Below are 72,089 nucleotides of genomic sequence, written 5' to 3'. Positions count from 1 at the left end.
TTAACATGTTGAATTTGCATGGGCTTTGAAGTTTAATGGGACATAATTATCCAAAGTGTGTGGAAAACCTGTCTCCTGGCCCTGGAACTTAGCTTTGTTTTGGAATTGAATCGAGGCTTCCATTAGCTGGAGGCCTGTTATTGAAGAATTTGTATCCTTTAAACTTGTAGCTCTTCAGCAACGGCTCAGTTGCGAGGATCTAGGTGCCTGCTTTTATACACTGCTTGGGCGGTTGCCCTGCCCCCTAATCAGATTGACTTCCCCCGGGGCATAGCCACCCAACACCATCCTGGGGGCTCAGCAGTGGAGCGGAGTCTAGAACCCCTGCAGGCACCTGAATGGCAGAATCACTTGTGGATTCCTGATTGACAAAGTGTATAACAGCCCTGAGTTTTCCTCGAATGCAATTAAAGATGCGAGTGTTCCCCTAATGCTGCCACTAGTCTTTATTTTTTAAATTAGTTTTGAAGTGGAAATTATGTGAATGTAAACTTATTGGGGATTTTGTACCAACTGCGTAGTTGGATTTTGCGATTGTGTAAAGGCATTGCCTTCTAGATAGTTACCTCTCTCTGTTGTGGCTGTGGACCCGGTCCTCGCTGGCCTGGGTTCCCTGTCAGCTGTTGCATGTGTTCGATCAACCACTTGGTCCTTCCTGGAGTGGTGTGGTGGATGCCTGTCTTCCCTGCGGCTGAATGTAGGATGTATTTGGGTAGACCTGGGCTTGGTTTTGTGGGTGCAGATTTTGAGGAAACTGGCCAAGGATTATCGCTCTTCCCTCATGATACTCCTTTAGGAGGCATTAGTGAGCCATGTGGCTGAATCTGCTCCAGAAGTAGCAGCCTCTGAGCTCCAGCTGCTTCCCACCTCCCTGACCGCTGCCTTTAAGAATGGGTGGAAACCCTGTGGAGTTATGTGGCAGAGTTTCCTTCAAGACTGGTGTCATTTGCACACTTGTGGCCAAAGCGGTCGGTCAAGGGTGGTCTTTTTTAACTTATGTTAGAGCAGCTTAGCCCTGTCTCTCTGGTCTTGCTCTTGTTTTCCCTGTCCTCTTCCTGCTTCTTCCTGTAGTAGTGTAATATGTGGCCCTGTATTTCCCACCAAGATCTGGTGTCTAACCCTACTTCTTTGTCCAGCACACTTCGTATCTCAGTGGACAGCCCTTTTTTGAGTATTTTGAAAAAGAATGCAACCTGGGGCCCATATCAGTCCATGGCTGTCCTGTCTCTTGTCTTATCTAGAAAGTCAGTCATGGTCTCCCCATGCTTCATGCTCTCCTCCATTAATACTCCTATATCTGGGCAGTCAGGGAACCTTTGCCTCAGGGCTGTCGATACCTGGTGTCTGAATGAATTGAAAGTAGCGCCGTCATACTCAGTATTAGTCAGCATGACTGTTGGGATACCGGCTTGTAAAAACACTGTGTTAGCCTGCTCTCTGATGATCCTGCTGAGCAGACTCTTGACATCACCTTTAGCTAGGTTTATACCCACAATGTTTTTCTCAAAATATGAGATCCATTTTCCTGCCCCGTCTATTAATGGGGGTAGTTTATTCCGGAGCCCTCCTTTATCTATTTGTTACCATGGCACATAGATGTTCCCTGATATGCCCTTCTATAATAATGGACATATTCTGTGTCAGAGCAGCTCTGCGGGTCCTCAACGTAGCGCCCTTATCTTCTTAGCCATTCCTGCATGTATGGGAAGTTCAATTTGGGATCTCCTCCTCCATGCTGGATGCAGTCTTCTGCGACAGCCATGTCTTCTGGTTTGAAGCATTCATCCTCTGACTAAGGTTTATCATACTGACCCTCCCTTTTGGTTCAGCGATCTAGCAGGTGGCAAAATGATCATTTAAATACCTCCCCTTCTTCTCTAAACATTATTTCTCTGGGGGTCAGTCTGTGTGTCCTGTGCGTTTGGGAAGAATGGCGGAAGTCTTCTCCACTGCTCTCCTCGTGCACGCATAAAGGGGCCATTTTGCTTCTCCTGTACCTTAATTGAGTTTGGACTAGACTACTCTGATCCCTTATTTCTTGGTCAGCCCCTCTCCTGTGCTGATGGTCTGACAGGGTTTGGGTTCCCGATGGGGGCCACCCTTCTGGATCTTCTATGGACTCCTCGTCATGTGAAGCCCAGGACCTGGCTCCACTCTCCTTCTGGGAAGAGGTGCATTGCTCTGTTCTCCATTTGCACTTCCCAGGCGAGAGAGCGCTCTCTTTTACTCTTCTCAACCTGCTCATCTCCTCTAACTCTGACCTGGGCTGTCTCCTTCGCTCAGTGCTGTGCGCTTTTTGTTGGGAACATACTCTCAAGCTCACATTCTGTTGTCTTTTCTGCTGCCTGCGCATACTTTGGGGGAATGTACCCTGTGGCTCGCTCTCCAACATCAGACCCTGGAAGGCTGGGACATTTTCCTCCCCTCCACTGGTGGTGTCACTGTTGAGGCCCACTATGAACCTCCTAGTCACCTAAGAGTATTCTACTAGATGGAGTGGTGTGTATGCTCCCTGCCCTGCTAGGCTTTGAATGACAGAGCATGCAGATGGTGGGGTCAAGGTTGGGGGAACCCTAGCACCAACATAGGCTGGGAGTGGCTTGCTGCCCGGCAGTGGGCCCTACAGGCCCACAACCAGTGGATTGGTGTAAACTAGTGCAGATATGACTAGGATAGCAGGCATCAGGGAGAGCACCTCCTTACCTACAGATGGTGGGGGAGGAGAGCAGCAGCTTTGCTTGTGGGTTGTGAGTGGTTGCAGGTCGGGCCACCTTGAAGATGGCCCATAGTTCTAACGGTGCCTTTCTTTTAGCATGTGAAAGTATGTCCTTTTGTGCTCTATTATGTTGATGTCGAAGGTTCCTCCCTCTGGTCAGGGAAATGTGTGTGCCTTAGTATGTGTGTGGCATTCACAGCAGTAGCTTTTTAACCTCTGTGGGATATTTAGCCTGCATGTGGCTTAACATGGATTGCATGATGTGTTGGGAACCTTTTTAAGGGATTGGTATAGTTCTAACTTTCTTAAGTTTCAAACAATCCTAGATCCTGCTCTGATCATGGGGAAATATGTACATAGGATTATGCGAGCATTAACTACTAGCTATAATCTCAATTTCAGACAGAGATGCACCAAACAGACATTTCATAATACATAAACAATGCATATGAAGGGTCACAACCCGAAAGAAAGTGTAGTGGTTAGTGCAAATATTTTAAACAGTTTTTAGCAGTGGAACAGTAGATATGTGAGAAAAAGATAATGATGTCTTGCACATTAAAAACATTTAACTAGACATAGCATTTCAATGTGAAATATAGTTGCAATAGTTTGTCAGCAAAACAAAATCAACAATGCATCAATTGAAAAAACACAGTGAATGTAAAGAGAGAGAGAGGAAAAAAGAGAGGGAAAAAACAATGACAGGGAAAAAATCATGACTTTGTCCAAAGAATAAACTCTTATCCCACTCATAGCGAATGCTGCCCAACGTAGAGGGGAGGCTCTGAGTGGTACACTGGACTAAGGGGCATATTTATACTCTGGTTGCGCTGAATTAGGGTCAATTTTATTTACGCTAATTCAGCGCAAACTTAACTCCATGTTTATATTTTGGCACTAGACATGTCTAGTGCCAAAATATTGGAGTTAAAGTCGTTTTCTGCCTGTAGAAAACTACCTTGCGTCAATGAGATGCAAGGTAGGCATTCCTGGGCAAAAAAGGACTCTAAGGCCCTAATGCCTTATTTATCCTCCTGTGCAAAAATGGTGCACGGGAGGGAAGTGGGCCTAAATAATGGCGCTAAGTTGCTTGCCGCCATTTTTTAACGCCTGCTTCAGGGCAGGCATTAGGGGACCTATGAGCATATTTCCATGGGTAAACAACATGGAATAGGCCCACAGGTGCTCTCCCCATGCCCAGGGACACCCCCACCCACACCAGAGGGACAGCGGATGATGGGGGACCCCATCCCAGGTAAGTATAGGTAAGTACAGGTAAGTATTTGGTTAATTTTTTTTAATTGCCATCGGGGTCCTGAAATGGGCCTCCATACATGGCACTGGGTGTAATGGCCATGCTCAGGGCACCCTTGTCCTCTGTTCTGGCCATTGGGGTGGTGGGCAGGATTCCTGTCTTTTATAAGACCAGAGTGGTGTGGTATGGTAGGTTTACAGTCAGAAAATGGTGCTAGGCTGGTTAGAGTAATTTTTTTTTACTACAACGATCCAAACATCATTTTTTAACGCTAAACCTACTACTCCCAAACTGCCATGCCCACCCAGCTAATGTCATTCTCCATGACGTTAGCCCAGACTTCGCACTGGTTTGCGCCATTCCACAAATAAGTCGCCCAGCTGGCATCTTGGAATGGTGCTAGCCGACGGTATACTTTTTGACGCTAAACCGTGTTAGTGCAGTTTAGCATCAAAAAGTATAAAAATGGGCCTAAGTGAACCCGATAATCTGTCAATATCAGCTCTGGGACAAAGATAGCAACAATTTTACTTGGGAAGAAGAAACAACTCAACAACTACAGGCCCTTCCCAGTCAACCACAAGCTACACCTCATCTCCAAGGTCCAAATCTTTTCCCTAACATCAGAATTGCACCCTGTTTCACACTCAGGGGCTTAGTGTACTAGTTGTGTCACACCCAGCACTCCAAGCAAATAACACCTCTCACTTCTTTCAGACACCACTAGTGTTTAACAGACCGGTTAGTGCTGAGAAACACTTTTAGACTAAAAAAGAAGATTGAACTGTTGGCCCTATAGTACATCCAGAGCCTCTGAATACCATCTGTGCCACACCCAACGATCCAAGCTGAACCCTGGTTTTCTAAAAGTCAAATGCTGGGACTAAGGATCAGATGTAGTCTTACCCCCTGATGGCAGTTTCAGGATGGACCTCTGCCCCACGCATTGAGCAGAACTTTCAATCAATTGCGGCATCTGCTCCCCTCTCTTTTTTGTGCAGATGTGAATCCGTTCGGCTGGGGTCCCATTCCTTTGGTTGCAGTCTAGGCTCGGAGGACCAATCTCTCCTGGCTGGCTCGTCAAAATGTTGCTCCAATGTGGATTTACCTTAAAGAAATTAAAGATAAGAGGTGTTTGACGAAACAGGAACAGTTGGTTTAATTAAATGCAGTGGCCAGTAGAGTGCAGTATAGAGTCAGGGTTCTGATGACTGTCTCTCAAAGTTAGAGTTTTGAGCACCTTTTTATACAGTTCTAGAAGTGTTATAAAACAATTCTATACATTCTTTGTGGAAAGGAATCTGGGCCTAGTCATGGAGCCGTAAATCTGACCATCTGATAAAGTACTCTGGTGGGTCTCAACCTTGCGAGTACAAAATTGTGGCCAGTAGGTAACATGTCCAGATGTCCGGCATGGGGAGCGTGTGATCACTGCATGCTGTGTGTGTGTTGTGTGCTGATTACCTCAATGTTCCTAGCTTCATACAGCATCTAACTTTATGGTGTTTTGGGAACACACACCCCTCTGGCCAAATGTGTTTTATTGGGGGTCAATCTCTTGTGACTATTATAGTGTTGCAGCCTCTCTGACAGATCAATCTGGGTTTTTTCCTGTTTGCATCTTTATCTACAGGGCACATCATCCCACCTGTGGTCTGTCAATCAGTTGCAAAAGTGATGTGAGTTTGTTGTTATGAGCACACATATCATGGCGTACTTTGACATTGTTTTTATTTCTATCAACAGTTAAGAAACAACTTTTGCTTCTTCAGCATTAATTGTCACTCGCTCCCAAGACATCAACAGTACTTATATAACTTCTTGCTGGACAACGTCCATGATGCCTTGTTCTTGACTGTAACACAGCTTCTTTGTCTGATGTCATTTCCGCACTACCCTTAGTGAGAAGGGATTTGCAAGACAAATCGCAAAGTGGGATGCCCATTGTTTTTAAGAATAATTACCAAAGCAAAGTGCAGGAGTTATCCACTCGGCCTGCAAAGTCTTGTTTTTTCACTCTCCCTCACTCACAATTTCACAGTATCTGGTGCCTTCATTTTTCATCCTCCTGGACAAGCTGGTAACTGGTGCTCGACACTTCCTGACTTGCTTTCTCCCTATATTCTCAAATATGTTAAATTCATACTGCTTAGGGGTTCAAGCATTCATTTGGAGGATCCCATGTGTAGCTCTGGCCAGCCCATTGTAGAGGGTCTTGGGGCCAGATGTAGGAAGCCTTTTGCGCCTCGCAAACGGCAAAAAACGCAGTTTGCGAGGCGCAAAAGGCCTTACGCGATGAAGAGTCACATTTTGTGAGTCGGTAACGACTCACAAAATGTGATTCCGACTTGCAAATAGGAAGGGGTGTTGCCTTCCTATTTGCGACCGCATCGCGATGTTGAGTTGCTTTGTGACCGCGAAAGTGGATGGTAACTCATTCGCAAAAGGGAAGGGGTCCCCATGGGACCCTTCCCCTTTGTGAATGCCACAAAAAAGTATTTTTCAGAACAGGCAGTGGTCCTATGGACCACTGCCTACTCTGAAAAAAACGAAACTAAAAGGTTTCGATATTTTTTCTTTTTGCAGCTCGTTTTCCTTTAAGGAAAGAAAAAAAAAACTGCTTTATTTAAAAGCAGTCACAGGCACGGTGGTCTGCTGTCTCCAGCAGGCCACCATCCCTGTGTGTGCCTAGACTCGCTATGGGGTCGCAAACTGCGACCCACCTCATTAATATTCATGAGGTGGGTCTTTGCAACCCCATAGCGAGTTGCAGAAAGTGTCTGAGACACCTTTCTGCATTTCATTTTGCGAGTTGATTATTTTACTGATTTTCCAGTGCTAGTCTAATTGACAAAGTCACTTTTGCGCCTTAGGTGATTCTCTGTATTGTGAATTATTTCAGACTGCTTATGATATATGCTTATGATATACAGATAGATAGATAGATAGATAGATAGATAGATAGATAGATAGATAGATAGATAGATAGATAGATAGATAGATAGATAGATAGATAGATAGATAGATTACATATATATGTATATTCACTTAAAAAAACAGAGGTTACAAGGATGTTATTGTTAGGTACTGAATTTACTTGTATAAACCATAGAAATTCAGCAGTTATAGTTAGAGTTATTTCAACTAACTATTGGCCAAATGTACAAAGGATTTATGCATTCATAGAATTGGGTTGTTTGCGAATGCAAAAAAACATTTGCATGTACAGAACCCATTGTGCGATTCAGTAATATATTACCAAATTGAAAAATGTTTTTGCGAGTTGCTGTTAAGAGGGGTCATGCAAAGGGCGTCCTTTCCTAATAGCGAGTCACACTGGTATGTGTGAATGTTTTGCAACCGAAATGTGGTTACAAAACATTTGTAGATTACCACCAACTTCAAATTGGTGGTGACCATTCGCAAATGGGAATTAGGATGCACAACTTTTTTCAGAGCAGGCTGTGGTACCATGGATTTTTGGAAAAAATGAAAACAAAAACTTTTCATTTTGTTTTGTAATGTATTTCCTTTAAGGAAAATGGGCTGCATTAGAAAAACAAAAAACACTGCTTTATTTAAAAAGCAGTCACAGATATGGTTATCTGCTCTGCCCAGCAGGTTATCAGGCCTGTGAGTGCGGCCATTCCCAATGGGGTCGCAAATTGCAAACTACCTCATGAATATTGATGAAGTAGGTCTTTGCAAACCCATTGGGAACCACTATCAGTGTGTTCAACACTGTGGCACATTTGTTTTTACTACTCGCAATTTGTGATTCTCAAACAGCTCGCAAACTGCGAGTCGGAAAACAAAAATTCGTACATCTGGCCGTATAACTCACACCCAAAGGTAACTATAACTTGTGCCCCCACCATGCACAATTGTTTCTACAATATTTGACTGCTAATGTTTCATTTATATTTTTAATATTGTTATAAAAGTGCTGTAATATCTGGGATAATTAGCAGTGGATGGTGAAGGAGCGGGTGTTGGCCACATGGTCTGTCTCTCTGGGTGTTATAATAAATATGAGAGGGTGCCTATGGGTGTGAGAGTGGGTATGAAAGTGTCTGTCTGGGTGTGTGAGGTTGGTGTGAGGGTATGAGTGGATCTGTGAATGGATGTGTGATAGCCTGAGTGGATCTGTGAGTGGGTGTATGAGTGCTTCTGAGTGAATGATTTAGTGTATGAATGAGTCTGTGAGTGTCTTTTTAAAAACGTTTCCGATGGTATTTGTGAATTTGTTGCAATGTTACATAGGGGCCGTGTAGAGCATCACAACATATTCATGGATATTGCGCGTGGTGAAAACAATCATCTTAAAGTCATAATTTGACCCTAAACCACTCCTGGGGTCAGGGTACCTATAGCCTAACCCTTTATAACACTTTTTATTTTATTTTTCCTCCCCGGGAACCATGTCAGGTAACCTAAAATGGTGGCTGCAACTTTCTGGTCAGGTTACAGCCAGCCAATCACAGCATTTTTGTTGACGGACGAATTTGAGAATTTGATGTGATAATCTAGAAAACGTGAAGGAAACGTGGCCCTAGATATACACATTTCCAACCAAAGGTGCAAAGACCTACCTCATCAACCAACAGTGTTATACCACTATTTTGAATATATAAGTAATAGACATAAAAAAGAGAAGCAAATGCTCCCATCCTCCTTTTCTGGAAAACAGACTACAAAAGAGGTTTCCCATTTGAAATGCTCAAATACAAAACATTGATGCTGAAGAAGGGGTACCAATTATAACATGTTCCATACCTCCTGGAAGAAATATTGTGTGAAAAAATACTTGAAACAAGCCAGTTCATTTTAGAAAGGTTCTTTTTACAAAAAATATCTACAAATACATGTAAATAAAAATAAACGAAAAGGGCATAATAAAGCCCTACATAGTACTAAAAGGAATCCATTGCTAATATTATTTTGCTCTCACTGTGGCAATAGACTTTTCACTCACAATAACATTTATTTGTCTTCTGCCGCAGCTGTGCAGTGATGCCTGTAACATTGTTTTCCTGCTTTAACAGAAATAAAAGTTTCAAAAAGTTGAATGCCAAGGAGGTTTGCGTGCTACATTGTTTCTCCCACATTTATCCCATCAGTAGATAATAGAAACCTTTTCCCGGCACGGCTCCCTCTACCTCCACAAGGGATCAGATAGAGTTTCCTGCACTTTTGGTTCTTCTGCTTGAACTGCAGCAATGACTAAAGGGAATAGATTGGCAATAATGTTTTGCTCTCACAATGGCGATAGACTGTATTGGGCTCCCTCACAATAACACTTATTTCACTCCTGTAATGATACAAGCCCTAAACAAATTTAAAAGAAGTACTCCTCTTTCTGTGTCTATGCAGTGACAACTGATAGTGATTTTATCAGTAGACGTTTTCCTCCTTTTTCTTTCCACATTCTGAGCAGCAACCGATATTTGTGTGGCACATTTCAAGAGAACACAAGCTGCACGTCAATTGTTTGATGAAAACATTGACACAAATTTGAGGGGGAACAAGTGTGAATGGAACAACAAATGGGGTCACTAGTAGAAGACTCAAACAGACCTTATACCAATATGAGAAGTTGTTAAAATAAAGGAAATCGATGGCGGGATGTGGCGTCAACACTGAACTTGGAAGAGTCCCTCATGGACCTAGTATTTAATTACCCCAACATATGAGAACCTGAACCACAAATCACTTGAGGAATGGTCACACTTAATGGCAACCACATGTAAGACCATGATGTGCGTGCATTCTATATATACCAAACTGGAGCTTGAGGAAGTTTCTGTGGTAATAGTAAGACTGAAGGAGTTACTTGAAAAATGCAGTGAACAGGAATAGATTCAAGACTTTTTCACACACAGGAAGCAAAGATTGGGGAAATGTGAGGAGGAAATAAAGCAAATAAAATGCAAATTTTTGCATGCTAAGCAGAACTACGCCCATGGGCGAATTCTCACCTTTCGGAGAAAATATGATGGGGCAATTAGACAGTTCAAACAACTTGGGGCAAAAAGACAAGAACTTGGTACCTCTGAATCTGGTTCGGCTATCTACTCAAACATGGACGAACAGTCTGCTACCACTGACAACGACAAGTTGACATTTGCATCATTTGATGAATATCATTTTTTATAATTAGATCACAACCAATGTCAAAGCCACCAAGAGAAAAAGAAAGAGAAAAATAAAAAATAAAAAAATAAAAAGTCCACAGAGGAGGGGCTCCAAAAAAGGACAGTTTGCTGCATGGGAGACCTTGCAGGAAACAATGGGTGGGAATCAATTGACTGTGATTAATATGTCTTCCTATATTTTGACAAATGATGAAAGGGAGTCATTGGACCTGGGTCTGTCCTTCTGCCCTACGGCACCTTTTGACTATTGCAGGACACAAATTGATCTGTTTATCTTTATTCTCAAAGTAAAATTGAAGAAACTGTTTTCACAACAGGATCTGAGGCAGCGAAAATGTGCCACTATTGCTAATTTTTCCCTACGTGACCATACTTTTGATAACCTTTGTACGTGATATTGAGGGTTTAACTGCTTTAGTAGAGTTTGAAGTGGGTACAACAGACTGGGATTGTGAAAGAGATTTTTTATGTTCTCTGAATTGGGAATTGGATAGAGTGAGCATCAGTCCTTTCAAATCTAAATCCAAATGCAACTCCTCTACCCCACATGACAATATCAACACACTTCATGAGGTTGTGGTTCGCAATCTGATGAAGCTTTAGTTACAGTCTAGACATGAGTATGGACACAATCTCACAAGGAGACAGAGAGCAGCTTTAGAATCCCTGATGAAAGATCCCAACATTATTGTCATACCCTCCAATGAGGGGGATAATGTTGTCCTTTGGGACACTAAGAAATACCGAGAAGAGGCAATCAGACAATTACATATGTCAGGTAGTTATGAAACTACTACTATCAAGGCATACAGACAGACTGTTGTGAGATACCACTCTCTTTTAGGAAACTGAAGGGATAAAGACCTCCTCAGTACTGAGGAATGCCAGTTTTTGCTGATAATCAATCCAGTCACACCTTGTTTTTCCATGCTACCGAAAGTACATAAAATCATGAGAATCCACTAGGTAGACCAATTATCTCTGCCAACAATAGTTTCCTGGAGCACACCTTGGACTTTTTCTAACTGCCTTATATTAAGTGTACACTGTTAATGCAAGGTTATTATAGGTTTTTTGAATAAGGTGAATGGAATCCCATGGCAAGAAAATTATTTGGTGGTGATGTAGGAGGCTGTCCTGGTTTCTAGTGAGTAAATAAGGTACTTAATCAATCAATCAATCAAAAAATGTATTAAGTGTGCTACTCACCTGGAAGGGTCTCAAGGGGCTGTGTGGGGGGGAGAGGGGATGGGATGCCGTTTTACTGCTCAAAAAGCCACGTCTTTAGGTGCTTTCTGAAGGAGGTCCTGGGTCTTGCGTAGGTTGTTGGGGAGGGAGTTCCAGGTCTTGGGGGCGAGGAAGGAGAAGGATCTGCCTTCGGAGGTGGTGCGTTGGATGCAGGGGACTGTGGCGAGGCCGAGGTGAGCAGAACGGAGGAGTCGAGTGGGTGCGTGGAAGTTCACTCGTTCGTTGAGGTAGGCTGGTCCAGTGTTGTGGAGGGATTTGTGGGTGTGGATGAGGATTTTGAAGACAATTGTTTTTCTGATGGGCAGCCAGTGAAGGGTTCTGAGGTGAGCAGAGATGTGTTTGTGTCATGGGAGGTTGAGGATGAGGCGTGCAGCTGCGTTCTGGATACGCTGGAGTTTCTGCTGAAGCTTGGCTGTGGTACAAGCGTAAAGGGTGTTTCCGTAGTCTAATCTGCTGCTGATGAGTGCATGGGTGACAGTTTCTCTGGTTTCTACGGGAATCCATTTGAAGGTCTTCTGTAGCATGAGAAGGGTGTTGAAACAGAAGGATGATATGGTGTTCATTTGCTAGGCCATGGAGAGAGATGAGTCTAAGATGATGCTGAGGTTGCGTGCGTGGGTGGATGGTGTTGGGGTGGTGGGCCACCAGGAGTCGTCCCATACTGTATTGTTGGGGCCGAAGATGATGATTTCTGTTTTGTTGGAGGTGAGTTTGAGGTGGCTTGCAGTCATCCGTTTGGCAGTGTCGAGGAGTTCGGCATGGAGGTTTGTCTTGGCAGTGGAAGGATTCCTGGTGAGGGAGATGACGAGCTGGGTGTCGTCTGTGTACGAGATGATGGTGATTCCGTGGGGGCAGAGGATGTTGGCGAGCAGGGCCATGTAAATGTTGAACAGAGTAGGGCTGAGGGAGGACCCTTGGGGGACTCCGCAGATGATCTTGGTTGCTGGGGACTGGAAGGGAGGGAGGCAGACTTTCTGGGTTCTTTCGGCGAGGAAGGAGGTGAGCCAGTCTAGGGCCTTGTGCCGGATTCCTGCATCGAAAAGGCGTGCACGGAGGGTTTGGTGGCAAACAGTGACAAAAGCTGCTGAGAGGTCCAGGAGGATGAGTGCGATGGTCACCCTTGTCGACTCTGGTCCTGATGTTGTCAGTGCAGGTGATGAGGTCTGCCTCAGTGCTGTGGTTCTTGCGAAATCCAGACTGGGAGGCGTAGAGTGCGTTGTTTTCCTCTAGGAAGTGAAACAGGTGGGGGTTCACTATCTTCTCAGCCACCTTGGAGGGAAAGGGGAGAAAAGAGATTGGGCAGTAGTTGGTGAGGTCTTACGGGTCTGCTTTGGGTTTTTTGAGGGGTGCGGTGACTTCGGCGTGCTTCCAGGTATCTGGGAAGGTACTGGCGTCAAAGGAGATGTTGATTACGGTGCAGAGCTGGGGAGCGATGATTGGGCTGGCATTGTTGAAGATGTGGTGGGGGAGTTCACGTTTCTTTTGGTTTCTTTATCGTTGGTAGGGGTCCAGGTGTGAAGTTGGGGTGGAGGGGTGTTGTGTTGTTGGTCATGTCGGTGGTGTCAGTGGTGGTGATTGTGAGTGCAGGTGGTGTGAAACTGTTGTGTATGTCTAAGATTTTGAGGTGGGAGTAGTTGGAGAGGGAGTTGCAGAGGTTTTGTGTGTGAGGGAGGTCGATGGCGCAGGATTTGGGTTTGGTGAGTTCTTTGATGATGGTGAAGAGTTCCTTGCTGTTATGTGAGTTACTATCTATGCGTTCTTTGTAGTAAGTCCGTTTAGTGGTCCGGATGAGTTGGTGGTGTTTGCGTATGGTAGTTTTGAGGGTGGAGAAGTTGTTCATGGAGGGCTCTTGGCGCCATGCTTTCTCAGTTTTGTGGCATTCACGCTTAGAGGCTTGGAGTTCAGGTGTTGTATGGGGATCTTGTCGCACATTCGGTAGGGTGTGGTGTGTTGTCGGTGGTGGGTGAGGGGTTTCATGAAGGAGAAGTGGACGCAGTGGTGGTTGGTCCAGTGGAGTTCAGTGGTATGTGTCAATGTGATGTGGTTGCTGGAGGTGAAGATTGCTTCCAGTGTGTGTCCTGCTGAGTGAGTGGGTGCGGTGACCAGTTGTTTGAGTCCTAGGTTTGTGAGGTTGTCTAGCAGGGTTGTGGAGTTGTGGTCGTGGGTGTTTTCCAGGTGAAAGTTGAGGTCACCAAGAAGAATATAGTATGTGGAGGTGAGGGCGTGGGAGCTGATGGTATCAGTGATGGCGTTACAGAAAGGGGGGCGGGGCCTGGTGGGCGGTAAATGAGTGTTCCTCTGGGGGTGGTGTTGGCGTTTATGTGAATTAGGAAGTGTAGGTGTTCTGCATTGTCTAGGGTGTCGAGGTTGTTGGTGGTGATCTTGATGGTGCTTTTGTGTATGATGGCAATGTCTCCTCCTGGTTTGTTTATGCGGTCTCTGTGAGAGATTTTGTAGCCTTCTGGGACGATTATGGCTATGTCGGGTTCTGATGAGGGGTTCATCCAAGTTTCCGTGAGGAAGGCAATGTCAGGGGAGTGTGTAGTGATAAAGTCCCAGAGCTCGATGGCGTGTTTGTGGATGGAGTGGTGTCTAGGAGTATGCAGTTAAGGTGGTTGCGGGGCTGTTGTAGTTGTGGTGTGTGTTGGTGTTGTTGTGGTGCGTTTTAGTGTTGTTGTGGTGCGTGTTGCTGCTGTCGGTGTTTGTGTGATTGCAGAAAAAAACGCATGAGTGGCATATGAAAGGTCCGTGTGTGTGCTTGGGGTTGGCCTGTGTGCAGGCGGGGTGCTGGCCTGTGTTGAGGGCATGGAGTTCTGTGGAGGAGTAGTGTGCTTTGGGGGGGTCGGAGAGGCGTGGACCAGGAGGACGGGTGCTGGGTGCAGTCGAGGCGCAGACGGGCGCAAAAAGGCGCGCCAGAGGCGTGGCCACCATTAAGAAGGGGAGGTGGGAGGGAGGAGCAGCTGGGAGGCGGGAGGTGGTGGCCAATGGGGGCGCAAGGGGTCGGGCCGCAGGGGACGCAGCAGCAGGGACGGGGAAAACCGGCAAAAGCCAGAAAGAGAACTGGGCAGCTAACACAGTGGCAAAAACGAAGTGGGGCTGAAAAAGGGCACAAATACAGTTAAAAACACAGCAGAGAACGAAATACGATATTACACCTTATACCAGGTCCAGTTAACCCTTATTAGTGAAATGTAGACAGTGTCTAGATGCCAGGCTCTCTAGTGGTAGTGTGGATGTGCAACCAAGGCCTACATAGGAGACATGCAAATCTCATACAATACCACTGTAGTCACAGAGTACGCACACAGTGTTACAAAAAAAAGGTACTTTATTTTGGTGACAAATACCAAAAATTCCATAGAGATTATACTCCCTTAGGAGGTAAGTAATAGACAAATTATATAGACAAGTATGCAGAAATAGCTGTAAAAAGAGTTAGAAAACAGTGCAAATAGTTCTAAGAATAGTTAGAAATGGGCCTAGGAGGAACAAAAACCATGTACTAAGAAAGTGGAATGCGAATGTCGGTTTCCCACCTACGCAAGTGTAGTGTGTAGAGGGGCGCTGGGAGTATTAGAAAACACCAAAGGTAAGTATTAGAACCCATCCCAGAGCCCAGGAAAGCAGGAGTAAATCACAGTAACTTTCCTAGAACACAAAAGAACATGAGAAAGAAGATTATGCAAGAACCAAAAGAGACTGCAAGACACCAACAATGGATTCCTGGACCTGAAGACCTGTGGAAGAAGGGGACCAAGTTCAAGAAGCACTGAATAGTCAAGGGAGAACAGAAGCCCCTGCTAACCCGGAAGAAGGTGCAAAAGGAGAACCACTGGTGAAGAACAACAATCAGCACTGCACCCAAGAAGAAGGATGCGGGTTCCTGGTTGGTGCAGATGATGTCCCACGCAGTCTGGATGGTTGCAGTCTGGTTTGTGTTGCTGGATTCCACCAACAAGCCTTGACACAAGCAAAGCTCGCAGTTAGTGGAAAATGACGCTTCCTGGGACTAGGAGGGACCTGGTGGACTCTACCCAGGACGGATAGTCAGAGAGGGCTCTCAGCAACTCAGAGAGCCCTCAGAAGACCAGGCAGTGCACATAGGAGTCCCACAGCACAGGGACAAAGAAGGTTCCCACGCTGCTGGAGAAGCGCGCAGGAAGCTCGCGTAACAGGAGAGAGTGCTGGGGGCCGGAGCTGCATGGTGCATGAAGAACTTTGTGGAAGGATGCCAATAAGCCTTGGCAATTGCAAAATACACAGTGCACAGGGGTATTGTCTTATGTTCTCTAACGGCCCAATCAATCTGTTTGCGACCACAAATATGCATGACACATCTGGCCCTCAGTCCATTAAGGACATTTTGGTCCATAGTTGCATGAATGCATGAGGAGACACTTGTAACTGGTTAAAAGAGCAGTAACGTTTTTATCGATGCAGGAGATGTGAGACCTGTAAGTGAAGCAAAAGCCAAATTACATATACATTACCCATGGGGAAATCAGTCAACATTAGCACATTTATCACATGCACTAGCGATTATTTTATGCATGTTATAAATTGCCCCTATGGATGGAAATACATTGGAAGCACTGTTTCTCCAGTGAAGAAGAGAATATTATAACACCTTAGAGCCAATAAGAACTCTGACCCCCAACTACCCTGTTGCTAGACTATGGTCAAATAAGCATGCACATAATCCTGAACTTTGAACATTCTTTGGTATTTATAGGATTGAGAATCCTGTTTTCCCTCTTTTTTTCTGTTGCTTTTAGTCTAATGTTTCTTTCTTGATTGAGAATTTGTTGGATGTCAGAGATTTGATTTCCTGTTTATTTGTGGTAATTAACTCCGGAGGGGTGAAAAAGTTGCAAAGGATTGTTTTAGTGTTACACTGGGTTTGACATTTGCAGAATAGCACTTTCAGGCATGAGATGTTCCAACCAATAGATTTTGGGGGTTATTCTAACTTTGGAGGAGTGTTAATCCGTCCCAAAAGTGACGGATATACCACCAGCCATATTACGAGTTCCATAGGATATAATGGACTCGTAATACGGCTGGTGGTAAATCCGTCACTTTTCCGTCACTTTTGGGACGGATTAACACCTCCTCCAAAATTAGAATAACCCCCTTTGTGTTTTAGGTTTGACCAGGAAATTGGTACCATTAATGTAGTAATCATAGGTTTGGTCACTGATTGTGTAAACTATGACAATTGACTGTTATTCCTCACATGTCCTCAATGTTAGTGAATGTGCAATCTATATTTAAATCAGAATTACATTTTTCAAATGTTTATTTGATTATGATAAGCCATGCAGGTTTGGGGGAATTTGGCCACTTGGCCACCATACCATAATGTGACTCTGTTGCATTGCTTTCCAGAAGACCCTCATGGTATGGCATTTCAGTGCTTATATTTGCTTGCATGGCTATAGAGCAGTTTTTTTATTTCGTCTATTACTTTATTTTAATTTTATTTACAATTATTTGTAGATTTGTTTGTGAAAAAGGTATCTTTTGAAAATGGATTGTTTTGTTTCAAATATCTTTTACACAATATTCTTTCTCACAAGTATGAAACATGTAATAATTGGTATCCCTTCTTCAGCATCAATGTTTTGTATTTGAGCCTTTGAAATGGAAAACCACTTTTGTAGTCTGTTTTCCAGAAAATTAGAATGGGAGCATTTGTCTCTTTTTAATGTCTATTACTTATTTATTCTAAATGGTGGTAGAACGCTGTAGGTAGTTGATTCAGGCCATGAGGGAGACCATTCTGGTCGAAACGCGTCACCAATAAAACCTTTTACTTACCTAGCTAATCACGTGTAGATTCTCTGTGTGACCAGAGCTTTTGTGTATTTGTTAATGGAACTTGCAACCATTCTCCTTCACCAGCCCTGCTTGGTGGATGTAACTGGGTTGCTGTAAGAAATTGTATATATATCCTACTGGCGGTCGTCAGTCTGTAGGTATAGTTATGACCTAGTTTCTATAGGAAGAGAGTTTTTTGTTTTGCAATTAACTTTGGTGCTGCTAGATGAATCTTCCCAAATTTTTTAAACCTATACTTCTGTAGGTTCAGTTGCTGTCTTGAAAGTTTCGGGGTGATCCATCAAGCCAGGACCGAAAAAGCATTTTCCCCATTTATTTTTCCATAGGGTATTTAGACATATATACAGCTCAAACCGCTGAACTGAAGTACACGAAATTTAGCAGATAGCTAGATCTTGTTGCACAGATTGTGCTTTTGGTATTTGTTGTAAATCTGTTCAATAGTTTTTGAGATAATGAAGGGCAAACAATATAGATTTTTAGGGTTTCTAGATCCTCCAACTGTTCCCATGCTGATATCTGCCTGGCTGCCAACACTTCAACAAGAAAGTGTTGCAAGCTGTCTTCGGATTCGGTTCCAGCGAGTCCCACAAAAATAGTTTTAAAAAAATAAGAAAAAGGGCTGGGTAGGGTGGCCCTCAGTGCCTAGGCTTGGTCTAGGAGTCCCTCACAGACCTCCAGGACTAAAAAGCGTTTTTTTTAATTAAAACAAATATCTGTGGATCCGGATTGTTTGAGATTTAAAAAAAGGGAGGTCTCCCACCCTTTTCTTTTATTTGGCGTACATGTGGGCCTGGTCCCAGGGACATTGGGGGATTGAAAAAGAAGGGGGTGCCTGGTACCCCCCCTAGGGTTCATATTAGCCCCAGGTCCTCCACCTCCCCAGGGTGATGATGCAGAAATGTGTGTGGGGATCTGCCTGTCCTCTCTGCAGCCCCAAGGACCTCCACCTCCCCAAGGCAAAATATTTATTTGAAATGAGGAAGATCCATATGGCCTCCCCCATAACCCTAAAGACTGACACCTCCCCAGGCAAAATGTAACATTTGTGCGGGGGCCTGCATGCGCCCTCGATAGCCCCATTGGACTGCCACTTCCTCTGGGCTGAAAAAAGATAACAAGGGTGGTCCGTGGCAGACACCCACCTTTGGGTCTACCACTTGCCTGGGCCAAAAAGAAACAGTTGGAGGGGAGACACGTGGTTCCTCTCGTTGAACCAATAATTGCCCTGGGGCCCGCCACCCCTCGGCTGGCTCCTGATGTTTGCCCTGACTTGGCGGGAGCTTTCATAGCTCCCATCACGTCTGAGCGAACACTCTGCTTCCAGCGGATGAGAGCTGCTAAAGTGCACTCACCTGCTGGAAGCAAAGACACTTATTAACTCATGCACCCACTCACAGACCCACTCAGAGACTCATAAACCCACTCACAGACCCATTCAGAGTCTCACACACCCACTCAGAGACTCATGCACCCACTCACAAATCCACTCAAACATTCACAGACCCACTCAGAGACCCACTTAGACTCTCACATATACACTCACAGACCCACACAGACACTCACACATCCACTCACAAAGACCCTCTCACACCCAGTGTCATACCTAGAGACACCCTCTAACATCATTTCTCACACCCAGACAGAACCACCCAAACCTACTCTCACACCCACACAGACCCTCTCAAACCCACTCTCACACCCAGACAGATACGCTCACACCCACTCTCAAACCCAGAAATGGCGCAGTGTGGGGATGAGTGGGTAGGGGGTTGGCCGAAGGCCTTGTGCGTTGGTGGTTGCATTAACCTATGCTAATGAAAATTACTTTACATTAAAAAGCAGCAATTCAGTGATAAAAAAACAAAGGTTACAGGGATGTTATAGTTAGGAAATAGAATGACAAAAACATGAAATATTTAGTCCTGTAGGCCAGACCCTGCAGCCACCCTACCTGCATTGGTCTTCAGGCATGCAGGGTTGGGTAGTTCTCTGGCCTTTAGCATTTAGCTGTGCACACACTGGGGTTGGGTGGTTATGGGGTTCTGTGCAGGGCCTGGCTGCAGGCTATACCCTGTGGGGAACCGCTGCAGTGAACAGGCAAAGACTGTTCATGGTGGTGGTTGAATTAAAATATAGTAATGAAAACTACTTTACGTTGAAAAAAGCAAAGAAATTCACTGAAAAAAAACAAAGGTTACAGGGATGTTATAATTAGGAAATTAGATTAGTAAAAAAATGAAATTCAATTAAAAAAACAAGTTACATTAAGGTGCGAGTTATAAGTGCAGGTCAAAAATGACTAAAGATGCAATAAGTAAATGTTAAGATATCACTGAAAAGTGATATAAGGTGTCTTAAGTCTTTTAAAAGTAAACAAAGTCTCTTTCAAGCACAAAGTACCTGGTTCACGAGAAAAATCTCTGCAAAGGACCGCAGAGGAGCCGAAGCGTGGAAACAAAGGGGGTATGTGTCGATTTCTCAGGCTGCACGCAGCGATGCATCATTTAGTTTCCAGGCAGGGATGGCTGTGCGTCGAATTCCAGCACTCGATTGTGGATCATCTTCGGGTTGCAGGGTTTTCAGACGCCCCGGGGACAGAGCGTGGATTTCCTGCACCGGCAGGACAAAGTCACAGGAGCTGCGTCATATGGTGGGCGCTGAGTCGAATTTTCTACCGCACATCAGGCGCTGCGTCAATTCCTCTCTGGAAGTCGGGCTGCCTCATTACGGCTCAGCTGTGCGTCGATTCGGTGGGCCACGCATCGAAGTTACGGTTGCTTCGCTGGCGCTGCGTAGATCTTCTCGTTGCAAAGTCGGGCTGCATCGTTCTGGTTCGGCATACAGTGAAATTTTCACAGCGGTGCAGGCTGTGCTTCGTTTCTGGCAGGCTGTGTGTCGGATTTCACCACACAAGGAGTCCTTCTTGAAGAGATGAAGTCTTTTTGGTCCTGAGACTTCAGGGAAAAGGAGGCAAGCTCTATCCAAGCCCTTCGAAAGCACTTCTTCACCACAGCCAGAGAGCAGCAAGGCAGCAGGGCAACAGCAAGGCAGCAGTCCTTCACAGAAAGCATACAGGTGAGTCCTTTGGGCAGCCAGGCAGTTCTTCTTGGCAGGATGCAGGTTCTGGTTCTAGTTTCTTCTCCAGGAAGTGTCTGTGAGGTAGAGTGTCTACCCCAAGAAGTCACTAAAGTCTGTGGGTTTGGGTCCTCTTCGTATACACATTTTGGCCTTTGAAGTAGGCTTACTTCAAAGGAAAGTCGCACTTGATGGTGAAATCCTGCCTTGCCCAGGCAAGGCCTCAGACACACACCAGGGAGTTGGAGTCTGCATTGTGTCAGGGCAGACACAGCCCTTTCAGGTGTGAGTGACCACTCCTCCCCTCCCTCCTAGCACAGATGTCTCATCAGAACATGCAGGCTACACCTCAGCCCCCTTTATGCACTGTCTGGAGAGAGGTGCAAACAGCCCAACTGTCAAACTAACCCAAACAGGGAATCCACAAACAGGCAGAGTCATAAAAATGTTTTAAGCAAGAAAATGCCCTCTTTCCAAAAGTGGCATTTTCAAACACACAATCTCAAAACCAACTTTACTAAAAGTTGTATTTTTAAATTGTGAGTTCAGAGATCCCAAACTCCACATGTCTATCTGCTCTCAAAGGGAAGCTATGCGTTAATCATGTTTAAAGGCAGCCCCCAGCTTAACCTATGAGAGAGATAGGCCTTGCAACAGTGAAAAACGAATTTGGCAGTATTTCACTGGCAGGACATATAAAACACATTAGTATATGTCCTACCTTAACCATACACTGCACCCTGCCCATCGGGCTACCTAGGGCCTACCTTAGGGGTGCCTTATATGCAGGAAAAGGGAAGGGTTGGAACTGGCAAGTGGGGACACTTGCCAAGTCGAATTTACATTTTAAAACTGCACATAGATATACTGTAGTGGCAGGTCTGAGACATGATTACAGGGCTACTTATGTGGGTGGCACAATCAGTGCTGCAGGCCCACTAGTAGTATTTGATTTACAAGCCCTGGGCACCTCTAGTGAACTTTAATAGGGACTTACCAGTAAATCAAATATGCCAATCATGGATAAACCAATTAACAGTACAATTTACACAGAGAGCCTATACACTTTAGCACTGGCTCGCAGTTGTAAAGTGTTCAGAGTTAAAAAGCCAGCATAAATAGGTCAGGAAAAATAGGAGAAATGAGGCAAAAGGTTTGGGGATGACCCTGCAAAAAGGGCCAGGTCCAACAGACTCCCATTCATGGACTCCCAGATTGGACCTATACAGTACCACGTTGTTATGTACCCCTCTCAGAACTGTACTCAATCACCATTGACTACTGACAATATATACCTCAAGCCTTAGGTAGCAGCCCCTCAGATGATATACACATCCAGTAAAATGGGAGGAGATGGGAATGGGAGAATGCTTGTAATCCAGATCTAAACAGGCCAGTCCATTTGCAAAGAGAATTTGGAATCAGTTGTTACAATACATGTTAGAGGTGAACCACTAATGCTGTACACCTTATATTATAACTGTCTGCTTCCACTACCACACATAGGCATTGGACATCATTACACTATCACAGATGCCAAGGGTCAGCAAGTGTAATGTCAGCTATCCATTTCTAATTGTGCACAGTCAAGACTTGAAAAGGCCCACCCCAAATGTCACTGGAAGTACTGATTGATGAACTCTGTCCTACAGTCAGCTCCTCCTTCTTCTGGCTCTTCATCACTTTCCATTTCACCATGTGCAGCCACGCGTATGGCTGCCTCACTGTTATCAGCTAGCAATGGTATACAGCGCCTCAGGGCTAGACTGTGGAGCATGCAGCAGACTACGATGATTTGACAAACCTTGTGAGGTGAGTAGAGGAGGGCACCTCCAGTTAGGTCCAGGCACCTGAATCTTGCCTTCGGGAGGCTGAAGGTTAGTTCAATGACACGCCTTGTCCTCCTGTGGGCCTCATTGAAAAGGAGTTCCCCTGGCGTGGCCGAGTACCTCACAGGTGTCATTGGCCAAGGAAGGTTTGGATAGCTCAAGTCACCTGTGAATACAATGGTAGAACTAATCAAATTGAAGGTTCAGCGAGTGGGTAGATAGTGATGACAGGTCACATTACATAATAACACATTACAGTGCTTACTTTCCAACCAGCCAGGCCCTCTCTGTGTGTAGTTGTACCGTCATGTGTGAGACATTGCTGTTCCGCATAATGTAGGAGTCATGCACTGAACCTGGAAACTTGGGTGTCACTTGGTAGATGTACGTTCCGCCAGACACACCACCTGCATGTTGCCAGAGTGGTAGTTCTTAATGTTCCTATTCACCTGTTCATTGACAGTGGGAGGAACCAGGGATATATGGGTGCCATCAATGGCCCCTACCATATGAGAAATTGGTCCCACCTGAAAAGAGTCCGGCTTCTCATAAGCCATGTCTGCTCTTTGGAGAAATCTGATGTAGCTGTCCAGGTGTTTCAAGAAAGTACATAGTACATCCTTCAACACCAGACTGAACATGAGCTGAGACATCCCTGTTATTAAAGTGACAGTATTCTGGAATGACCCAGTGACCAGGAAGTGTAGCAATACATGAATGATAGGAGGCACCAGATTTGGCTCCAACTGTCTACATAGATTCAAGATGGTCTGGTGATCCAGACAATAGATCTGGAAGACATGCCAGTCTTCCATGGTTGCCAGTTCTACCAGTGGACGGTACACTGGTGGTTGTGCCATTTCCCTCATGGCAGGATATCTATTTATAGAGGAGAAAATGTACAATGAGTCATGCAGAAGGCACATGTCAGCAGCACATGGAATAGTAGAAGACATTTAACGTTTGTGGGTTGCATAGCAGTGCTGACGCAAACAATACAGACCACAGAAATGCACAGCATACACTTGTCATTGCAGCACATTGGAACAAATGTGTTGGATTGGGCATATGACACATATTAATCTAGAAAATAGTGGGTGACTGTGCAGTCCTGCACTGATTACACATATGTAAAATTTATGTATGAATATCTGATGCCTCTGCACCTCAGAGTAGCTACACAGAACTATCCTCATATATTTATGCTCAACATGTCATATTATCAAGATTGTCCCATTCTGTAGCACAACCATCACAGCATTGGGTGACACAGCTATCAGGACATGTAGGTGTCTGACGCACTTATTTAAGCACATGTATTGAGTACATGTGCCCAAAATAGCAGGCACCTGACCTACTGTTCTGGACATTTGGAAGTGACCTAAGTCCACCAGCGGGAGTCATCATGGCAGTAGGCAGTCGCAACCACTGTGCGACTTGTTATAGGTTAACATTGCTGCCTATGCTGGACTGCGGCCAATGTCAATGACCGCTGGTGGTGACAGTCGTGTACGTGATGGCAATGAGTGCCATTTTCTGCAGTCTTGTTCACTTGACTCCTGACGCTGTTGCTGGCAATACCTCCACTACATGAGCTGCTGTGTGCTGCGTCTGGGAGCCATCATGCCACATCCTGCAGGTGATAGGGCCCTTGCCTTCACATGGGAAGAGCTGGAGAAGCTGGTGGAGGAGGTCATACACCTGTATGTACAGCTATATGGGGCACCAGTGGAACAGGTGAGTCCAAAGCCCCTGACATGTGCAATTGGTGATGTGTGTGACAGTGAGTTGGCTATGTAAACTGTTGCTAGAGTAGATGCATACTTGTGGCATACCGTACAAGTGTGTGTGCTGAGAGGATGGGTATGTGTGCTCATTTACTGTTATAATTGTGTAGTGTCAACTCCTGTTGGTATGGGGCATGTATACATGACTTTCTCCTTTTGTCTGTGTCATCTATGCAGGTGAATTCCCATCAGAAGAAAGAGATCTGGCATGTCATCACCAAGCTACTGTGGACCTTGGGGGTCCACAGCCGGCAGAGCACCCATTGTCGCAAGCAGTGGGAGGACCTGAGACTCTGGGCCCAGAAGACCGCAGAGGCCCAGCTGTGGATGTCCTCTAAACGAGGGAGGGTGCCCATTTGACCCTGACCCTGCTATTGGTTTGCATTTTGGCAGTGGCCTACCCTGAGGTGGATGGGCATTTGAGTGCAGCACAGCATCTACAAGGAGGTAGGTACTGACTGTTTCCTCATACTTTTCTCTGGTTGTATGGTGTTTGCTGTCTCACTGTAGCTTCTTTGACATTGTAGTAGGTGACAAATGTTTGTAGACTAGTGGGAATAAGTTGGTACTACCTTGCAAATGTAGGAAATGTGGATCTGGCATCATGAGTAAGTTCAGCTGTGTGTAAGATTTGGACTCCTGTATCAGGACATGGGGGGTCATTACGACCCTGGCGGTCAGTGGTAAAACGGCGGTAAAACCGCAAACAGGCCGTTGGAAAAAAAAATGGAATTATGACCGCGGCGGTTACCACTGCGGTCATCGGCCAATATACCATTCCGACCGCCATGGTGGTGTAGACCGCTGGGCTGGAGATTGCGGTCTCCAGCCCGGCGGTCGTCACTAGACCACCGACGGTATCAGGACCTTGCATACCGCCATGGATCTCGGGTGGTTGGGAACCGCCATGAGATCTATGGCGGTAGGCACTATCAGTGCCAGGGAATTCCTTCCCTGGCACTGATAGGGGTCTCCCCCACCCCCGCTACCCCCACAAATCCTCCCCCCACATCCCCCACCCCCCTGCAACCCCCAAAGGTGGCACAACCCCACTCCCCACCGTGACCCCGAACATGCACATATACACACCCCTACACGCACCCCCCCCAACATGCACATATACACACCCCTACACGCACACATACACCCCGACAACACATACCCGCCCACATACAAACAAACATGCACACTGTCCGACCCGCACACATTTCCCATACACACAGCACCCATGCACGCATACCCTCACTCACTCACTCCCTCTACACTCTCAAACGCACACCCCCATGCACGCACACAACACCCCCCCCACCCCCTTCCCTGACGGACGATCAACTTACCTTGTCCGTTGATCCTCCAGGAGGGGACGGGATCCATGGGGGCAGCTCCGCCACCAGAACACCGTCACCAGAACACCGCCACACCGAATCATGGGAAGTGATTCAGTGGCCGGTGTTCTGTTGACATAGCAGTGGAGGTTGAGCAACCTCCACTTTCCCGTCACCCGCCAGTGTGGCTGCTGGCGGCTTTCCATACAAAAAAGGACGGCGGCCTGCCAGCAGTCATAATACGCGGCGCGGAAGACAGCCACCACTGGCGGTCTTCAGCACGGCGATACCTCAGCGGTCTTGCGAAAAGACCGATGAGGTCGTAATGACCCCCATAATTCTGATTGCATGTAGAGATGCTCAAATGTCAATGCCACATGTGTCCACAATCCTGCCATTTCTATGGATATGAGCTGGTGTTTCACCATACCCATTGACTCTAACCCGGTCCATCCATCTACATATGAGTTTTAGTGGCTCCAAGGTGTCTGACTACCCCTAGCTGTGCTGATCACCTGTTGTGTCAACTGGGTGACTCAATTATTTAGTATAGGGTCCACACATAACTAGTACTGGTTCAGGTATGGACTGCATGTGAGGCTGCCATCTCAATTACAACACAGTTTTGGCCTGTGTAGGACAGTACATAAGTGTGTATGTTGCTGTACACCCACTGTCCGTTCATCTCCATTCAATGGTGTATGTGAAGGTTACAACGATAGAACATTCTACTTTGGGTGTCTGATTTGTGTATTTAGACTCATCATGCTCTTCCATGTGACTGACATGTAGGCATTTCTTCTCTGTTTTAATGGGTTGGTTCTAGATGAGGTGAGTTCCTTGGCAGAGTTTGCCTTTTACAATATGTTATGTCAATACTATGCATGGCAAAGCCCTACCAATTCCTTAGCACCCTAGGTAATATGCTGCCTACATCATGTCTCAATGGTTACTTGGGGACACAACATATGAAGTGGGACAATGTTTGCTACCCTTGACCTAGCTGATGTGTCCAGGCTAGTGAGTATTATGTGCAGCATTACCTATGTCATGATGTCGTGGTATTTTTTAACCACTATTTCTTGAGCAGATATGTGTTGTAATTGGAAATGTTGTGTATGCTCTGACAGTCTTGTTGGTCCATGTGTACATCATGTGTATATGTCATTTCGGTGTGTAATATTTGTAGTCTGGAGTTAGGTACATGGACTAACTAGTCAGTTATGGTGTGATCGATGTTGGTTTACTCATGTTATGAAGACCTGTAACTGCATGTAAGGTGGAATGGTAGTTGGCCTATGATGTCAATTGTGGCTGTCTGAAGTGTAGTTGTTGTGAGACAGCACTCAGTAATTGCCTATGGATGTATCATGTGTGCTTTATAAGCCATTGTAGCTGCACATGCATTTATGCAGTGATTTGGTGTATTTGTATTTTATGTCAGCAGATGTCTCTCTGTGAATGTTTGAATGTCATGTCATGCCTGTACTCCAGACTTATATTCTACTCATTATTTGTCACCTGTATGGGAGTCCCACTTGTTCTGGCTTCATCAGTTCAGGTACCCATATTTCCATATATGTATAGTTGGTCAGGCAGCCATGTAATATGTATGTCAGGTGCTGTGTGGTTTGTGAATAGGGTAGTCTACACTATCAAGGGACACTACTAATTGAGAAGGACTGGTCAGGTGTTACCTCAGAACATGCATGATGTGTTGTGATCAGTCACCTGCTCTTCCAATAGATGATAGGAGAATGGAGAGATATGATCTGGAATCTGGTTGGTATTCCTACTTGTTGCAGGTTATGAGTAGCATGCTGATATGGTTTTACAGATGTTCTATAGGATTACTCCAGTTATGCAAACTGACTTGGAATCAGATGTGGATGTGAGAGTTGACATTAAGGGGTGGATAGTTGTAACATGTTGTGACATGATGTAGGATAAGTGTAATGCTAATAGCGATTGCCTAGCCTGGTGATGTTTACCTAAATTTGTGCATGTTTAAATGTGTGTATGTGAGGAATATGATAACCCTTTCTCTCCCTCTCTGTCTCTCCCTCACTCTCTCCATGTGTATGCATCAGCATTGGCATGTCATTGAGACAGGCATAGAAGAGTGGGGATACTGCTGGCCACAGGACCCGGAGTGCTGCGACCACCGACAGCTATGGACCCAGGGGCCCGGAGGGCAAGGGGAGAGCCACAGGAGAGACCGGATTTTCTGCATCATCATCCTTGGAATACTCCTCCAGTGGACACTCCCTGGCTGTGGCAGACCCATCTGGTACCACCCCAGCACCATCTTTGTCCGTCACCCCCTTACTACCACCGCCCTCCCTGTAGCTCCCCACCCAGTTGTCCATGCCTGCTCACGCAGGAGGGTCGGCATCTCCTTGGCCACATGCTCCTCTGCCCCTGCCCCAGTCAGCCCCACTGCCCTCACTGAGGAGACTATTGCCCTCCTGAGGTCGATCTCTGTGGGTCAGTCGACCATCGTGAATGCCATCCAGGGACTGTCAACTTAGATACAACAAAGCAATGTGTTTCTGGCGGCCATTCACTGTGCACTGGCTGGCATACAGAGATCATTTCATGCTCTGGCATTTGCACTGATGACAGCCAGTCACCCTTTGTCTTCCATCCACCCTTCATCTGTCTCTTCTCAATGCCATACCCCTCTTCCCCGTCCTAGCCAGAGTACACAGACAGACAAGCATGCATCCACCTCAGCATCCAAGGGTTCCGCAAACAAAAGAAGCACCACAAGACCCACCACTGGCATGCGCACAAATAAAAAGGACATTTGCTTGGATCACCATGGCCATTATTCTGCTAAGTACAATTAATTCATTTGTCTAACATGAGGAGGGACCAAAGGACACAAAAAAGAACAACATATAAATCAGAAAGTTGGACTGATAAGAGAGTACAACAGATACTGTGAACCTCCTTTGTTGGGTTTGTTTAAGTTGGTAGATTATGACATTATTTGAGAATTGTTTTGTTGGATTATTCCTGGTGAGACCGATTGGCCCGCCAGGTATTGTTATAATTTATAGTCCCTTACACTAAATATTTGTTGATCCTTATGTATCTAGTTGAGTCCTTAACATTTTAATTTTTTTTAATATGGTATGAGTGTAGTGTGTATGGTTGTCATTATTGTGTTTTAGTTTTTTGCCTGTGTTCCAGGGTTCACACTATGGGTTCTTATCAGAATGCTATTCATTTTTTGGAGTCTTCAGTAGAGTTTGAGTATAATTATAACATTTAAATAAATGTATCATTGTATATTGTTATTTGATAATTCTATGCTTTTTTGTTTGTTTGGTCTGTATTTTTGAGATCTCCTCCTCTGATACCTGGAATTCCTTCCATGATACCCAGAGTATCCTTGGGACATTTTTAGTATATTGCTGGTCACAAACAACACCCACCTGCAGACACAGCAACAGCCATTGCCTGCACAGACTTCCCCGCCACCCACAGCTTCACATACACTGCACCTGACACACCTGCAGACACCACAACCACATTCACTGGTACAGTCACCACACCTACCCTACCCACAGTCAACCCAATAGCAGACCCGCAAATATCTACCCCAGTCACCACATTCGCAGATACCACAACCACAGACACACCCACATGCAGCACTTCCACCATACCTGCAGTCACCACCCAGTCACCCATCCAGCACAGCATGACCCACCTCCTCCACCCCCTCCTTCCAAAACACATAAACGTCCACAGTCACGCACCCAACAGACATTGAGCACACACAAGCATTCCTCACACACACATGCACCACAAAACATTCACCAAGACTCCTCCTACAAGCACTCCCTCTCCCTCCACCCCCAAGCCCTTTTCCCATGACCATCCAAGTTTGTCTAAGGAGTTTTTCCTCTTAGAGTTGAACCTTTTCCCAGCTGCTCCCCCACCCGTGTCACCCCAAATGATCAGTTTCCCTCCCAAAGTCTAGCCCTACCACCTCCAAGTCCTCCCCTGGTCCCCGCTACTACCCATGCCCCTCCCTCCGCAAAGAAGTTGACCCCTCCAAAGTGTTCCCAGCCCTCCCCTAAGCTACATCCAAAGCCCCCCTGCCAAGCCCATGCCTAAAGACCTCCCTCCCAAACCAAAGCCCTCTACTCCACCTAATCCCTGAGGTGCCTGCCTGCCCCCTTGATGCCCCTACCTGTGGAGGCTGATTAGCAGTCAGGATTCAAGTAGGGGCACTTTAATATGCCATCAGTGCATTGTGCACAATCTTGTTTGAACAGGCCTAAGGGCAATGTATTATTATATATAGTTGTTAATTTATATATTTAAATTTTTTAATGTACTTACATCTGGGACACCCAGTATTTGGTCCCAAAGTTACATCTTTGTCTTGCTTTTCATTCCTTGTGGCTGTCGTGGTCTTGCCTTCTTTCTTTTGTGTGTGAGTGTGTTTTGGTGTTGTGGTTGTGCTACCAGTTGTGTCTGGACTGCTTGTGTGGTTGTAGGCTTTGCATTTGTCCCGCTATGATGGTTGGGCATGGTGTGGTGGGCATGTATGTGTTTTGGACATTCATTTATGTTGATATTGTGTGTTTTGTTAGTGTTGGAATTTGTTATTTGGTTTGTGGTGTGCCCTTGTGTAGGTGTACTGTGTGAGTGCATGTGTGTGGTGATTGGTATGTCCCAACCACTGTGTTATGTGTTTGCGTGATGTGATGTATGGCTCGTTGTATAGCTGGGTGACTGTGTGTATGGGGACAATGGTGTTGTTACGTTGTGCTTTTATGTATTGTCAGGTGGGGGGGTGTGTTGTGGAGTTGTGTACTTAGCTGGTGTTGTATGTTGTTGTGTTTGACAGTGCCGGTGTAATGTGTGTACGGCTCGATGTGTGTTTTGGTAGTGTGTATTGGCTGTCGTGTGTGTACTGAGTCTGTTAGTGTGTGTATGTGGCTGTGTGTGAATGTACAGGTCAGTGTAGGAGTTTGTGTATGTATCGCCATCGCCACCTGTACCGCTGTGTATGTTGTTTGAGTGTCACGACCTTGGCATTATGCGACAGTGACAGGTAAGTATGTGTACTCATGGTTGCTGCTGTCATCGTTGTCACTGGTTCTAGAGTCGTTGGGTGAGCAGGAGCAGAGGGAAGACGTCTAGTTCAGGTTCCATGGCAGCTGCAGACGAGTATGGCTTCCTGTAGGTGAGTGTCTCCATTTATGCTATTGGCTTCCGCCAGGGTTTCCGTGGTGGTTTGATCACGATGTTGAAGTAAGCCTCAGCAAGGCCTACTAGTGCAAGGGGTTCACCTTTCTCTGCACAAAGTCCTCAGGCCATGTAGGAAGAAGTTGGCACAGAAACTGAAATAAAAGACAAAGTTTATTAACCTCATGAGGTGGTACCACAGTTCAAACAGCACCCTTTGGTAATGTTTGAAGTAGCACACTGAACTGAGAGAGCATGGTCCTTTTATACCCACGCAGGGGCTAAAAGGAGGTGGTACAATTATAGAAGCAAGACTTGCATACATGGAAGGTCATGTGGAAATGCACAGTCGACAGGTAGGAGGAGCTAACAGTTTTCAAGGACTAACAGCTGCAGACCTTACTGAGCATGTGCGAAAGTGGGAGATGCTAAATATAACTTGTCACTAGACAGATTTTCAAGAGTAGTTAACAGAAAGGTAGGACAGAGCACATGGTGAGCACATGGCAGCATGTGGCAAAGAAAATGGCTGCCATGAACACAAAATGGATTTCGTGAAATGTTCACAATAGTTACTAAATACAAGATGTCTTCTGCTAATGCTTAATCTAATCGCTGCTAAACTACAACAACAACAGAAACCTTGGTGGTGTGTAGCTTCATAATCTGTCCAACATGAAGATGCCTCCCACTGCGCTGTCTGTGGCGGCCTGACCATATTGGCGGTGCCAGTGGTGAATTGGCTATATTCTGTAGTTCAGGCCGCCATAGTCATAATTTGGCGGTCTTCCCCACCAGCCTATTGGCGATACGACTGCCAATGCCAACATGGCGGTCTTGGAACCACCAAACTCATAATGACCCCTATAATGTATTCTTATTTGATAGCAAAATGTACATACAGAAACAGGGCACAGTCATGGGAACTTCCTTTGCCCCCACATATGAGAACCTCTTTTTGTGGTGGTGGAAGAAGAAGGTGGCCTGAGCCGAGGAGTATTACAGGTTCACTGTACAAGTAACATTTTGGGTCAGATTTATTGGTGACCTCTATTATCTGGAATGGTGGTCTTGAGGAACTTGAGAATTATATACAAGGCTTCTGGAATTATGTGATTGGTCAGCAATAGCATTTTTTTCATAGTTATAGATTTGCTGCATTTGCCACATAACTTACCATCTGATGCATAATCTGCACTTTTTTACCAAAAACAATTGTTTTTAGCTCAAACTGTTCAAAAGTTACAAAACGTGCAGTGAAACAAGTTGGCGTGCAATGGAAGACCCTCTGCGAAGCTTGATGGGCACTTTATTTTTGCTCATTTCTACATTTAAGTGTTAAACTGGAACTAATGGGGTGCAACCAATGTGCAGTCAGTGTTAACAAGTGTGGAAATGACAAAATAATGATGTAATAATATCATAAAATGTTCTGCATGATGCACATAATTTCCCTTTTCTTGCTGCATAATGTACTCAACCCTGCCCCATAATTTGCCCCTCCCCTGCTGCAAAATTGCTGTGGACCTGGTTATATATATGCAAGCTTGCAAACAATGACTTTCACGTCCAGTTTACTAGCAATACCAGCCCTACAAACACTGAATTTCATTTAATATCTACATGGCCCCCCTCGCTCACGTCGCACGACAACACAACCTCAACATCATCTCCTACCCCGACGACATCCAGCTGATCATATCCCTCACCGAAGATCCCCACACCGCCAAAGCTAACCTCCACCGAGGAATGAAGGCCGTAGCCGACTGGATGAAGGACAGCAGACTGAAGCTGAACTCAGACAAGACGGAGGTCCTCATTCTCGGACCCACCCCATCAGCCTGGGATGACTCTTGGTGGCCCACGTCACTAGGCACAGCCCCGGAACCCACGGACCACGCACGCAACCTGGGGGTCATCCTCAACTCCACTCTCTCCATGACCAGGCAAGTCACCGCCGTCTCCGCGTCCTGCTTCAACACCTTCCGTATGCTCCGCAGGATCTTCAAATGAATCCCCCTCAACACGAGAAAAACAGTTACCCAGGCCCTCATCACCAACAGGCTCGACTACGGGAACGCCCTCTACTCAGGAACTACAAACAAGCTCCTGAGACGACTCCAACGCATCCAGAATGCCTCGGCCCGATTCATCGTCGATGTCCCCCGCTGCAGCCACATCACACTCCACCTGAGAGGCCTGCACTGGCTCCCCATCAACAAAAGGATCACCTTCAAGCTCCTGATCCACGCACACAAAGCACTGCACAACACCGGACCCACCTACCTCAACAACCGACTCAGCTTCCACACCCCCACCCGAAGCCTCCGCTCAGCCAACCTCGCCACAGTCCCCCGCATCTGAAAAACCACCGCCGGCGGCAGATCCTTCTCCTACCTCACCACCATGACCTGGAACACTCTCCCCACCATCCTACGACAGACCCAGGACCTGCTGGCCTTCAGAAGACTCCTCAAGACCTGGCTCTTTGACCAGTAGCCCCCCCCCGCCCCAGCGCCTTGAGACCCTTGCGGTATGTAGCGCGCTTTACAAATGCAGTGATTGATTGATTGATTGATGTATATATCTAGGTTAGTTATAGGGATTTGTTTGCTTAGATTCCCAGAGAGGCACCAGTGAGTAACTCCATCCTACATGCAAACAACAGACATCCAAAAGCCCCTAAGTGAAGTATCCCATATGGCCAACTGTCCACCAGCAGTAAGTGGTTCAAGCGTTTTTCTCCGCTCCTGTCATTTTTAAAAAAAACTTCATTTCATGCTTCGGAGATATATGGAAAAAGGCAATCCCTAAACACACATATCCAGATCTTTCTCTTGAATATCATTGTTTGCCTGATCACAATATGGGCACAAAACTAATTTTGGGTGCATAAAGGATATTGTGCCCTAAACGAGATTACAGCCCAGTGAAAAAATGTGCAATCTAGGCATTTGGCAAAAAAACAAGAATCAAGTTTGCACACTGAGAACAGAGGAAAAAGTGCAATCAGTGAACAATGCTGCACTTTGAAGACTGAATATTGGAATCAGGTGAAAACTCTGCACTGCACTGTAATATATACTAAATGCCCATGTAATCATTATTTACTGGTTAAGGAATTTGTACCAGAGATTGCGCCAAGAGCGTGGCGGTGTTCTGCTGGCGGGCGCTGCTGGTGGTAGCAGTGCCCCTTTCCATTCCCTGCCTGACTACCACCTGCAAAAAGGTAAATTGGGCTTCTGGGGGGTGTTGTGTATGTGTGTGTGGAGTTGTATGCATGAATGTGTGAGTGTGTGCGTGAGTGTGTGCAGTGCTGTTTGCGTGGGTGTATGCATGTGTGTGAATGCATGTACGAATGTGTGAAATCATGACTGGATGTATGCGTGTATGAATGCATGTATGCCAGTGTGAGTGAGTGACTGTATGTGTGGCGTGGGTGTAGGCATGTATGGGGGGTGAGAGGATCAGAAGGGGGGAGTGTGGATGGAGGGAGGGGAAGAGGGCGTATGGGGAGTGTTGGCGGGTGGGTGAGCTGCCTACCAGTGACAGGAAAGGAATTCCTTGTCACCGGTAGGGCCTACTGCCATGGTAGTAGGCTGGCTCAAAATTCCGCTGACAGTACTATAGTGGCCGCTGGGCTGGAGATTGACATCCCCGGCCCGGCGGCTGCTACCGCCATGTCGGTCTGATTGGAGAAGTGGCGAGTTGGCTGCAGCCAACCCGCCATTCTCATAATGTGGCAGTATGTACCACCAGATTATTGGCGGTACTGCTGCTACATTACCATTCACCGCCAGGGTCATAATGACCCCCTATATGTAGTCCTTCTAGGGTCTTGTTCACAAAAATAAGGATTTCATCAGAAACATACCTTCTTTGCACACAATAATCCATAGATTAGGTTTTGTGAGAGCTTTGCAATTTAACGATGTTTTACTTCATTTTATTCTGAAAATTATCTCGCTTTGAAGAGCATTTTAACATTTATAAATTAGGATTATCAAAACATACGTGTCTACTAGCTATCATACCGGCTTTCCAATGATTCAACCATTTTCAAAAGCGGCGATTGCTGATTGACATAGTAAATTGAAAATGTATTTCTCAGTAAAGTTTACTTCCCAAAATATAAACAGGATGAGTACCTCCACTACAAGTAAGAATGCACCATGATATTCACACATACTAAGAACATACATCGTGCTTTTTCAGGAGACGCATTTGATTGAAGGCGATGGGTTGCCGGCGTGCCAAGAATGTATGACCTTGACTATCCCAGTGCTCACTGCAACAGTTCTTGCACTGTGAGCATATATTCTACCTATAAATTACAGTGTCTCATTAAATTATTTGGATAACCTCTGAAATACAATACAAAGTAAGAATCTTTTTGAGGATAGACGTTTTAGATTAACTTTGTACTGATCTTGTGTGTCAAAATACAACTGCTTGAGAAGTTCACAAAAAAGTCTTGGTTTGTAGATTAAAATGAGGAATTTAAACCTGTGGGCAGGGATTATACTTTTATTCTGCTTCGCACAAAATAAATATACGTGGTTGCTATGTTACAACAAACAGGGGGACTGATAGCTATTGGTTTACCATGTGCATATAGATGAATTTTTAAACATTTTAAACATATTGCTTGCAGGTGTAATGATATTTATTGGGAGGCAATGCCCTAGGTTCGTTCTAATACTTTTTTTGTCATAAAGAAAGGGAAGTTCGCAATGTTACCAATAGGTAAGGTTAGTGTGGGTAGAGTATGCACGGTTTGGGAGCATGTCACATTTATTCTTCCTAGAATGTGAGTTATGGAAACATGGGAAATTAAATAACAGCCAAAACAAATGTTCAAGGAATCTCAGTAGAGGTAAGCAAGAATAAAAAAGAGTCACATTCTAGCAAAGAAACGTCAGCCTTTCAAACATATATGCAAGTAGAAAGTAAACAACATTTCCTGACAGACTGCAAACCTTTCTCTTAGAATAAAACAAAATTACTTTAGAGGAATGGAAAAGAAGTGTGAAAGAGCGGGACATATACATTGAAATAGGTCTAGAATGTAAAAGATATTAAAAGAGGGTATTAATAGATTATTTTCCATAGTCTATATTAGGAAGGTATAACACGTTGAAAACATTTTATTTATCGATTGCATATGTTCCGCCTTTAAGGCACAGAATAGATAGAGGCTGTTGAAAAATCACACCTCCATTGGGCAAGTGAGAACATAAATTTCACTAGGCTTGAAAAATATCACTTTTGGGTTATGCATACAATATAGTGATATCTTTATTTTACTTCTTGCTAGGAATTTGAATTAGACTATACTTATTGCTTAATTTGCTAGTTAAATTAAGTCATTACTGTTGTTATTGTTATAATGTTATTTAAACTTAAAAAAACATTGGTGGACGGAGGGGAATTCGACATGCTGACATCCCAGCATTACCTCCCACATCCTGAGGGCCCTCCAACCACCACATTTAGAGTTGTTTGCCAGCACTGTGAACAACCCTGTACATTGACAGGAACAGTCCATTGCCCCACATTGTATGCTATGGTGGGTGGAAGAAAATGTCACTTACATAAAAGACCAGTGGATAATAAGGGCTACCTAAGAGCCACTAATAATAATATACATATAACTTTAGTAAAATCAAAAGTTCTTGGCTAACAGGAGTCTTAAAAACAAAGTAAGGAAGGGTGTAAGCCAAAGCAAGTGAGAAGAAAGGGAACTGAGAGAAGAACTGAAGGTGAGAATAAAAGGAAATAAGGAATGCAGGTGGAAAAAATTACAGGAAAGGGAAAAAGGACCAAGTAAGAGATTGCGCAAATGAAAATAAAGAAGGAACAAAGAAAGAAAGAAGGAAACAAGGAGGAAGAAGGGGAGAAACATGTAAAAAAAAACGCAGCAAGAAGGAGAGAAAAAAAGGAGAGCTATGAAAAAAGAAAGCAAGAAAAAAGGAGTGAGATACCAAAAAATAAGGGGAAAAAAGAGAATAAGGAGAAAAAGAATAAACTAGAATAAATTAGAAAATAGTGGAGAAAGAAGAGCAGAAAAAAGGAGAAAATGAAAGAAAAAGGTAAAGAGCGGAAAAACACTGGAAACAATAGTTTTCAAATAGTGTGTTTTCTTATCTGAGGCATTTATTTAATGGCAAGCATCTTACCAGGCTTTAGTATGGACTTTTTTACTTAAGAAGAGTGTGGGCTACCTGCTGCTCCGAAACTGCCACCTTTCACATCCTTATATGACCAGGGTGCAAAGTTTTTAAATCCAGGAGTTTTAGGGAGAGAACTGCAAACTCCTAGATTCTGCTGACAGACATCGAGCTGCTCCAAGACAGGTTATGAGCTAATGGTTGCTTGTGATCATCCTTTTGGAGACACCTGAATTAATGTTAATAGCATCACTCAATGCGAATTTTAAACTTGATTAAAGGAATGGACACATGCGAGGGAAGCGAGATAGGGAAATTGGTAGAGGTGTCAGCCACTACACTGGAGGTGATTGAACTTTCTTCTTAATCTTTTCATATTGTTTGGATTTTTGTTGCAAAATCTGATGGGTTTGAGTTTTTAAAAATACAGGGAACTTTCCTCTAGGCATGTGCACTTTCAGTCTTTTGCACATTTGGGGGCGCCATATTCGCTCCTGATGGGATCTGTTGTTTCAGGCTGGTCCCACATTAATGAAAGACACAGCAAGGATGCGTGATCTGGTCAGCTACTACACTGGGGGTGATTGAACGGTTTTCAAACCTTTCTCCTTTTTAATTTCTCAATATTCTTTGAATTGTTGCTCTGAAACTCGTTGGGTTTGATTTTTTTAAAATACGGAGAACTTTCTTGTAGGTATGCGTACTTTCGAGCTTTTGCACATTTGGAGCCACCATTTTGCTCCTCTCGTGCTCTAGTGTTTCAGGCTGGTCTGTTAATGTAGGACGCAACGTAGATGCGAAGTGGGTTTGCCACTGGCATACCAAAGGCATGTCAAAGACAAGCTTGTCTGTGCCCATCCACACACATCTGGGACCAGGGGCCAGGGACTATGCCCCTTCTGTATAAACCAAGGTAAATTACTATGCTTCTATGTTCCCCTGAACAAATTCTGCTTACATTCAAACAAATCCTGCTTACATTCAATCAACCCTATTCATGATACAGTATTTGTGACTATTGTATCTTTAGTTTTCAATGTGAGATGGGGCGACTCCATGTTTCTCCAGTTTCCTTAGCCTGTGATATGTGTGTAGTAAACTGTCATTCTCTGGCCGCCTACATGTAAGACATGTTTTTTTTCTGATGGAGCTAATGCAGAAAGTACTTTTTCTCACTCAAACATGGCTACACGAGAGGACTGATGTGGTCCAAGCACTGCCTCCCGGCTATTGAATCATTAGACAAGATAGTCAAGACAAAGCAGGTGGTGGAATAGCCATTATTTTTAGGCAAACCATAAAAGTGGTGTTTTCCCCACTTGAAATCATGAACAACGAAAGCCTTCTTGTTCCCCTAACACTCAGTCCAACTTTTACTTTCTCCAGTATCTTTCAGTACAGAACACTGGGATCACACACACATTTTATGCAATCTCTTTCTAATGTAGTTGCGGGTTTATCTATAAACAGACCCAATTTTATTGTGCATGGTGATTTTAATATACATATAGATGACCTTAACAATGGCTGTCTTGCTTTGTTGGACCTTGTGCAACTAGTAGGGGGGGTTACCCATGGCAAAGTTCATAGCATCGATCTACTGTTCATCAGTGTTAATAATCTTCAAATTGTGAGCCCCCCCTCACTTTGTCAGACCATTTTCTAGTATTGTCTACTGTCCCCATTCCCATCTCCTTATCTGGGAGGGAATCAGTTAGACAGTACTTCCTTCGACCAAGCTAACTCTGAAGGAATGGTCAGTCTCTCTTTCAACCACTAGAACCTTCCTAACTGATGACATTAACTCATCTACTAACTATGTTAATGACTGGATTACTAATTCCTTATATATTGCTTTACCAACAAGGTGGCACAAGACTGACCTCCGGGAAAGAAAATCTCCTTGGTCCAATACACATTTACTTGCTTTAAAAAAGGACAGTAAGCATCTGGAAAGACGGTGGAGAATAAACTATGTTGAACCTAGTAAATTGATCTATAGGAAAACCATTGGGGGTATCATGTTGAAATAGGAACAGCTCAATCAGCGTATTACTTTGCTAAAACTGAAAAGTCCGCTAATGCTCTCAATGAAATTTTTCAGATACTTAAGACAAATACAGAGCTTAAGTCTGTAGATTCAGCTTCAACTCAGCATTTTAATGACTTGGCCAGCTTCCTTCAAAATAAGATTTTGAATATTTATATTTCTTTACCTGCCACTCAAATAAGCAATAAATCCTCAGAAATTGTTTTTCCCTCAGCCGGCTAGTGAGCACTTGAGGCATTTCCAGCACTGGCTGTCAAAGGTGTGATAGATTTATTGAAGAAAGTGAAGTTGGGTACCCACTAGACCCCGCTACCCTTCATATTGTCCATCAAAGGTGCATCATTGCTGCAGTTCTGACAGATCTGTTAAATCTTTCCTTGATGAATAGATAGGTCATCTTGCAGTGGAAGCATACTGTGATCAAGCCCCCTTCTAAAAAAACAGGGATCAAATCCTCTTTGATTTAAATAATTACAGACCTATTTCCCTATTTCCAGGCCACTCATAGCTCTTGGGAAACAGGTTAGTACACATCTTTTTACATTTCTTGAAGCAAATGATATCCCTCACCCCACACACAGGGGGTTTAGACCTCAGCAAAGTATAGAAACAGGCTTGTTGGTGGTAGTTGAAGAACTCAGATGTTTGTTGGATCAAGGAGGGTCAGTGGCTGTTATCCTCTAGTCCTTAGTGTGACTTTCAGCATTGTAGACCATGCCATGCTTATTTGTAGAATTTCAAAAATAGGCATCATAGGCCGTGCCCAGGAATGGATTTCTTCTTTTCTGGTGAACAGAAGATTTCAGGTCCTAGACTGTTCATGTTACTCTGATAGTCTCTCAGTAAACTTTGGGGTTCTGCAAGGATCCTCTCCGAGCCCCACTCTTTTCAACCTATATATGTATCCGCTGGCCAAAATTGTATGGTTCTTCAGGAAGTAGCCAGCTGGATAGCTAATGGCTCACTTAGGTTAACTGAGAACAATGCTATTGAGCAATAATTTGACGCAGAAAGTTCGTTCGCCTGTGCCTGGCTGCCTCAAAAAGCTTCCTAGTCCCGAAAAAGTGACAAAGAGCCTTAGAATGTGGGTTGACTCACCATGAAGTACCAAGCCAAAACACTGCCTCCTGTCTCAGTGTCTTGCATCTTCTAAGATAGGTTCTTAAGCTTCTTCTCTTCTTTTGCCAGAAGACTAATTGTCCAGGCTCTTGTCATTTCTCGACTTGATTATGGCAATGCCTTCTATCTTGGTTCACCTTAATACATGATCAAACGACTTCAGGTCACACAAAATGCCATACCACAGCTTCTTATGGACTTTTCAAGACAATGGTAGGGGAAAAAAGCCCAGAATTATATTCACTAGCTTCCAGTGGTGCAGCAAATTCTATTTAAGCCATTATGTATCCTGCACAGATCCCTTCATAATAGAGGACCTATTCTGTTGAGGTCACTAGCTATTCCATTCATCCCCGGCAGGCCCCTCCGATCCTCTTCTGCACATTTAATACAGGTCCTCAAAATCCGCTGAATGCTCTGGGGCAGACTCTCCTTCTCGTATCAAACCTCCAAACTCTGGAGAACCCTTCTTTTGGAGGAGTGGCAGCTGTCTAATGAGCTCTCATTTCCTAACGCCTTGAAAACCTGGCTTTTCAGTAATTAATCTTCCAGTTAGTGGATGACTTTGATGACTGTTTCAGTGAGGGAAGCCATTGGGTAGCTATGCGCTCTACAAGTCCCATAGACTACAATACGATGGACTAGAATAATGTAGGAGGCTGGCTTGGTTTGTAGTGGGTACCTAACGTACTTACACCTAATACCAGGTCCAGTTATCCCTTGTTAGTGAAATGTAGGCAGTATCTAGAAGCTAGGCTTTCTAGGGGTAGCTGTAGCTGAGCAGCCAAGGCTTATCTAGGAGACATGCAAAGCTCATGCTATCCACTGCAGTTACACAGTACCCACAAACATGAAAGAAAATACTCAGTGTTACAAAAATAAAGGTACTTTATTTTGGTGACAAAATGCCATAGAGACTATACTCCCTTAGGAGGTAAGTAATAAACAAATTATATACACTAGTATGCAGACATAGCTGTAAAAAGTGTAAAACAACAGTGCAAATAATGAAAATCACAATAGTTAGAAATGGGCCTAGGGGGAACACAAAGCATATACTAAGAAAGTGGAATGCGAATGTCAGTTTTCCACCTAGGCAAGTGTAGTGTGTAGAGGGCCCAGAGGTGAGCAATAGAACCCACCCCAGCACCCAGGAAAGCAGGAGTAAATCACAAGTAACTTTCATAGAATAGACAAGAACATGAGAAAGAAGATCATGTAAGAACCAGAAGAGACTGCAAGACACCAACAGTGGATTCCTTGACCTGAAGACCTGTGGAAGAAGGGGACCAAGTCCAAGAAGCACAGAAGAGTCCAGGGAGAACAGGAGCCCATGCTAACCTGGATGAAGGTGCAAAAGAAGAACCACCGGTGAAGAGCAAAAGTCAGTACTGCACCCAAGAAGACAGATGCGGGTTCCTGGTTGGTGCAGATGATGTCCCATGCCGGATGGATGATTGCAGTCTGGTTTGTGTCACTGGATTCTGCCAACAAACCGTGGCACACGCAAAGCTCGTGATTGGTGGAGAATGGTGCTGCCCAGGACCAGGAGGGACCTGCTTGACTCTCCCCAGGAGGGGGCCCTCAGCAACTCAGAGAGCCCTCAGAAGACCAAGCAGCACACACAGGAGTCCCACAGCATGGGTGCAAAGAAGGTGCAAAAAAAGGCCCATGCAACACTACTACGAAGGGTCCCAAGCCGCCGGAGAACCACGCAGGAAGCTGTGCGTCACAGGATAGAGTGCGGGGCCCGGAATTGCACGGTGCACAAAGAACTTTGTGGAAGGACGCCAAAAAGTCCTGGCAACTGCAAAACATGGCGAGGCAAGCGTGGGGAGGCAAGCTCTTACTTCTACCAAAGTTGGAAAGTAGAACATCAGGATCGTTGGGACCTTTTCAGTCCACCACCCACGAGGCAGGATCCATTGTAGCTTGTCAGGAGAGGGGACCTACGGCGCCACTCGTCATTGCAGAGAGGTACCAGCTGAAGCAGGAGAATGACTCCTTCACTCCAAGGAAGATTCCTTCGTTCTTCTGGTGCAGGCTGAAGACAAGCTGTCCTTCTGCGGATGCACAACCGGGGAACAGTTGCTGGCATGAGCTGAAGATACAATGTTGCAGAAGTCATCTTTGCTTCTTTGTTGCAGTTTGTAGTGTTCCTGGAGGGAGCAGATGCAGTTTCTTTGGTAAGAAGGTGAATTAAAGGATGCAGAGGATTGCATTCCAAATCTGAAGAACTACCCAAGAGAGAGACCCTAAATAGCCCTGGAAGGGGGATTGGTTAGCTAAACAGGTAAGCATCTATCACGGTGGGGCTCTGACGTCACCTGCTGGCACTATCCACTCAGATGCTCCCAGAGTACCCTGCCAACTTGGAATCCGAGAGGGCAAAGCCCAGGGACCCTCTGGAGGAGCTCTCAGCACTAGCCCTGGGGTGGTTGATGGACAGGGGAGTGATCACTCCCCTTTCCTTTGTCCAGTTTCATGCCAGAGCAGGGACTGGGGGTTCCTGAACTGGAGTAGCCTGGATTTCCGAGGAGGGCACCATCTGTGAACTTCAAAGCATTTCTAGTGCCTTGGGGAGGTTACCCCTTCCAAGCCTGTAACACCTATTTCCAAAGGGAGAGGGTGTAACACCCCTCTCCCAAAGGAAATACGTTGTTCTGCCTTCCTGGGCTTGAGCTGCTCAAGCAACAGGAGGGCAGAAACCTGTCTGAGAGGTGGCAGCAGCTGGGGCTGCCTGAAAAACCTCAGAAGGCTGGAATGGCAATACTGGGGTCCTCTAAGGAGCCCCAGAATGCATGGAATCATACAATCAATGTTTGCAAAAGCCTTAGGGTATGATTCCAACATGTTTGATACCAAACATGCCTATGTTCGGAGTTACCATTATTTATCTGGACATAGGTAGTGACCTATGTCCAGTACACATGTAAAATGGGGTCCCCGCTCTCACGAAGTCCGGGACAATGGTCCCGAAGGTCGTGGGAGCACCTCTGCTAGTGCAGGGGTGCCTTCACACACAGGTACTCTGCACCCTGTCCTCAAGGATGGAGGGCCTGCTATAGGGGTGACTTATAAGTGACCTGGCACAGTGTTAATGGTAGTGAAAGGGTACATGCATCTTTTCACACAGGCTGCAATGGCAGTCCTGTAGAAGCCTTTCAATGGACTCCCTATAGGTGGCAAAAAACATGCTGCAGCCCAGAGGGATCCCCTGGAATCCCAATGCCCTGGGTACCTAGTTACCAGATACTAGGGACTTATAAGGGGGCACCAGTATGCCAATTGTGTGTGAAATACTGGATTACCAGTATCCGACAACCATAATTTATGGGAGAGAGCATAACTACTACGGTCCAGATTAGCAGGATCATAGTAGACCGGTCAAACACACTGACAAACAGGCCAAAAGTGGGGGTAATCAAGCTAGAAAGAGGCTACTTTCCTACAAAAAGAACTATAGAAACGAAAGGCCAGAAAAGCGACAGTGATGAACATTCATTTTTCTAAATATTCTGCCCAAGCAAAGTATCCTTCAGCACTCTCAAAAGGGCAGGAGAGGCAGCTGATGGCAGATTTTGAAGGGACAAGTTTCCAGAAGACTGGGTCACTGAGACTAGGAATGACTCTTGAAGAGAACAGAGTTATCCATGAATGCTCAAGGTTTGCTCCTTTTACATTAATAGTCACCAATTTTCACTGGTGTGTACAAGACAATGGTGGTCATCATGACCCTGACCGCCAAGGTAAAGGTAGCGGTTTCACCGGCAACAGGATGGCAGTGAAGACTGCCACATTATGAATGCGGCTGGTTGGAACCGCTGGGCCGAAGATGTGCATCTCTGACCCAGCGGTCCACAGAAGACCGCCGGCGGTATTAGGAGCCACCTTTCCACCAGTGTTTCCTTGGCGGTAGCACCACCACAAAAACACTGGCGGAATGGCTACCGGTAAAGAAATTCCCTGTCACCGGTAGATGACTCCTCCATGTCCCCCAGCAAACACTAAACTCCCCCTACCCCTCCAGACACAGTGCCCCCTCCCACCATTCCCCTCCAGAAAAAGCCACCCTCCAACTACCCCTCCAGACACAGTGGCCCTCATTCTGACCTTGGCGGGCGGCGGAGGCCGCCCGCCAAAGTCCCGCCGTCAGGTTACCGTTCCGCGGTCGAAAGACCGCGGCGGTAATTCTGACTTTCCCGCTGGGCTGGCGGGCGGTCGCCTTCAGACCGCCAGCCAGCCCAGCGGGAAAGAGGCTTCCACGATGAAGCCGGCTCGGAATCGAGCCGGCGGAGTGGAAGCTGTGCGACGGGTGCAGTTGCACCCGTCGCGTATTTCACTGTCTGCGCAGCAGACAGTGAAATACATGTAGGGGCCCTCTTACGGGGGCCCCTGCAATGCCCATGCCAGTGGCATGGGCACTGCAGGGGCCCCCAGGGGCCCCGCGACCCCCCCTACCGCCATCCGGATCTCGGCGGTCCGACCGCCGGGATCTGGATGGCGGTAGGGGGGGTCGGAATCCCCGCGGCGGTGCAGCAAGCTGCGCCGCCGCGGAGGATTCAATGGGGCCGCGGTACACTGGCGGGACCCCGCCAGTGGTGCCGGTCCGACCGCGGCTTTACCCCCGCGGTCGGAATCCCCATTGGAGCACCGCCGGCCTGTCGGCGGTGCTCCCGCGGTCCTCCGCCCTGGCGGTCAAAGACCGCCAGGGTCAGAATGACCACCAGTGTCTCCTGCCATTCACCTACACTTACATATACACATTCACTCACAAGCACCGATACTCTTATTCACCTCAGCACTCATACACGCATTCAACCACGCATACTCACACCCATCCAAACATGCATACTCACACGCAGACAAACACGCATTCACCACAACACTCATACTCGCATACACACATGCAGTCACACTTATATGCATACACGCACTCACTTCAACATTCAGACATGCATACAACCACACATACACACATTCATGCACACACGCAGACAACACACCCCCCACTCTCCCACCTCCCTCCCCTGTTCGACAATCAACTTACCTGGTCCGGGAAGGGGGTTGTCTGTCAGGGAACAGGAAGGGGAGCTTCCACTTCTGGCAGCACCCCGCCAGCAGGACACTGCCAGGTAGTGTGCTTGCTCATAATACAGTGTGCGGTGTCCTTCTGGCGGGGTGGGGCCGGTGGTGGAACGGCCCCAGCACCTCCACCCACCAGCATGACTACTGCTGGATTTCCACCCAAAGTGTGGCAGAATTCCCAGCAGTACCCGTAACATGGTGGGCGGTCAACCGCCAGCACTGACAGTCTTCTGGCACCGGCAGCTTCGGCTGTCTTCAAGGAAGACCGTCAATGTCATAATGACCACCAGTTTCTCAGTTACAAAGCGTGTTTTAAACTTTCTGAACCAGAAAACAATGTGTGCTGGTTATAGAATCAATTATTTACTTTTTGGTGAAGGTTGGTAGATTGTAAAGAAGAAAACCACTGAAATTAGCTCTCAGACACTTCAAAATGTAGAAAAGATAAGTAATACCATTTATTAGCTGGAGAAAAGATTTACGATTGAGTTTATGACCATTAGAGTGATTGATTTTGCAGGGCTATTCCCAGCATGTATTTAACACAAAACGTGAGGTAGCTACAGTAGTTAGGGCATTTCTACATGTTGCAAATAAAATATGAGTGAATGGTTGAAATGTGGTATTACAGATTTGCATTAGAATGCGGTCAATAGTATAAAGGATATCAAGGGTAACATTGAGATTAGGATGTGTCTTCTGGTGAAGCTCCAATTAGGGAAGGAATAAAGAAAAAGGGGATACCCACTTATAGGAGGTAGTTTGAATGACTAATAAAGGTGAACAGTATAACTTGGAAGTAGAGATCATTGATAATCGACAAATCAGTGTTTTGGGCACTGTAGGACAGATATATGTTGACCCAAATAAGAGCTATAATTTAAGAGTGATATCCATCTCAAACAGTAGGCGGAGGAAGTAATATAGAGTCACTGAAATGCATTTCACCTGAACTCTTCATTTTGGGAAGATGACTGTAAGAATTGGGTTGAGTTTTTAAATATTATGAGTCTTTCAAGAAGACTGGGCCCAGATTTACTTCAGGTCTTGTGGTGCCCATGCACCCCACATGGGGGTGCAAGGGCGATGCAAAACATAAGTGTGGACTTAGCAAGCCATGCAAAGCCACTCTGCATGGCTTGTAAATCTAGAATAAAGAAAGGCAGTGCAAATCGCTCACTGGCATTACCCTCTGGCAGGGAGATATTCCATGGGTAGAACGTGTATGCTTCCACACATCCATCCATGAATTTTGGCTCATTCCCAGATTCACCATTAGTGGTAGACCTGAGAATGCGTCAAAATGGTACACCTCCCCAGGTGAGGCGTAACAAGGAAAGATGTCTTTATTTCTCCTCATTTGCCCTCTTTCTACTTGTGCTGCATTCTGCAGCACATGTAAAAAGAGGAAAATGTCTCTCGGGATTGTTTTTGTGCAGCAAGGGTTATCTTCCTGCACACAAACAATTCTGCCTACAAGTGCAAGCACCCTTGCACCATGATGCAAGAGTGCCTGTTCTGGCGCTAGGTAGCCAAAAATGCACCAGCACTAGGAAAGGACTGGAATGCGCTGTATAATGATAAACATAGCACATTTCTGCCCTTTTAAAACAGCACAGCACAGTGGCTTGTTGTGTTGTGCTGCATGAAAGAATGATAAAGCTAACCCCTGGTATAAATGCCCTAACCATAGGCCAGGAAGATTCTCCAGTGAGAAGCAGTCAAACAAGACGAAAATGGATGTCCGCATGTCTGTATATCATACCCTTGGGGGAATCGGTCAGAGATTGAATTTCTTTCTGACAATATTATCCTATTACAGAATTGCTTGGAAGAATGTTATAGAACAGATTCATTATTATAACTCAGAGAGAAGCTGGATAAGATTGAAAATTAATGAAACAGGGTCGTGAATGAATGCTATGAACTGACGAAACAGTACTAAACCTATTTAACGTTTAAAATATGTTTATTCTAAAATGTGGTCTCATAGCAGATGAGGATATCTGTGAAATTTGAAAAATGTTGAACTTATTCTTCCTAAGTGGGTCCAGATCTCTTGATTTCCTAGTAGGATATATGTTGAATGGGCCTTTTCCAACGGATGATTCACCTAGGAGAACATGTCAAAGGAACGGTAAATTAATGCTAATAGAATACATGTGCAGAAATATGGAAACGTTTTAGGTAGTTACGGATTTTGCGGTGACAATGACATAATGACTTGTGTGATGAGTAGGGCTTCGCTGCATGGTAGAAATGCCATCAGTAATAACGCTGGCCCTGAATGTTATGTTCCCCATAGCTTGGAAAATGCTCTTATTATTTTCGCTGATTGTGTGAATGACTATGAAGTAAAATCCCAGTTTGAATTGATGACTAAGGTACAAAAGGTCATAGTTACATGGCTTCCCCATAATTTTAGAATGTATAGAAACAAAAGATTTGATGAAGAATGCTATCATCCATTGTGAGGTTACATAATATGCTCTCTGGCATACTAGACAGCAGAGATAGACATTCATTAGCCTTAACTATGACAAATAGGACTACTCTTGCTCAGAGTTAAACCTGGGTACTAGGGCCGTAATAAAAAAAATGTTTCTTTTCGTAGCAGTTTTGATTACAAAAACCCAGAATGTATCCGGGCTTTTGATATGATATGAAATGGTTGTAAAGCTCTTAGTAGGCAAATGAAATGTGATTTTACAGGTAACTCGCGGGAACATCTATGATTAGCCATAGAGAGCAAAGACCCACATGAATTTTGTAACATAGTATCACAGAGAGTACCGAGAATGAAGAATGGCCAGAAATATGTGATTTATGCAGAGAACATGTCCAGCAATTTTGCAACCGTCTGTGAGGTCAACAATGCATCTCCCATCGACAGTAGAGTAATAAATGACCATACACCAGCATCTTCACCTGTGATGCTGAGAGAGATTCACATAGCGATAAGTGGGTGAAAACAGATGAGGCCCAATTTTTGATTTTATTCCTAAGGTACAAATAATGTGCAAATAAGAGACTCGCACAGCCACCATTTCAAGGGTCTTTAATGCTGTAATTCATCTTCGACGGCAAGCAGAATTATTGAACGTTGCAAAAACAGTTCTAATCGTTAAAACAAAGATGCAGACATAATGAGACCTGTTGTTAACTGATTTCTTTATTGAGCTCAGAGCCTAAATTGTATGGAACTACGATTAATAAATGATTGTTGAAGTGGATTTATGAGGAAAACATTCGGGATGAATACAAATATGGGTGCTAGGCACGAAAATACAGGAACAACTTAAAAGTTGATGTTACCAAGTTGAAAGTGATGGAGGATAGAGATAGGTGTTTCTCTAGTAAATGATGTACCCCAGTACTTAATTTGTAAAAAAAAAACAAAAAAAAAAGTGTTAGGGCTCTTGTCACTCAGACCACTACAGCTCGCACACCACATTGCCCCAGCCATGCTGCCAATGCTAGTAACAACACAGCTGCTAACTATCAAACTACTACAAGTGTGACAATTTGGAATATGTCAGACCCCTAACATGAAATGATTGGCTTGGGAAGAGGGTAATAGTCATTTTTAATATACATTAAATGAATGATTAGCTTTTGTTGTGGTCATGTCTAAATTGACCAGACATCACCACCTTGTGGCAGATTGTCACACGTGCCAGTGTTGACAATTACATGTTGGTGTCTAGCACCAGAAACCACTGGCTCAAATTGAGCACTGATTTATCCTCAGCTGTAGCTTTGTTTAAGAAGGTACACCACACGATTAATTAGCAGTTTGATTATGAATAGCATATCGTGCAATGGCCAGCTAGAAAAGACATCACCCTTAGCTCAATCAAACCATTTGAAAATGTGCCTGTAAAATAGGTGTTTCTTCTATTGTAGCCCTATTGTGGGTTTATGGAGCCAACTCGTTTGCTAATATCGAGTATAGAGAAGAGATATGTTGTCATTCTATTCAAGTTACATTTAATTAAGGAAATATAGAGTGCAAAATCATTTGACTATACGTTTTGGTAATCATTTTTTAATCTTTAGTTGAATAGGCCCAAGAATTCTCCAAATGAAGTGGTTTCAATTCATTAAGGCTTGTTAAGGATGTAGAAATGTGTAACAAGATTAAAGGAAGATGGAAGACCTACAATAAAGAACCATTTTCCTCGTTGTACCTTCCATGTGAGGTGCTAATCACTAAGATGAAATTAAACCTTTGATAATTATTAATTGTATTTAGAAAAAATGTGATGATATTAACTTATGCCTTGGTGGATTAATGTCCACTCTCTTCATTTTTGGTAAATCGTATAAAATTTATGGATTGAGTTTGTATGAAATCTGTCTTTACTGTGGGGTCACCCTGTATTTTTTGCATTTTGCTGCACCCCATGTTTATGCTTGCTTTAGAACTCTTTGCATTTTAACTCTGCTAACCAGGGAAAAGTGCCTTTGGCCTCTCCCCCTTTAAACATGGGCAATTTGGCATAATCCTAATTGCGATATTCAACCCACCTGCAAGTACATGGTATAAAATGTACCCAGGACCTAAAAGTTAAATGCCACCAGTGGACTGTAGCACCTTTTATGCCATCCACTACACTGGCAATGCAAACAGGGCTTCAGGCCTACCCTCGTAATCTGGCTGTGGCAGTTTAAAAACTGCAATTCAACATGCCCAAAACCTTTTGACATGTCAAAATCTCCCTTTTAAATATTAATACCTCGCCCTATGTAGGCATGTAGTCCATAAGGCAAGGTGCCTGGTATTTGAGTGGTGCATAGTATTGACAAGTAGAGCCTATAGAAATTTAATGTTGATGTGCATACAATGACTGGCACCCAAATTTTCTTTTTCACTGTGGGAGTTCTAGATCCCCTATGAAGAAAACTAGAGCACAGAATCAAATCCTAATGCTGTATCTTGAGAATAGGATCAGCTAGACAAATCATTTAACAGCTATTTTCAATAGTTATTAAAAATCAAATTCCGTAGTTAAGTCAGATTTTTATTGAATATTAAAGGAAAGTAACTTTTGGAAATTACGTCTTCTTGCCTGAATTTCCTGGAGACTAAATTTGCATATGCTCCCTTTTGGACCTGGCCCTTTTTGCAGGACTACCCCAAATATTTTGCCTTCCTCCTCCTATTTTCCTATCCTTCTTTTAGTTGGCTTTAGGACTCTGGGCACTTTACCACTGCTAATCAGTGATAAAGTGCATGTATTCCTTTCTCTAAACAAGGTATGACTGGTTTACACCTGTTTGGCATATTTGATTTACTTGTAAAACGCTTTTAAAGTGGTATACCATATACCCAGGACTAGTGGGCCTGATGCGCTGATTGTGCAACCCACAGAACTAGCCTTTCATACCTGTCTCAGGCCTGCCACTGCAGTGCCTGCGTGTGCAGTGTACTGCCACTTCAACTTGGCATTTAAAACTACTTTCCAAGCCTTAAAATTCCCTTTTATTAAACATAGGTCACCACTAAGATTGGCCCTAGGCAGCTCTATGTGCAGGGTGCTGTGTAAGTAAGAGGCAGGACATGTACTTTTATATTTTGCATGTCTTAGTAATGACAAACATCCTATTTCATTTTTCACTACTGTGAGGTCTGCTCTTCTCATAGGTTAGCATTGAGAATTCCCTTATCCACTTTTAACTAGTATTTCTGATCAGAAAGGAGAAGCTTTGTTAAGTTTGGTATGTTTAGAATGGTAATGATAAGTACTAATTATTGGTGTGTTTGTCTTTTACATCACTACTTTAGAAATGCCACTTTTGAAAGTTGACATTTCTCTGTGCTTATAACTCTGTGTGCTTTGCAGCCTTTCTCCAATACACATTTGACCTGGGTGACAGCTACACTTTGTGCATACTCTCAGGAATGGCTGGGTGTGACAGGGGATATATTTCCATGCATCTGCCTACTAATAGTCTTCCTAGGCTGGGAGTGGGGGAGGTGGTTCACACTTACATGTCAATAGGTTGTATCCTGCCCTCACACAAATGGGTGATTTACCCCCTACTGATTGTCTGGAACCAGTGCTGGGCTGGAGGAATTGTTGTGCACTTCTAAGGGCTCCTTTGAAGTCACTCCTTCATCAAGGATATTTTTGAGTATAAGTACTGGGTCTCTGACTCAATGTTTTAAGACACTGTGTTGGACATGTAACGAGTCACTGTTGGCTCTACATGCTGCACATTCCCAGAGGACTGCTGTGCTGCCAGGAGGAACCACCATTAGGACTACCTGCTGTTGATGTGCTTGCCTGCTGCCTGTTGGGCTGCTGGATGGACTGCCACTTTGCCAAGTAGTTTTATATCCTGGCCTGCCTTCCTGCTACTCTGTTAGTGCCCCAAGTGTTCTCCAAGGGCATCCTGGCTTGTCCCTTGCTCTCTGCAATCTCAGCTCCACAAAACATTGTCCCTGAGCACCTCTACCATGGGACTTTATTTCCTGGGATTCCAGCAGCAGATTGTTCTGCAAGAAGCAGTTGTGACTGATTTCCCTGCTTTTGCCCTACGTTAGTGAGGTTGAAGTGCTTAAGTTTGACCCCCAAACCTCTGGTTAGAAAGGTGTGGCCATTATTTGAAGGAAGTTCCCAACTAATGCATGGGGAGCACTACTTGTATCCCCCAGCAGCACAGATCAGAGCGCTTCAGATCGCACAAAGAGAAACTGGTGTTTGTTTCCAGTACGACCTCCCCCCCAGCGAGGAAGTCACAATGTACAACTCCAGGGGGGAGAAGTGATGTTAAGTGGCACCATATCCCTTTCTGCAAAGATCGTCGCTGGCTGTTTGGAACCTCCCCTGTGGGGCGCCTCCTGCGGGAAAGTTGTCATGCCACAGAGGAGACATGCCCCGAAGCCTGGCCCAGCCATCCTTACTCGCTGGAGCTCTAGCTTGATCCAGAAAAGGTGCAAGGCTGATCTGACTGTACCGCATGTTTGCACACAGCTGACCCCCGGCCAGAGTGCGACAAGGACTGGGTGAGGTATTTTCTTTACACAATGCACACCAGGCTGTCCCACTGCTTTGGACTGACCGGTTGGTACTGCACTTGGGCAGCTACATCACACACGTAGGGGCAGCTGCATTGGTATTCAGAACATGGGAGGGACCTAACTAGGTCTCCCTGCATGGCCCTACAGTGGTGCTTCCTCCCTTCCCCCTGGGGACAGACTGCAGTGCATTGCTGTCTCTCTCAATAGTGTGGAAACCTCTGGAAGAGGACTCCAAGAATGGTACAGGGCTGTATTTAAAAGCAGAACCTCTTGAGGACTCAAGCAGAATTAATGTAGTACGTTTATTAGGCATGCAGGTGCTCCTGTGCCCTACTTGGAATGCCTGGTGAACATATACAGTGTAGAAGGAGTGCAGGTGTGCTGCACTCTATGTTTATGGTGTTGTTTGTGATCCATGTCGTTATGGTGATATTTGGTGATTTATATGTTTTCCTCTACTTAACTGGAATTGCATGCATTGATTGTATGATGTGTGGTGTTTTGATTTGTGTGCAGTCCAGGATAACAAGTACTATCTCAGTATTTGCATAGTATGCACAGTATTTATGATTCATGTCATTTTGGTGTTGAGTTATGCATTAAATATTATATATAATCCTGTGTGGAGCCTCTTTTGTGGTATATTCATTACATTGCTGTGTGACTGTTTTCCACAAATGATTTACACATTGACTCTGATGAGAAGCCTGACTGCTGTACACCAAGCTACCAGAAGGTGAGCACAGATTATCTTTGGTGTAACTTACTTGCCCTGACTAGAGAGGTGGATTCTGCCTGGCCAAGGCACATATCCTAGCCAAACAGAAACCCAATTTCTAACACCCCCTCACTTCTACCAGACAGTAATTAGCAATTGTAAAGGTGTGAAAAGGGTGTGAAGGGGAAACAAAATGCTGACCTGAAAGGGCAGAGATGACTCCTCTGAACCTTCCAAAAAAATGCAGGGTGGGGTTCTGAGTATCCGTTTTGATTTTACAGTGTCAAAATCTGTTCAAGTGTCAAAATATGCTTGACGGCTCTGCTGGGTTTACATATAGCACTTCGGGGTGCACTTGCAAGACAGAGTACAGAATGCCAAAATTCTTGTGCATCATCTGTGTGGTTACTGAAGAATGGAATTTGCCCCACCAGACTCCGGTCTTCGGGTTTTACATATAACACTGGGGTGCGCTTGAAAGGAAGGTAAATAGGCTGCCAATACAATTCTTGGTTATCCTCTTTCGGCTTGCTAGAAAACCAGACTGCTATCTCTGGGTCAGATATGGAAGAATACAATGATTACTGTAGTACACCCTCCACATACACACACACCCAGCTGTCAGAGCCAAGGAGTTTGTCATCTGAACCTTTATCCCATTGGCTAGAGTGTTCCCCGGGGTAATTCCATCCACTAGCTCATGCCAGGCATAAATGTGGCATTTCCAGGCACACACTTTAAAGCACTCATGGACCAGTGGAAGATCAAAAGAGAACTGAACCTGCTGCCTGGGACCTAAGAAGGGCTTAGAAGGCTTGATCTGCTCTCCCTCCTGTACTCAGGGAAAAGAAGTGGACTCTAGAGGTCATAAGGCAGGCCTCCTGTTCAAGCTACAGGAATACAACAAGCTACAACAGACCTGTACGGCAACTTCCAAGCTGATCAATGACAACTGTACCTGGAGTGGATTCTCCTATTTGCCTCTGCTGGACACCCTGTGGGTCTCTAAGTGCCTCCTCTGAGGTCCTGGGGAAATTTTGAAAGTATACTCTTGTGATTTATTTGGACTTAAAGGAATAAAGTCAGAAGATAAAATCCCACCCATGATCCAGGGAAACCAGCATCAAATGATGCCTATATCCCAATCTACCCTGATCATTGACTTTCATTTGCACTTTGTGTTTCTTGGAGCTCTTCCTACTTGCAATTTTAATAATATACGCCTCTGGTTCCCCTTCCTGGATTTTAGTCATTTGGGTGTCATTTTGTTTATTAAATATTACTCCTTTTTTAATTTGGTTTGGGATTTTTAATGTTGTCCAATTTAAATTTATTGCTGTTTTGGTATAGTATAAATACTTTTTGCATTGCCCTAAGTTAACCCTCTCTACTTTGTGTCATTGCTACCAGAGAGTTGAGCTCAGGCTAATTTAGTCACTTTGAGGGTTCACCCTCACAAGATGTGTGACTATTCCATGAGGTAGGAAGTCCTGTACCCTAAATAATAATCCAATTTCTTGCTGAACTGTTGTCCCAATATTTAAGAGAGGTGCCCTCCCAAATAGTAAACATAAGATTCTGTTCTTTCCCTCAAGTAAGCATCTAGTCATTTTATGTAACCTTGGGAGTTATCATAGAAGTGCAAATGAGACTAGAACAAATAAGATAAATGTTGTAAAATTGTATAGAACAACTCAAATGTTTCCATACATAAGCTAGGCTATTGGCCCCGTTAGAATAAACAGAGACAAGAGATTTCTCATATGCCTTTTGGAATATATGTTCTAATGTGAGCATATTATTAGCAGCATATTGTAGGAACTTGGTTTAATTGATTATTGTGGATTAGATATAAACAGGAGTATTGCATCCCACCTTGATTTTCAAAAGTATGATCTTTATGTATGTTCTTATAGTTAAAAAAGATCTTCGGATAGTGATAGTTTTTATATAAATATCTTTAATATATAGGTGATGTATTTTTATTAGATGCAAGAAATTGGCTTATTGTGAGTATTTTCAGGGTTTTTTGTGCAAAAATTTAATACAATGTTTTTGATTAATTGTATTATTGGAAAAGTGTTGCAATTGTTGCAGGGCATCATAGATTTGTAGAGTTTCCTCTAGTCCTTGGATGGATCATTAGCTGGTATCTCTGCCATATATTTAGGAAATCCAAATGTTATAAAGTAGGAAAATCAAAGTTTTACTCACAATAAGCTTCCACCTAAATTTGGAGCACATTTCTATGTTTGTTTAATTCACAGAGAATTTTCAGGGGTACTCATAGGAACTCATCTCATAAGAACTGTGACTGTCCCTGCATTCAAAGCATGATTAGGGTCACATACCTAACCATAACCAATGTATCGGCCTGATTACAACTTTGGAGGAGGTGTTAATCCGTCCCAAATGTGACGGATATACCACCAGCCATATTACGAGTTCCATACGACATAATGGACTCATAATACGGCTGGTGGTCTATCCGCTACTTTTGGGACGGATTAACACCTTCCTCCAATGTTATAATCAGGCCCCATATCATGCATGTGTACAGATATTAGCACCTTTTTGATTCCTCTTTATTACTAGCTCAGATAGGGTAGGAAAACATTCAAAAGAATACATTTTTGACAAGATTGATTGTGAGAATTCGCATAAGGATTGGGAATAGACAAAACCTTTCAGCAATATATAGAAACCACAATGTATACATGCACCCTCCCACCAATGGGACTCTCAAAGCCACCCCAGAGAGCAAATATGCTCATATGTAAAATTCACAACACTTGCATTACATTGAGCTGAAATCTCTTTACAGGGCAAAACTCTTTTTTATGAATATCAAACACAGTGGTGGCTACTCCGTTATGGCAGAGGAACGCTGCCCCACTGCCAGCAGAGGAAAACAAAAAATAAAATGATATTAGCAGGTTTATTGTCATTTTATTCTTCATCAGGAGCTGAGTCTTCAGGGTGGGGCGGTACATAGAATGGTGAGGGTGTGGTGAGCACTGCTGTCAGTGCGCATGTTGGTTTGGCTGGCCATCTTAGGACGACCAAACTAACATGCGCACTGACATCTCTCCAACCAAACTGCAACCGGGTGGAGAACAACAGCAGGTACAGGCTTGCAGTCCCTAATGGAGCTCAAAACTCGCTTGCTTCACCCAATCCTGGCGCTTCTCTCATGGGTATTACCAGCATGAGAGCAGCATCTGGACTGGCCGTAGGGAAGTCTGGGAGCCTCAGCCTGTGCTGCGCACTGTAGAAGAGTGGAGAGCAGCAGGTAAAATATTTCTTTTGTTGATTTATTATTTTATTATTGATCCCTGTGCTGCCCTACTACTTGTTCCTGACACCAGCCGCAACTGATCAAAAATCACCATTAAACTCTGCAATCCAAAGCAGGTGCACAATTACTTACTGAATTCACTTGTTTTCTTGTTGAGCACAATTTGTTTTTGAATAGCAAATAGGAAAATGGCCATATTTAAATGTTTCACTATCTGTGAATAGTTATCTAATTAGCAAAATCTAATTAGCAGATATGACAGCACTGGCAGAGGTATGCACTCTGTCCAAGTAGGGACCACACTCCTAGTCAGGGTAAGTCAGTTACACTCCCTGAATTAACCTGTGCTCACCCTCTGGTAGCTTGGCACAGAACAGGAAGGCTTAAATTAAGAGGCAATGTGTAAAGTATTTGTGTAACAGTTAAATAGTAAACCAGTGAAAACACCACACAAAAATAATCCACACCAGGTTAGAATAAGTAGATCTTATTTTAATGAATAAAACAAGGCCAAAACAACATAAATCCAATAAGTAGAAGCAGTGCCAGCCTTAGGGGTGTGCGAACCGTGCTGTCATGTAACGTCATTGTCATAAACTGCTGCACCACAGGAGGGCTGTAGCCTCACCCACATTGGACTGTATGAGTTTTAAACAACCACAGCAGGAAAAAAAGCAGCTGTGTGCACTGTATATTGTGTATGGTGCCCTGCCACGGGGCAGGGAGATTTATGAACACATCTCTCAATTCATTTGTTTCCAGTAAGTACATTTCATTTCCCCATTATCTGCAACATGAGAAGTTTATGCAACATGTTTTACCTGCATCAGGGATGACACAGATCTTGTTGTTTTAACTTGTGAATTGGGGCGTTGCTCATTCTAAAGTACAAGCTGTGAGTCGTCAGCCATTTTCTGCATTAAATTAGGAGCTCAAGCTTTCCAATGTAGTGTTGGATCTACCCTTCTTCTGCTGGAAAGCACTGCAGTTGAGGTCCTGCCACCTTTTCAATGTGTTTTTAATGTACTATAGACTCCTCAGCAGACCTCATTAAGGCTTACATTTTTGTGAAGAAGTAGCATTATATATTTGTCTATTACAGGTGCACTTTTATAGTTAAACTTTAAATGTTGTACTTGTTAATGATCTACTAAAATAAAATGGTTAACAAGGAAAAAAAAATCTTTTTACATTGCACCGCCCTCCCATTGCTGGAGGAGCATCTTTTTTTACGCTAGTCAGCAATGCGTCGGTTTAGGACCAAAGATGCATCAGAATTTCTGATGCATCAGTATAAATATACAACATGGAGTGCTGTATCATAAATACAGCGCTACCATGGCATCGTTAGTGGGTCCAGGGCTGGCACAAGAAAACTGGTGCATTGATTCGATGCACCAGTTTCTTGTAAATGAGACCCTTATTTTTAAAGAAAATCTGCAATTGTAGTGCTTAGAAATTTAGGGCCACATTTATGAGAAAATGGTGCATCAGAATAAATACACCAGTTTTCCTGCGCTAGCCCTGGACCCCCTAACAATGCAATTGGAGCAACACATTTATGATACAGTGCTCCATGGTGCACATTTCCACTGATGTGTCAGAAATTCTGATTCATCTCTGGCTCTAAACCAAAGCATTGCTGGACTAGTGTCAAAAATTATACCGCTACTCCAGCAATACAAGTGGGGGGGTCCAATGTAAAAAAAGAACAAAAAAAAACAGCATCACTTTAATGCATCCTCTGAGCAGGCATTACAAAAATTGATACTCTGAAGGCAATGAAATCTTATAGATTTCACTGAGCCAGTTCTGTGTGGCTTTTAACGGGGAATGCCTCCCTTGCATTACATTATACCTGGATTAGGTATAATGTAGTGCAAGGTTTCACAAACACAGTGTCAAAAAAAGTGATGCTACAGCAGTGCATGAGGTTTGCAAATATGCCACTTTAAGCACTAGACCGAGGAGCATAGGCCAACTACAGTGACCAACCTTGTCCCACTAAAACAATGCCTTCGAAGGAGGGTTGTGTCAATGTTGAAGATCCAATGCAAGAAGCAGGGGAAGTTCTGCAAAGGCAATGCATCAGGTCTGATCTGCACAGTCCGGGAAAGTTTCATTTCTCAAGCTGCGCAGTAGACTATCTCTGAGCTGGGATATGGAACCCCTTTGCGATGAAGGACATGCGATGGGGCTGGTTGAGATACGTCTGCCCGGAGCCGCGCAGTCAGTGATGCAAAGTCCTCGACCTCAGTAGCAGCAGTGATGCGTCGGTATTGAGGTAGGATGCAGTAGTTCCCATCAGTGCAACAACATTGATGCAATGGATTTTTGTAGAAGTACAGCTGCATAATTTGAGTGAAGTCTTTGATGTCCCTGAGACTTCAGAACAGGAGGCAAGCAGGCAAGCCCTTGGAGTCACTTAGTTCTGGGTGATGAAGAGATACTGGCCCAGTCCTTCTAACTCCCAGGAAAGGAGGGCAGCAGCCTGAAGGGCAAGCACTACAAAGCAGGGGTCCATCAAACTCCATCAGATTTCCAGCAGAGTGGCAGTCCTTTTAGCAGCACAGCAGTCTCCCTTCCTAACAGAGTATCCTCAGGTCCAGAAGTATACTGACTTGATAGAGTCAGAAACCCGGTTCTTATAAGAAGGGTACCTTTGATGTGGGGGTGACTTCAAAGAGGGGCTTTGAAGTGCACACAGGTCCTCCCTTCCCTGCCCTGGCTTCAGACACACCACAGGTGGGTAGGCAGCTCCTTGTGTGGAGACAGGCACAGCCCTATACAAGTGCAAGTGGCAGCTGCTTCCTCTCATCTAGCACAGTAAGGCCCATCGTCCCAGTGATGGGCCATCAGGAAGTAAATAGCACAACTCAGCTCCCTTTGTGTGTGACTGTTTCAAGTGAATGCACAAAGGCCAGATATCACTCAACCCAGATGTGTACTGGAGGCAGGCAGCAGTCACACAGGGCTTAAGAGCAAAAATTTGCCAACTTTCTTAAAGTGCCAGGTATAAAGTTGTAATCATAAATCGAACTTTACCATTTAAAGAATTTATCATTACAAGTCCATAGGTACCAAACATGCCAGTCCTACCCCTTCTCAATCCGGAATTATGCTTAATAACTGTAGTAAACAATCCTCAATATTGTCCTATGAGATGGATAGGCCTCACAGTATTGAAAACTAATTTGGGAGTTTTTCACTACCAGGATATGTAAAAATAAACACCATATGTCCTGATTTTTAACTACACCACACCCTGCACTGTAGGCTACATAGGGCATACCTTTGGGGTGTCCTATGTGTAAGAAAATGGGAGAGTATACAGCTTGGCAAGAGGTTTAAGTGCCCAGTCGACATGACAGTGAAACTGCACATACAGGCTCTGCAGTGGCGGGCCTGAGACATGTTTATGGGGCTACTTAAGTTGGTGGCACAATTAGTGCTGCAGACCAACTAGTAGCATTCAATGTACAGTCCCCGGGCACATATATTGTGCTTTACTAGGGATCTATAAGTAAATTAAATATTCCAATTATGGGTACACCAATGTTACTATGTTTTAGTGAAGTCAGCACATGCACTTTATCATTGGTCAGCAGTGATAAAGTGGCTAGAGTCCTAAGGCCAGCACAAACAGATCATCAAAAAGTGAAAGAAAAAAAGGCAAAATGTTTGGAGGAAAGGTAATTTCCAACACAGAGGCACCCACAAAAAGTGTTTGAATAGAACGTAGATTGACCCAAATGCTGCCTAGTTATGCCCATATATTTGTCACTCTTAAATTGGCATAATTGATTACAAGATACAGTGATGACATATTGAGAAATTCAACCACTTTGGAAATTACCTGCTGTATTTGTGGAACTTTTACATCACTTTATACATTATTTGGCAAAGATTAATGGCTATTATGTTTTGCGTTTATGATGTGTGAGTGGTCTTTATTGGAGGAGAAGTTTTGTGTGGATGGAGGCAGTTTCCTTCTTCAGCACCATGATCATGCAGTGGAGTATGGGGGTAGTTGAGTGGCTAAGGTGTGGAAGAAGATTTTTGTTACCACACGTTACCACTTCCTTTAGAGCCGTCTTTAGTTTGTAGATTTTGCAGCATCATTAAATATCAGATCACTGGGGTTGCCTTCTGTTGATGATGATGATGACAACAACATAGCACCTTAACATCCCAGAAAACCTTAAAAAGAAGAAATCAACTGACATCGGCTCAGCTGGAGGAATCACCAGGGATAACCAGACCCAGAAATACTGATTCCCAGGTAATTCCTCATTTAATTTCAATAAATAAAAGGCTGAGTTTTCCCCACTCCTGGAATTACCAGTTCCCCTGATAACAATGACTCATGGGGTGGGAAAAATCTGTCCTATTTTCTATATCACTTGTAAAGAGGACCATGAAGGGTGGCAACGAGGAGGTAACCCAGAAGTGGGAGGAGCTCATGAATGCTGCACACAATGCGAATAGTGATAGTAACACAGTAAACAGATATTCAGATGATTGCACAAACTGCAGAGATGGGCAAACCCACTGAGATGTCACATGAGCTTAACAGCATTTTTTCATTAGTCAGGACACAGACAATTGATAAGGGGTGACTTAGGTTCAAACAGATGTGCTCTCCGTATAATTTGTGACTTATTTTTTTGGTTCCCAAGAGGACCATTGCAATATGACAAGGAGGTAAAAAGAGATCAGCTTAGGAGAATAATGCATTTGCTATGTAATCAAAGACCATACAGGCTTAGTTTCTGTCAGAGCCAAGTTGATGTTTCATCAACACTTTCATCTGTATGCTTAGATCTAGCTTCTTCTACACCTCTGCTCTTATTCATTTATCCTGCTCACCTCTCAGCACCATACTAAGTTGAGACATCAGCTCACAAACACCGCCCTCATTTTGGAATTCAAAGCTGCACTGACAAAAGCTAAATCAGATCTCTGCTTAAAACTTCACTCACAGCTCCACTCACCCTCATTCATAGCTACACTAACATACAGGCTCAAGCACCATTTTCAGCTGCAGCTGTAGGAATACAATTCTCTTTTTCCTAATAAGACGTAAGAGCCAGGAACTGGAATTACACCAAAACACACTGAATTATTTGACAACAAATGACAAACTGCACATGCACTAAAAAAAAATGAATATGGGATAAATAAATTATCTTTGTGGAGCAAATTTTGATCCAAAACTAAACTTGTTCACTTTTAGGTGAATTCAAATCACAATTCTCAAAATAAGAAGATAAAACATGACGGTCACACTAAAATACCCATTCTTGTTCACAGACGGTTTTCCAGTGTGTATGGGAGGCATCCAGAATACCACCAGATATTATGCAGAAGATAAAGCCTTTTTTGTAGCGTTATCATCTGCCTGCAGTACCCCAGATAATCAAGACAAGGACTTAAGCTGTTTGTGTTCATTCACCCCCTTTATCACTTCCACCATTGATTGTCAGTTGTGAATCCGGTGTTGTAAGAAATTGAATTGAAAAGAAGTATTACTTGAGGGGGGGTGAGAACCACCTCAAATAATAATCACAATCCTTTTCAGGATGAACCATAAAAAGTAATTCAGAGGCAAATTTATGAAAGGGTTTAATTGCTTTCGCACCAAGCAATGGGGTGCACAACCCTTAAAATGCAATTTATCAAGCCACGCAAGCCACCTTGTGTGGCCCTGAGTGGCTTGATAAATCCAAAGTAATGCAACAGAATGCAAATTGCTGCTTTATTTTAATCTGCACCAGGGAGGCATTCAATGAGTGGTGTGTGGGTGTTCCCAAGCATGGATTTTGAAGCATTCACAGATTTTCCATTAGTGGTAGACCTGGGAATGAGCCAAAACTGCTACGTCTCCTCCTTATTATTTCCTTTTTCTATGGTGCTGAATTATGCAACACACATAGAAAGGGGAAAATGCCTCAAGGAATTCTTTTTGTGCAGGAAGGTGTCCAAGCCTGCACTAAAACAATCCTGCTTGCAATGCAGGCACCCTGGCACTACGGTGCAAGAGTGCTTGCACTGGCGGTAGGCAGCACATTGTGTACCAGGGCTGGGAAAAGGCAGAAATGTGCCATACAATTACAAAAACTGTGCATTCCTACCCTTTTCCTGTCACACCACAGCAAGGTGACTTGCCGCGATGTGTCACTTTTTGGTATATGTGCCAATCAAAAAACGTGTGTTTAACCATCTGGCAGCTTGGTACACAGGTATTCAGGTTCAACTCGAGGCAATGTGTAATGTTATAAGTAAATACAGGTAAACACAACATATTACAACACATTAAAAATCTCAAAACTGTTTAGAAAAATGGAATACATTTTAATGAATAATGTTACATCAAAGTAACAAACATCCAATGAGTAAAACAGTGATGTGAATTTTTAAAGTGTGAATTAGCAACCATGGTGTCTGGTTAACTAGACTGGGTCAAAGTCAAAATGTTGACTGTGTTGGTGTGTGGGTCGGACACTGAACCCAGGATTTTTCAGGTAAAATTATACCTTAAGACTTAGAAAATGTATTGAGAAAAAGTGGTGATCAATGAGTCATCAGCGAGTGAGCTGCAAGCCTGATCCAAAGTGAGGCTTGATGATGGTGAGTTGCTGAAAGCAGGATTGTGGCACAGGTGCCAATGAAGGCAGAAAGGCTCAAATCAATGAAGTCTGGAGTCTGGACCCAGGAAGGCATTGGTGTTGCTCGAATGGTGCTTGGTATCAATGCTTGCTGAAGTCGATGATTGGGTGCTGCTCACCATTAATGCTTGATACAACCATAGATGGGAGAGTATCTGGCATCAATGAGCGACAGAACTGTTGATTGGGTGCTGCTTGGCATTAATGCTCTGCATCAAATCTGGTGAATCTTGCAGTTAGGCTGAGAGGAGTACACTCTGACTCTAGCCAAGGGTCCAATACTTAGGGTCAAGACTTACTCCCACAAAGGCTGGCAGAGGGGATCAGGTCAGGTGCAGACAGCAAAGTGCTCAGACAGTGAACAAGTATATATACAGCAACATACAACCTTGAGACCTGTTCAGTGTCTTGTTCTATGTTGTTGTATAAATAATTGTTCACTGTCTGAGCACTGTGTCATCTGCACTAAATTGGATATAAAGGTAAGTGCATAGTGTCCTTCTACTAAAGATGTGAAAACAATACTCATACAAGATATTGCACCCTGTACCCTTCTCCAATAACATTGGCTATGATACAAGTTAGTAATTGAGTTTTCACACTTTCAAAGGAAAAGTAAAGTGTGTCTGTGAATGAGGCCTACAGGACATTTGTTTGCCTTATTACTTAAGGGAACTTAGGCAGTATTCCCATCATGTTTGCCTTAGTTTCAATGATAGATATGCTTGCTCAGTTCAAGGAATGAGGCTTTGGAAGGAGCCCTAACTCAGTCGGCACCTAGGCAAATCTGCATATTTTTGAAACTAGACAACCACCGGAGTCCAGGGGTCCAGTGGCTCTCACCAGGTAATATTACCAAGAAGTCCTTGCAAACGTCAACCTTTGGTAAGAAACACACATTTCTGTGACTGAAAGACATTGAATCTGCATGGAGCCACAGGGTTCCTAAAGCCCTGTGTTCCGAAACATCTCCCAATATAAATGTTGTGTGGGTGGCCCAAGAGAAAATGACACACAAGGCCCTAAATCACAATGTTGAGAGATAAGCAATAATGGTAGGTGCTGTAGTTGGGGCTGTGCTGTGGTGCCACCTAAGCAGAGCTACGAAATGCAGACATTTTTGAAAGCTAGACAACCAAGTGAGCCTTGGGTGGTGGGCCTTTCATAAATCCCACTAGGTTTTCTTTAAAAACCTCAAACTCTGACTGAAATCACACATTTCCCTCCCATGACTGTGAAGGAAACTTCCAGAATCAACAGGAATCCACAACATTCTTACCATTCTGTATTAGCCCACTTGTGTAAAAAGAAATGCTTCCCCACTTGTGTGGCTGGGACTAGTGCCTGTTACAGGAAAGGCTCAAACCATGGTCAATGGGAGCCGTCGCCAGGGGACTCCCTTTGACCTTAGTTTGATCTGCTTCTCTCACGGGCACTAGGCCTACCCACACAAGTGAGGTACCATTTTCAATGGGAGACTTGGGGACATGTCAAGTGGGTAGAAGTTTGTGGCCAGATTCTAGAGCTTTCCATCACAGAAATGAGAGGAAAATTTATTTTTTGGCAAATGTTGAGGTTTGCAAGGGATGCTGGGTAAAAATATCAGGTGACAGTCTTGTAAGTCAGCCCACCCTCGATGCGTGCTGCAGAAACACCCATTGCATTGTGACGCTGCCTCAGATTTACGGGTTTTCGTAAACCAGAGGCAGCACCAAAATCTAAAAGCATGGCACAATAAGGCGAAATACTTTCATTTCTCCTTGTTTTTTGCTCTTTCTATGTGTGCTGCATGCAGCACACATAGAAAGAGCAAATCGCCATTTAAGATTGCTTTTGTGCAGAAAGTTGTTCCTTCCTGCACAAAAACAATCTCCCCCTCAACGCAGCCATCCTTGCTCTAGGGTGCAAAGGTTGCTATGTTGGTGCATGGCATCAAATTTAGCACCGGCGCAGGGGGAAACACAGAGGTGGGCCGTATTCTGGTAAATATGGTGCATTCCTGCATTTTGAAAATGATGACGCTGGCAATTTGGAGCAGTGCCACGCACCATCATTTTCTGATAAATCTGGCCCTTTATATCCCCACAACAACAATGGTCTAGTGGACATCATTTTATATTTTGTTTGTATGGTCATCATGACAAAAAGTTACAGATGAACATGTCACAATTGGCCATTTTTTCCTGCTCATTTTCAATATTTCATTATTTCAACAGTTATTTTCCTTTGGAAAACTTTGAAGGAGCTACTCGTCTGACCCCTTGATTAATTTGGAATTTTTTCTACTTTTCTGAAATGTATAACTTTCCTGGATCACCCATGTGTTTAACACTGGTTTCCACCACAAACTGGAAGAAGGTTGAGAGCACAACGAAAATAGGAAAACAGCTACTTCTTTGAAAAATGCCAAAGTTGGTCTACAAAATAAAGTTTTTGGTTCAGCTCTGCATATTCCTGAGAGCAGGGAAGATGGTGACTTTAGTACAGCAAACCATTTCTGTATGACTTTTTAGGAAAAATATAAGACACTTTTATCTGGAAAACCTTTTCCCAATTTTTCCCAAAAAAACTCAAAATATTGCTATATTTTGCCTATTTTCTTGGTCCTCCCAGTAGAATCCACAAACCCTAGGTACCTTTAGAATCCCAAGGGGATTGAAAAAAGGGTGCATATTTGGTGTTTACACTTTATGTGGAAAATAAGTTACAAAACCCCTAGAGGGAACCTCCCTAAACAGCCAAAAAAGGCTTCAGCACTAGTTGAGAGGGGGTGGTGTAGAGGGTTGGATTACTAGGTCCCAGCAGTTCAGGGGTTAAAACTGGTTCTGGTCTGTGCTTACCTTTTTCCTGGATTTGGCTTCAGCCTGTCTAGTGAAACAAAGGGCAGACAGGCCCAGGTGTGTGTTGCATGAGCTGCATCAGCGATGGACAAGGTAGGCTTTTTCTGAAGTTTGGAAGGGCTGGTACACCCTCAAGGCTTCCCTTTGAAGTGCAGTAAGTCCCGGGACACAGATCCGCCCAAGCCATACTGTTAGGGAGATCCAGCCCTCTCCATACATAAGTCCTTTGTCCACTGTCAGGGAACAATACACATCACACCACATGATGGCCATTAACAGTCAGTGGACCCTGGACACTGGCTGAAGGGCAGACTTAGCTCAGGCACGAAAATGCCAGCTTTCGAAAAGTGGCCTTTTCAAAATAGTAATTCAAAATCCTACTGGATCATTAGGTTTCATTTTAAATTCCATTCACAATGAGCCTTTGAATTTCTTTTTGGCTAGTACTCCCAAACCATAGTTTTGCATTATAAGGTGTTATAATGCGACGATGCTTTTCTGTGGGTGAATAATGACTTTGGAGGTTTTTCTCTGCCAAGACATGTAAATTTTAAAAACTCATGTCCTACTTTTTAAATACCAACCTAGGGAAAATGTATAATTATTAAAAAGGTGGGTTTAGGCCTGGCAAAATGAATGAGTGCTGCAGTTGACTTGTAGCATTCACAGGCATTAGGTACATATACTACCCATACTATGGAGTTATAAGTAAATAAATAAGCCAACTTGGTGAATGCCAATTTTACCATGTTTCTAAGGACAAGGACAGGACTATACAGGTTCCTATGACCAATTAAAACAGGTTCAGCACAAATGTAGCAGAGAAGGCAAAACTAATCTGGGGGAATACCACACAAAAGATGGTAATTTTCAACAATTGTACTGACACATCAATCTATACATATACAGTGATGTTTCAGGCATAGCCAGAAAGTCTTGCTGAAGTCACCCTGGGACCTGTTCCTACTGCTGTAACTTCTGCTGTTGTTAAATGCTACGGTCTTACAGCTTCTGCTGAGTGTTGACACCAATGCCTGCACTTTCTGAAATCACCCCCATTCAACCTCTCATGCAACCCCTGCATTCAGCAAGTTAGTAATTATTGTTATCAAGCACATAGACACCATGCCCATCAAATACTTATTAAAACACCGGACTTTTAGCTTTGGCAATGTTTGCATAAATAACATTTCCTGTTTCTAAGAACCAAAAATAGCAGGTGTTACTATTACCCAGTTTAATGCTACTCAAATGTACGGTCCTTGGAAGAACTGGAGGTCGAGTTTGCCTTCCCAGAACTTACGACCTTAGACTTCTGATGACAATAGTGAGCCATAACTCGATGAACTATCTTCCAGCTCAGTTCCTTAATTTTTTTCTGTTGACATTGTCACACAAAAACGAGTCCCTGTGTGCGGCAAACAAAATGTCCATCTGGTTTCACTATGTGTTTTACAGTTTAAATATACAAGCCTTTCTCCATAATGGTAGACTACAATGCCATAATCTATAATGCAGAAGTCACATGCTTAAAATTACAAGGGTACGGGTGCCATACTCCTGCTAGTGTGGCTGCTGTCTCTGCCTTCTATCCCATTAATCAATACTCCAGCCTGCCGACTTTAAGGCTACAACATGACCAGCTCTCTCTAAGGGGCAGGCTGCATGTACTCCATCTTCTCCACAAATCTATGCTCATACAACCAGGCATACACCCAGGGTATTTCTGTCTATCGAGTCTAATTATATTCTATAATAATTAATCTATATTACCATTTAACAGTGTGATGTATTTAAAGAGATACAATTTAATATATTTGAACAGCGCCCATTATAGAAAAATCATATCTTCAGCATGGGTGGCTTCATTCAGTGCCATATTTTACGGGCCCCAAAATAGAAAAGTTGAAATTTTCTTAATCTTTTCCAGCTAATTCAATTTCGCATGATGCCAAACAACACTAAATTATATGCTAAACTTAAATATGGTCATACCAAAATGGTTCAAATAGAATTTGCCCAAGACTACAAAAATTCTAAATATAACTCTTAGTAGTGAGAGTCAGGGGTATGTATGGGTAGCTAGAGAGTGAGAGAGGTTTGGATAGAGCACATGGAAGAGACAAAGATCAAACAGCGAGAAAGTTCACTTTCCCGGGGTCCCTTGAAAAGGGGGGCTCGGCAATCTCACACTTTGCCCATGTCTTAAAAAGTCTATGCCTTCGTTGTCCTCAAAATATAGCTAATTTGCACTATAATCTAAAAGAGTATTTTATCAGGGACTTATGAACCACCATCACGTATAATAAACAAAAAAGGTAGATTGAAATGCATAAAATATCATGTGAAAAAAAGATTCTGGATAGACACATTTCCTCAGCTTAGTTTCATGATGTGAAGCAAACCAAACAATGGATTCAGATTCAGGAAAGCTTTTAGGTATCTGCCAGCTTGAGTTAATTAGCCTTGAGAGGTTTACCCAGACAGTTCTCTTTAACTGTTTTTGTTCAGAGTAAATGGCTAAAGCCCACTTAACCGAAAGATTGTTCCCTCTAGTGTGCAACGTCTCTGACAGATAGAAAAGACAGAGCGACTTGCCTTGATCAATGTTTTTAACTGCTAACCAGGAGTGGCAGTCACCGTTCAAAACAATTTAGTGTGGTTTCTTTAAAAAAAAACTATTGATTTAATTGCACTGGACAGTTTTAAACATAGAAGATGTTCTGATTGGGAATGCTGCAATGAAAAAGTGTTTGTATGATTCCCGCGTGGTTGCTCTCCTAACAAGGTAAATTCCTCCCTTCCGAGGACATTAACTCCCCACCCCCACCCACGAAGAGAATACAGTATTTTTTCACCAAAAATCTGTGGTAAAATCATCCAAGTATATAACGGAAATGGGTGATAATATTGCATGCAGTTTTACACTAAGGCATGTGTTTTATTTAGCATGCATAGATAATGCATGTGTTAACACTGAACGTGTTAACAGTGCATACATTAATACCCAGCAAATACTAGTGGTATGGCCCACACATAAAGAGGCGGAATTTCCCCCAGAAAGCCCCCTACACCTAAACCCGGGTAAAAAACTATGGCAACCAAGTAAAAAATACAATTTCCCGAGGTCATATCATACACAACTAACCCTAAAAGCCTATAGATAGAGTCATCAGAAATTCTTAAAACTGCCAGCGCCAACATGGGTGTAGCTGTCACCCAGTAATTTATTGCCGTTCACTAATTCTCACACTACGTGCCATGCTGGTGGAGGAAGGTACCAAGCCAGTGAGCACCAAGGATAATATACCTCGCTAATTTACTTACAGAGTTGCAAAAAGACAGCTTGTGTGCAAAGACGTTTTTATTTCAGTCAATGGTACATTATGAACAGCTTGCTTTATTACCTTTTAAATGGCAAAGCCCATGAAAGATTTATTGACACGTCCTCACAACAGTAATAAAATATAGATTAACATGTGAATGAGCATTATCAGCATTGCTGCTTATGTGCACTCATCCTTGCACCTCCTGCAGTTGATTCTGGATATCCTTTAAAGGCAGGACACTGTCAAGTGCAAGACGGGACAGACCATCATTCTGAGTCTTATTTCTGGCTTGCTCATGATATGTGTGGGTCCTTCCAGTAGCCACAGTCCCTTCACTCAACAGAATGACAAGTGAAGAGTTGGTTATAGCCTGACGGCATGAGAAAGACTCCCAGGAGCGCAAACGTAAAATCTCCAATGTTAGAAATGGGGTCTTTGGTTGACAGTCAGGTTACCCCCTGTTCAAGCAAGGACCCTCACTCTAGTCAGGGTAAAAGAGAATCACCCTCAGCTAACCCCTGCTTACCCCCTTGGTAGCTTGGCAGAGCAGTAGGCTTAACCTCAGAGTGCTAGGTGTAAAGTATTTGTACCAACACACACAGTAACTCAATGAAACACTATAAAATGACACAACACCAGTTTAGAAAAATATGAAATATTTATCTAAACAAAACAAGACCAAACCGACAAAAATCCACATACACAAGTCAAGTTATTAATTTTTAGAGATTAAACTCAAAAATAGCGCTTAGAAACAAAAATGCTTCGATGAGATGTTAACACAGCATCGTGACGGAGTCATTCCCAACAAGCCGACACCAGCGGCGCCAGACACGGAGTCGTGTAGACCCCCAAGTACAATACCTTTGGTGAAGAGTGAAAACAAGCCGATGCGCGAAGTCGGGGATCGCGGCATCTGTGCGAAACGTTGAATCCGTGCACTTTGAGCGGCGTCGGTCACGACGTGGTGCGGCGACTTCCACGGAGTCGCGGACTTCAGCGGGGCTGCTGCGGCATCGGGCCTGCGAAGAGCATCGCGTTCCAGCGAAGGTCACGGCGTCGGGTGCAGGCGGCGTTACCGGATTCAGCAGCCGCGTCGGTCCGGAGTCGTCCGAAGTCGATTTCCTTGGATTTCCACCAGCTTTCCGTTCAAGGGCCCAGGAACTGGATAGGGCGCCACTTGTCAGAGTAGGAGTCTCTCCAGAGACTCCAGGTGCTGGCAGAGAGAAGTCTTTGCTGTCCCTGAAACATCAAACAACAGGTGGCAAGCTCTAACTCAAGCCCTTGGAGATTTCTTCACAAGATGGAAGGCACAAATAGTCCAGTCTTTAACCTCTTACTCTGGCAGAAGCAGCATTGCAGGAAAGCTCCACAAAGCACAGTCAGAGGCAGGGCAGCACTCCTTCCTCAGCTATCAGCTCTTCTCCAGGCAGAGGTTCCTCTTTTTTCCAGAAGTATTTCTCAAGTCTGTAGATTTGGGTGCCCTTCTTATACCCATTTTAGTCTTTGAAGTCACCTTTCTTCAAAGGGGACTCACACCTACTTGTGAAATCCTGCCTTCCCCAGGCAAGGCCTCAGACACACACCAGGGGGTTGGAGCCTGCATTGTCAGAGGCAGGCACAGTCCTTTAAGATGAGAGTGACCACTCCAACCCCTCCCTCCTAGCAGAGATGGCTAATCAGGAAATGCGGGTTACACCCCAGCTCCCTTTGTGTCACTGTCTAGTGCGAGGTGAAAAACAACCCAACTGTCAACCTGACCCAGACAGGGAATCCACAAACAAGGCAGAGTCACAGAATGGTTTAAGCAAGAAAATGCTCACTTTCTAAAAGTGGCATTTTCAAACGCACAATCTTAAAATCAACTTTACTAAAAGATGTATTTTTAAATTGTGAGTTCAGGGAACCCAAACTCCACATGTCCATCTACTCTCTAGGGGAATCTACACTTGAGTCATATTTAAAGGTAGCCCCCATGTTATCCTATGAGAGAGACAGGCCTTGCAAACAGTGAAAAACGAAGTTGGCAGTATTTCACTGTCAGGACATATAAACCACATTACTATATGTCCTACCTTACCCATACACTGCACCCTGCCCTTGGGGCTACCTAGGGCCTACCTTAGGGGTGCCTTACATGTAAGAAAAGGGAAGGTTTAGGCCTGGCAAGTGGGTACACTTGCCAAGTCGAATTTACAGTGTAAAAATACACACACAGACACTGCAGTGGCAGGTCTGAGACATGATTAAAGGGTTACTTATGTGGGTGGCACAACCAGTGCTGCAGGCCCACTAGTAACATTTGATTTACAGGCCCTGGGCACCTCTAGTGCACTTTACTAGGGACTTAACATTAAAACAAATATGCCAATCATGGAGAACCAATTATGTACACATTTTAAACAGGAGCACTTGCACTTTAGTACTGGTTAGCAGTGGTAAAGTGCCCCGAGTAATAAAAACAGCAAAATCAGAGTCCAGCAGACATCAACAACCTGGGGAACAGAGGCAAAAAGTTAAGGGAGACCACGTCAAGGATGAAAAGTCTAACATCCAACAAAAGAGGTGTTAGACCTGACAGCCTTAAGGGGGTCACCCTCAACTTTTTACCTGCCTCCATCCACTTTTTGACACAGTTTTTGTTGGTTTTAGGACTCTGCACACTTTACCACTGCTAACCAGTGCTAAAGAGCATATGCTCTCTCCCTTAAAACATGGTGACATTGGCTCATACCCAATTGGCTTATATAATTTACTTATAAGTCCCTATTAAAGTGCACTACATGTGCCCAGGGCCTGTAGATTAAATGCTACTAGTGTGCCTGCAGCACTGATTGAGCCACCTACATAAGTTGCCCCTTAACCATGTCTCAGGCCTGTCATTGTGAAGCCTGTGTGCACAGCTTCGCTGCCAATTCGACTTGGCATTTAAAAGTAGTTGCAGAGCCTTAATCTCCCCTTTTTCTACACATAAGTCACCCCTAAGGTAGGCCCTAGGTAACCCATAGGGCAGAGTGCAATGTAAGTAAAAGGCAGGACATGAACATATGTGTTCTATACGTCCTGGTAGTGTAAAACTCCTAAATGGGTTTTCCACTGCTGTGAGGCCTGCTCCTTTCATAGGCTAACACTAAGACTACCCTCATAAACTGTTTGACAGGTAGATTCTAACTAGAAAGGGGTAAACAGGTTATAGTTAGTATGGCCAGAATGGTAATGCAAAGTCCTGCTGACTGGTGAAGTTGGATTTTATATTACTATTTTAGAAATGCCTTCTGTGCCTTACAATCCACGTCTGGGCTGGGCTATTTGACAGCTCCATCGTGCATTTCAACCA

The sequence above is a fragment of the Pleurodeles waltl genome, chromosome 4_2 (assembly GCF_031143425.1).
Source record: "Pleurodeles waltl isolate 20211129_DDA chromosome 4_2, aPleWal1.hap1.20221129, whole genome shotgun sequence".
NCBI classification, from domain to species: Eukaryota; Metazoa; Chordata; class Amphibia; order Caudata; family Salamandridae; genus Pleurodeles; species Pleurodeles waltl.
This window is presented reverse-complemented; position numbering follows the sequence as displayed.